At 38.2% G+C, this 70,911-nt stretch overlaps 5 protein-coding genes and 1 pseudogene across 8 annotated transcripts; 3 read left to right on the plus strand and 3 right to left on the minus strand.

Moving 5' to 3' along the window:
• Positions 1-17,783: 17,783 nt before the first annotated feature.
• Positions 17,784-26,557, plus strand: LOC109214965 (dnaJ protein ERDJ2A-like). 3 transcript variants are annotated; one of them, XM_019378942.1, is made up of 11 exons: positions 17,784-18,036; positions 19,201-19,423; positions 19,539-19,634; positions 19,864-19,984; positions 20,184-20,290; positions 20,412-20,629; positions 22,275-22,452; positions 22,548-22,667; positions 23,593-23,679; positions 24,891-25,001; positions 25,551-26,557. In XM_019378942.1, exons 2-11 carry the CDS (start codon positions 19,238-19,240, stop codon positions 26,397-26,399), a joined length of 2,073 nt encoding a protein of 690 aa, XP_019234487.1. In that variant the 5' UTR covers positions 17,784-18,036; positions 19,201-19,237; the 3' UTR covers positions 26,400-26,557. The 3 variants fall into 3 exon arrangements, with proteins under 3 accessions (XP_019234487.1, XP_019234489.1, XP_019234488.1); XM_019378944.1 differs by lacking the exon at positions 17,784-18,036 and adding an exon at positions 18,202-18,381; XM_019378943.1 differs by lacking the exon at positions 17,784-18,036 and adding an exon at positions 18,376-18,462.
• Positions 26,558-26,805: 248 nt separating this feature from the next.
• On the minus strand, positions 26,806-30,728 carry LOC109214967 (pentatricopeptide repeat-containing protein At4g21190). Its single transcript, XM_019378947.1, has 6 exons — positions 30,619-30,728; positions 30,341-30,468; positions 29,784-29,882; positions 29,456-29,599; positions 29,148-29,360; positions 26,806-27,267 (listed from the first exon to the last, which is right to left on the minus strand). Exons 2-6 carry the CDS (start codon positions 30,431-30,433, stop codon positions 26,887-26,889), a joined length of 930 nt encoding a protein of 309 aa, XP_019234492.1. The 5' UTR covers positions 30,434-30,468; positions 30,619-30,728; the 3' UTR covers positions 26,806-26,886.
• A 128-nt stretch (positions 30,729-30,856) lies between these two features.
• LOC109214966 (uncharacterized protein At3g49140-like) lies at positions 30,857-42,323 on the plus strand. Of its 2 annotated transcripts, XM_019378945.1 has the most exons (10): positions 30,859-31,126; positions 31,220-31,454; positions 32,062-32,164; positions 32,283-32,350; positions 32,980-33,159; positions 33,249-33,374; positions 33,584-33,922; positions 34,234-34,386; positions 41,197-41,292; positions 41,996-42,323. In XM_019378945.1, exons 1-10 carry the CDS (start codon positions 31,023-31,025, stop codon positions 42,098-42,100), a joined length of 1,509 nt encoding a protein of 502 aa, XP_019234490.1. In that variant the 5' UTR covers positions 30,859-31,022; the 3' UTR covers positions 42,101-42,323. The 2 variants fall into 2 exon arrangements, with proteins under 2 accessions (XP_019234491.1, XP_019234490.1); XM_019378946.1 differs by lacking the exon at positions 41,197-41,292 and having other exon boundaries at positions 30,857-31,126.
• A 4,551-nt stretch (positions 42,324-46,874) lies between these two features.
• LOC109214963 (nucleolin-like) lies at positions 46,875-47,663 on the minus strand. The gene is made up of 2 exons (XM_019378939.1): positions 47,310-47,663; positions 46,875-47,246 (listed from the first exon to the last, which is right to left on the minus strand). The coding sequence occupies exons 1-2, from the start codon at positions 47,661-47,663 to the stop codon at positions 46,875-46,877; spliced, it is 726 nt and encodes a 241-aa protein (XP_019234484.1).
• A 10,202-nt stretch (positions 47,664-57,865) lies between these two features.
• Positions 57,866-63,366, plus strand: LOC109214964 (probable linoleate 9S-lipoxygenase 5). The gene is made up of 9 exons (XM_019378940.1): positions 57,866-58,037; positions 60,295-60,587; positions 60,677-60,917; positions 61,010-61,267; positions 61,356-61,441; positions 61,533-61,640; positions 61,715-62,019; positions 62,101-62,364; positions 62,452-63,366. Exons 1-9 carry the CDS (start codon positions 57,866-57,868, stop codon positions 63,203-63,205), a joined length of 2,481 nt encoding a protein of 826 aa, XP_019234485.1. The 3' UTR covers positions 63,206-63,366.
• A 498-nt stretch (positions 63,367-63,864) lies between these two features.
• Positions 63,865-69,948, minus strand: LOC109214969 (annotated as a pseudogene).
• Positions 69,949-70,911: the final 963 nt, after the last annotated feature.

Here is a 70,911-nt window from a genome sequence, read left to right on the forward strand (position 1 = left end):
ATTGCTATTTAATTGAAGGAAATACAATTTCCAAAAATATTAAAACGAGAATCAAATTAAGTATTTATTATTGGCTTGCCTGACAGTGGTGTCCGGCACCATCACGACCTTAATAGATTTTTGGGTCGTGACAGTTGTTGTAAAGTCTAATTGTAATTCTTTGGGATATTGATTGAGCACATTTCATGTAATTGAGGGAAAAGGTTCAAAATTCTCCCTCTATTATACTATATTGTTTACTTCTGTCACCCATTATATTGTTCATCCAATCTAGCCCCTATCATTAATCAACTTTTAAAAATTGCCCCTAACCCTAGCGTATCTACACCGTGGCAGCTGACCCTACCAAATTAAAATCCCACATACCCCCATTACATTCTCCATTGACAAAGAATTAGGGCTCACACGACCTCAATCTTATTTTCCTCAGCCATCAATGTCGCAAGGAAGTTGTTCATCCCAAATTAGGTGTCGTTGTGGCATCATTGCAAACCACTTCACTTCAACGATTCCATTAAACCCTAGAAGGCGATTTTATAAATGTCTGAAGCCTAAGGTTAGTGATTCTCTAACAAAAGCTCTAAATTATTATCAGTTTGCTCTAAGTTATAGTCTACTAATAAAGATCTTTGGGTATTCTCTAATTTTTTTGTATTCGACAGAATCGTTCTTGTGGTTAGTTTAATGGGAAGATGAAATGTCCTTGAGCAGTGATTTGGTTATAACTAAAGATTTAACATCGTCTTGGGAAGTGATTAAAATTGATAGGGATAAACTGAAAGAAGAATTAATTGTCATGGAGGCTCAACACCAAGTTGAAGCTGCAAAAGTAATAAAATTGGAAGAGAAGATTTTGAAGACGAGGATGATGCTTATGATTTCATGAGCACTTTTTGGTGGATTTGTTGCGGCGTCGATGATAAAGTGAATTTTTGTGAATCTTGTTGATGTCTATTGTTGTGATCTTTTTTTAGTGAATATGTATTGTTTTCAGTTTTCTTCTCGTTTGAATAGGTGCATCTTTATTATCATTTGTTGATGTAATGTTGGCGTTATGTATTTTGTTTTGAGTCATTTACATTAGTTAATGTAATCTTAGTTTTATGTATTTTGTTGGAAGCTATATTATTTGTTGATATTGTATGCTTTCATAGCCATCTTTGTGTATGTATTCGAGGGCACCAATTGTGATGAACCTGCTATATTATCAGTTGATGTTACATAGCAGTTACATAGTGTTAACCTACAGATTCTGAGATATGGGCTGATGAACATAGTAGTTACAAAGCACACAGATTGTATGTGTTGAAGGCATTGTCTCTGTCAAAATCTGGACAATATATTATAGTGATGAACCTGCAGATTCCTAAATCTTGGACAATGAAAAGGTGGACAACATCTATAAATTGGACAATGAATAACAATGAAATGAATATTTAAATTCACAAACTAATAGTTGCTTCATTAACAAGGGGATGTCACATTAATACCCCAAAAAATGTCACAACCAAGTGATAACATGACATCCAAGTTTCCCTAACTAAACAGTCAAACTACATTAAACCCCAAATAAGGGGATATCACATTATCACCCCAAAAAATTACACAATCAAGTGATATAAGTTAGCATGTCACTAACTAAACAGTCACACAATCAAAAATAATATGTTTACTTGCCTAACAATAATTACATCACAACCAAAAATATACAATCATAATAGAGGTCAATAGCTCCACATTCCAGCATACCAGATTGCATAAAGTCTGCTTCTTCCCATTAGCCTTCTTTGCTTTCAACTTGTCTTTGTTTGTTAAGCTGGTTACCAGTAATAGCATTTTTTCCCTGTCATTGCAGCTTCTTTGGTGAGAATGAATGTTTTGATGGTTCACTCACACCACTGGCATCACAAACAAATCCAATTGCCCTTGTTCCAATTGTTGTACTTTGTAGTTGCCTCAACTGTAGTCTAGTCTTTGCCTCAGAGATACTTCTTGGCCTTGTAGCTATTTCAAGCTTTGTATCAAATTCTGGGTAGTCAAAGTCTGCAAAGGCATTGTAGCTTGGTTCTTGCCTCTGCACTGAAGGGGTTGGCATAAACAAGAAGTTGCTGGATTGACTTGTTTGAGTAGGCTGACTTGGCTGAGGGGCTGACGAAGGAATTTCCTTATCAGTGGCTTCTTGTGGCACTGGTGCAAGAGAGGTAGATCTGGGTTGTTCATCATCAGTAGCTTCATCAAGTAAAGTTCTCTTCCTTTTTGCTGATTTCCTTCTTCTTATCTCCAACGGGCTGCTTTCCTTTAGAGTGTTGTTAGTAAGAAAGAAAGCTTTTATCAGATGTTGAAAGAAAAAGAATGATAGAAAGAGTTATAGTATTGATTACATTTGCACATCCTCTAGCATTGTGTCCGAGTTCACCACGGTTGCTACATGCCATTATCCTCCCTTTCCTTAACTGTGATCATTGCCCTTGCCCATTAATTTCCTCATTTTTTCTCTTGTTCTCTTAACCTTTGGTCTCCCGGCCATCTTTACAAAGAGGTGGAGCCATGTATTGTGAAGGGTCAATTTTTTAGAACTTCTCTCCTCTTTATCGTTGTAACTTATGTGAATAAGTTAGGAGATAAGCCTCTTTGGTAAGGTACCAATGAATCTCACTTAGAGGGTACACTTTCTTGTACAATAATGCATAGATTGCATTAGTACATGGAATGCCACAAAGATCATGTACATTTCTTTAACCTCAGATTCACAATGTGCTTGTCACTACTTTCAGTCACTTCATATGCATTGTCTGCACTGCCATTGACATGATATTTCAATGCAATCCTTATGAATTGGTTGTACAACTCTATGGTTTTGGGACTATACTCATTTCCTCATGTCATCACCTCAGCTTCATGTTCATTAAGCATGTTTATCACCTTGATTCTAATATCCTCAAGCATCTTAATGATTGGCTTGTGCCCTACTTGCAAGATCCATGCATTAAATGAGTTAGTCATGTTATTGTCCATAGACTGGTTCATGCAAACAGTATCAAAGAATGCCTACTCCAACATTTTGGTAGATACTTTAACAAATCCTCAACAGCTTCCTTTCCATCATTATCTACTTGACCCATACTCTTTATCTCATCTTGGAAGTCCTCGTCATAAGTAATCCTTGCAGCCTACCAAGGGAATTATTTGTACCTACCAGACTCCCATCTCCTGCACCAATTTGCTTCTATATGTCTTACAGAATATCTGAAGTGTGCCTCAGGAAGAACAGTGTAACGACTCGGCCGGTCGTTTCATGAGTTGCCGCTCCATTTTCCCAATTTCTGCTTCTTGTTGCCTTGTTCAGGTGTATTTGTGTCATCGGGTTGGTTGGCTCGGGTTTAGAGAGGTTTTGGTAATGTTTGAGACACTTAGTCTCTTTTAAGAAAGCTTGAGTTAGAAAGTCAACCGGATGTTGGCCTGATCTGTAGCTGCGCACACTTTTTTGTGGCCGCGATGGAATTTCTGAAGTCCGCACAATTTCAAGTGCGGTCCGCAGAATCATGGTTCACCAACTGCCCTAAACTACACTTCTATGGACCGTACAATTTCTTGTGCGGCCGCATATGTCAAAATTAAATTGGGCCGAATTTCTAAGGGTTTCAATTTTTACACAAATTCGACATGGCAATAGCAATAAAACATGAAAATGAAGAGACCTGTTCCCCAAATAGCAACTAGGAGTTGACGCAACACAATTTAAACCCCACACGGATATCAAATTAACTTCTAGTGACAAATGGCTTGAACTAACTATCAAAGTGGATATTAGACTATAAATTGAGAATTCTATGAGTAATTGAAGCTTACCAGTGATGAAGCAGTACTAAGGAATAATCATAAATGTGTATTTGGCAGGGTAGATGATTGATAGATGCGTGCAAAGTTTTAGCCTATTTTGAGTGCTCAAAGAGTGAAAAGTTTGTACAATAGCCTTAGGGTTACTATTTATACACAGTGGGTCTAGCTAAGGAATCAAAGAGACGAGTGCAGCCGCAGAACTCCTTCTGCGGTCCGCACTCTGTTACCTGGAGGTTCAATTTCCTTTGATAATCTGCGGTCCACAGATTTAGCTATGCGGATGTAGATTTTGGTACGGACCACAATTTCACTGTTCGGCCGCACTTTGGCTGTTTTTCTGGCAAATAAACTTTAGAGAGTTTGCATTTTTTCCATCTTAATTTGTGCGGTTGCAGTTGCTTTTTGCTGTAACATTCAAATTTGTGCGGCCTGCACTTTTTTCATACTTAGCCAATTTTTCTTAGCACGGTTCCTATAAAGCATACTCATTCCCGCAACACATTTCAAATCTAGTTAGCACAAAATAAGACTTATTTAAATAAGAAGAACAACAAAAGAAAAAAAAAAGGAAACATGGGTTGCCTTCTAAGAAGCGCTTGATATAACGTCGTGACACGACGCAGATTACCATCACTTGATATGAATTACCGCCACGACTGGCCATCACCAACTTTTCCCAGATAATGCTTCACCTAGTGACCATTGACTATAAACACCTCATTATTTTTATTCTTCAAGTCCAATGCACCAAAGGGTGTCACACCCACAACCTCAAACGGGCCACTCCATTTAGGCTTTAGCTTTCTGGGAAGCATATGCAACCGTGAATTGAAGAACAACACAAGATCACCCTCTTTAAACTCTTTGTTCCAAATGTACTTGTCATGAAGATATTTCATCTTCTCTTTGTATAAGGACAAAATTGTGTATGCATTAAGTTGGCGGCGACATCGCACTCAAGATTCAAATTCTTTAAAGCCTACATGGCTTTGTGCTCAAGTTTTACCGGAAGATGACAAGTTTTCCGAAAACCAAACGATATGGAGACATTCCGATAAGTGTTTTGTAAGTCGTCCTATAAGCCCAAAAAACATCATCAAGTTTCTTGGACCAATCCATCCGGTTAGCATTCACTATTTTGGACAAAATACTCTTTATCTCCTGGCTGGAGACTTACACTTGACCGCTTGATTGTGGATGATAGGGAGTCGTGACTTTATGAGTGACACCATACTTTGTGAGTAAGGTGTCGAAAGCTTTGTTGCAAAAATGCGACCCCCCATCACTTATGATAGCGCGTGGAGTACCAAACCTAGTGAAAATATTCTTTTTCAAAAATGCCACCACACTTCTCTCTTCATTGTTGGGTGAAGCAACGGCCTCAACCCATTTGGACACATCAACCACTACCAAAATGTAGGTATTTCCACAACAACTCACAAAAGGACCCACGAAGTCCATACCCTACACATCAAAAATATCAATCTCTAAAATGGTGGTGAGGGGCATTTTATTTTTCTCTGAGATTCCACCGTACATTCATCACAACGCTTGACGAGATCACTTGCATCTTTGTAAAGAGTGGGACAATAGAAACCGCAATTTAGCACTTTGGCTGTTGTTCCTGCTCCACCAAAGTGGCCGCCATACGGTGAAGAATGATAAGCCCCAAGAATTTTCACATTGTCCCTCATCCGGTACACATCTTCTGATCACTCCATCCGTACAAATTCGGAAAAGGTACAGTTCATCCCAATAATATTCTTGACAATCCCGTTTGAGCTTCTTCCTTTGGTTTGAAGAGAACTCATCTGGGATGATACCACTTACAAGAAAATTTGCTAGATACGCGAACCATGGTACCTCTTTCATTGAAATAGCCAAGAGTTTCTCATCGGGGAAGGAGTCATTGATTTCAAGGCCATCATGCGGCCTCCCCTCCTCCTCCAAACGAGACAAATGATCCGCCACTTGGTTTTCACTTCCTTTTTGATATTGGATGTCTATATCAAACTATTGCAACAAAATCACCCGTATCATCAATCGGGCTTTGGAATCTTTCTTTCCCATAAGATAATGAAGTGCCGCATGATCAGTGTGGACAATCACTTTTGCACCCATCAAGTACGGGTGGAACTTCTCAATAACAAACAAAATGGCAATGAGCTCTGTCTCCGTAATAGTGTAGTTGACTTGGGGCACTATTCATGGTCTTACTAACATAGTAACGGATGAAAAATCTTATTGATGCGTTGCCCCAAAATAACCCTTACCGCTACATCACTTGCATCGCACATGAGCTCAAAAGGGACACTCCAATGTGGAGCGGTGATAACGGGAGTAATAGTCAACTTGAACTTTAGTAATTCAAAGGCTCTCATGCAATCATCATTGAAGTGGAACTTAGCATCTTTCTCCAAAAGCTTGCACAACGGGTTCACCACTTTAGAAATCCTTGATGAAACGCTGGTAAAATCCCGCGTGTCCTAAGAAATTCCGAACGCCTTTCATCGAAGTTGGAGGTGGAAGTTTTGAAATCACCTCAATCTTTGCCTTGTCGACTTCAATGCCGTTCTTTGAGATCTTATGGCCAAGGCCAATGCCTTCCTCGACCATGAAATGACATTTCTCCCAATTGAGCACCAAGTTTGTTTCTTCACATCTTGCCAACATTTTATCCAAGACAATCATCAAATGAATTCCCGACCACCGAGAAGTCATCCATGAAGACTTCAAGGTAATCCTCTACCATGTTCGTGAAGACCGCTATCATACACCTTTGAAAAGTCGTCGGTGCATTGCACAACCCAAATGGCATTCGCTTGAAGGCGACCATAAGGATATGTAAAGGTAGTTTTCTCTTGATCCTCCAGAGCAATAAGAATTTGGTTGTATCCGGAATACCCATCAAGGAAACAATAGAAAGCACGACCGGCCAATCTATCAAGCATTTGATCTAGGAAGGAAAGTGAAAAATGGTCCTTCCTTGTGACTTTGTTGAGCTTACGATAGTCCATACACACTTTCCATCCGGTCACCGTTCTTGTAGGACTTAACTCATTCTTGTCATTGGTCACCACCATCATGACCCCTTCTTTGGGACACATTGAACCAGAGAAGTCCACGAACTATCATAAATGGGGTAGACAACCCCGGCATCCAACCACTTGATGATCTCCTTTTTGATAACTTCTTACATGGCTTCATTAAATATCCTTTGATGTTCAATAGATGGTTTGGCACCTTACTACAAGTTAATCTTGTGCATGCAAAACGTGGGGCTTATCACCCGAATATCCGCCAATGTCCATCCAATAGCCTTCTTCCTCTTTTGTAGCACCACCAATGTAGAGTCTACCTGCGCGTTAGTCAAACAAGAGGAAAGAATAACCAGTAAAGTAGAAGAAGGGGCAAGAAATTCATACCGAAGATGTAGAGGCAATGGCTTCAAGTCCAAGATAGGAGGCTCTTCAATTGAAGGATTTGTGGGAGGAGTTGTCCTATTTCAAGATCCAAGGACAATTTGCAGGGTTCATAAGTGTACGACCCCATTGCTTGCAAATAGTTCACACATTCCATGAAGCCATCCATCTCGTCATCATCAAAGTTGATCAAGACGGCCTCCAATGTATTATCAACATTCATCACAACACTTGTTTCATCTACAATCACATTGGTCACCAAGTCCACGAAAGAACATACCTCTTTGCTATTGGGTTGCCTTATGGACTTACACACATGAAAAACCACTTTTTCATCACCAACCCGGAAGGTAAATTCTCCGACTTCAACATCAACTAGAGCCTTCCCCATAACAAGGAAAGGTCTACCAAGAATAATCGGCACCTCATAGTCAACCTCACAATCATGAATGACAAAATCTGCCAAAAGAATGAATTTACCAACACGAACCAATACATATTCAATCACTCCCAATGGTCTTTTCATGGTACGATCGGCCATTTGTAATCTCATAGATGTGGGTCTTGGTTGCCTAATTCCCAGAGTCTTGAAAACCGAATAGGGCATCAAATTTATACTTGCCCCAAGATCACAAAGAGCTCTTGCAAACTCGTCACTTCCAATTGTACAAAGAATCATGAAAGCGTCGGGATCCTCCAACTTGGGAGCCATTGAATGCACAATTGCACTCACTTGATGAGTCATTTTTATAGTTTCAAAATTCATCGACGACTTCTTTGTCACTAAATCCTTCATAAACTTTGCATAACCAGGCATTTTCTCCAAGGCTTCAACCAATGGCACATTGATTGATAGACTCTTTATCATTTCAATGAACTTTTTGAATTGATTCTCGTCATTTTGCTTGGCAAGCCTTTGAGGATATGGAGGAGGAGGCCTAGGCATTGGTGCCTTAGCCTTTTGCACTACCGGTTCCGGTATGTCAACCATGTGATCCCTATACGGGTTCACTTCCTCTTGAGTCTCTTCCATATTGTCATCAATATCAATACGCACTTCATCATTTGCTTGCACCATATTGTTCGGGGTCTCATCCTCATCATCCACAAGTTTCCTTTGACTTGAGGTGGATGTATCTCCACCTTTACCACTCCTTGTAGTGACGGCCATGGCATGTCCCGTATTATTCTCACCCTTTGGGTTCACTACCGTGTCACTCGATAGTGCCCCCTTAGGACGAGTATTTAGGGCTTGAGAGAGTTGCCCCATTTGGACTTCCAAGTAACGGATAAATGTCTTGTGAGAGGCAAGTTGGGCATCGGAGTCGGCATTCTTCTCCATCATTTGCTTGAACATATTCTCAATACGCCCTATTTCTTGATTATTGTTCCATCCCCCTTAGTTGTTGCCTCCCCAATATCTTTGTTTATTGCCACTCCAGCTGCCTTGGTTATTTCTACCACTCCAATTTCCTTGATTGTTCTTATTATTCCAATTACTTTGGTTGTTGGAATTCCAATTACCTTGATTACCTTGAGGTCGCCATTGTTGTTGGTTCGGGCCTTGAGAGTTGTTTCTTTGCCCTTGAAAGTTGTTCACATATTGCACTTCTTCCTCTTGTTCATTGTAGGATTCATCTTGATCAAACCCACTATCTTCTTGCACATAATTCTCCATTCGTTTTTGCACTTGTGGACCCTTGGTTCTTCTTTTGTTCACCATCATGTTTACTACATCTATGGCATTGACTTGCTTAGGACTTTTACACTTTTTGAAGTTGAGCCTTTGCTAATTGATTCATTGTGGTGGTCAACTCGTCAATGGCTTGCCCATGATCATGCAATTCCTTATGTAGGTAAATCACGTTCGGATCACCTTGAGGAACATTTGTCCTACTTTGCCATGCCGATGAAGTGTTCGCCATTTCATCTAAAATCTCACAGGCTTCCGCATACGGCATTGACATGAAATTTCCACTAGCAAGTTGTTTTACCACGTACTGATTGGTCGTATTGATTCCCCGGTAGAAAGTTTGTTGAATCATAGCCTCTGTCATGTCATTATTGGGGCACTGTTTGACCATTGTTCGGTACCTCTACCACATTTCATGCAACGACTCATTAGGCTCTTGTTTGAATGCTAGAATCTTGTCTCTAAGAGTAGCCATATGCTTGGGAGAAAAGAACTTGGAAATAAATTTCTCCGCCAACTCATCCCATGTATGGATGGAATGGTTTGGCAATCTCTCTAACCAATCCAAGGCTTTCCTCTGTAGAGAGAAAGGAAATAGGCTTAACCTTAAAGCATCCTCGGAGACGTTTGTCTGCTTACTCCCCCAACAAGTGTCCACAAACCCCTTCAAGTGTTTGTATGCATTTTGACTCGGAGCCACGGTGAAAAATCCCCGTTGCTCTAGCAATGTGAGCATTACATTCATGATTTGCAAGTTGCTCGCCCTAATGCGGGGCTGGACTATGGCACTTGCATACCCTTCATTCGGCAACACCCGATGTGGAGCCGCTCTTGGTAGACGTGGGGGTGGAACTGGGACGTTGTCTTGAGGCAGTCGGCCTAATCTATTTGCTTGAGGTTCAAGAGGAACTTCTTCAACTTGGTCATCTTCAGCGTCCACATCCCCCAAAGGCATGTTTCCGATTCATAAAGATCAGTAACACAGAAGGAAAAGAATACAATTCACACACAAAACCAAATATATAGCTAAATCCATTTTTAGCTCCCCGGCAACGACGCCAAAAATTGATCTCGTCCAAGTCACACCTCTATTTAAGGTTATGAAACGGTCGATGTAATAGTAATACCCAACAAGGAGTCGGGGTCAATTTTCTACAGGGATCTATGAATGGGACTTGGGATATATATAATAGTGTATGCACTTGAATTATCTCAAATTGCACTTCCACAAACTTGGGTTGTTTCTAGGTCTAATTTAAACTAAGATTACAAACTAAGAATTGAAACTAGGAAATTGTTTTTGTTGTTGTTTTTCAAATGATATAAAAGGCCTAGGGCTATGACATTCACCTAGGTGTTTGCCTAACGGATTTTAAACTTTAAAGCTTGTTTTATTGGTCGGGGTGTATTATAGCTATCAACACTCAAGTACCCACTCAATACCTCTCGGTCAGTGAGTGATCTTGCCCAATTTGGCTTTCTCAAGTCCAAATAAGTATTGGACAAAACAGTTGATACAAAGCTCAAGTCGGGTTTTACAATCTCTAGGTTCAACCCTTTGATTGGGCTTATCAATCTCTTGATTGACCTAATGTTTTGTTAGCCAAGTTTTCCTAAACTAAATCTCTCTTTCTCAAGTAGAGACTAAGTCAAATAGGCATGAACTAGTATTTGCAACCATTAATTCTACAATTAAAAGAAAGAACAAGGCTAAATAATAAATACCCAACCATAAACAAGCAATAAATCAACACCCATTAAGATTACACTCTAGGGTTGGGACACAACCCTAGTGAAAATCTAGCTACCCATGCTTAAGATAAAAGAAATAGAAGAAGAAATGATAATTAAACCCATACTGATAATTAAAATGATGAAATCTAAATTCAAAAAGCTCAAAATAGCAAAAACTACTAAAGAGAGTAAAGAAAACCGTCTACTGTAGAAGTTGATGTCAAAACTTAACCTTAAAAAGTGAAACTCTTCTATTTATACAGGACTGGAATATTCGGACAAAAATTCGAAGGTTCTGTGGCCGCACAATTCCATGTGCGGTCCGCACTTTGCTTCAGTCTAAAAAGATTGGAAACCTGCGGCCGCGTAATTCTGAATTGCGGTCGTACTTCTCTCTTTCTGCGGTTCGCACAATTGTGTCTGCGGCCGCACCTTGCTCTTCTCCGGTCTCCACAAATCTGACTGCGGCAGCGTAGTTGTTCTTATGCGGCCGCACAATAATTGTGCGGTCCGCACTTTTGTTGAACTTGAGATGCAAGTTCTCTGAACTCTTGCTTTTACCTAGTTTCTGTGGCCGCACATATCATGTGCGGACCACACTTTTCACACTTCTCTTATGGGCGTTTTTTCACATCCTGCGGCAGCAGATGATAATCTGCGGTCCGCACTTCTGAGCTTTTGTGCCTGTTTTTGTCCTTGAGTTTAGATCACCTTCTTGAGTTGGTTTTTATTTTGGGAGCACATCTTCCAATATTCCTGCAATTAAGCACATTTCATCAGTTTACGGGATCACAATTAAGCGCTTTTGGACTAAAACAAAAGCAAAAAAGGTGCTAATTAGTAGTCAAAATCCCCACTTATCATGCATGCCTAGCCAAATCGCTGAAGCGAACCGCATAATGTGACAAAGTCATGGAACCCTGGAACAACCGCTCAAACTCTGCGTGCCATGCATCTCTGAGACTCTTGGGAACATACTCCCTCAAGAACATACCCAAGAACTGAGTCAAAGTAAGTGAAGCTGCCTCGGCCGGACAACCCCACTCATAAGAACGCCACTACTGATAGGTCGCTCCTCTAAGCTGGAACGTAGTGAAAGAAACCCCACTCGACTTCGCACACCCATAGTACGGAGGATACGGTGACACTCCTCGTGAAAACCTTGGGCATCCTTTGACGCCAAGCCACTGAAAGTAGGAGGATGGTACTTCTTGTACCTCTCGAGCCTGAGCTGCTCCTCCTCAGAAACTGCTGCCCTACCCTTGGGCCGAACTGGGGCTACCGGCTGTACTGGTATGACCTCTGGGACCTTGTCGACCTGAACCCGCTGCTCTGGGCTACGGGCTGCGGGTAGGGGTGTTCATAAAAACCCAAAAAACCGAACCAAACCAAACCGACCAAAAAACCGATAATTTTTGGTTTGGTTTGGTTTTGGTTTTGAATTTTGAAAACCGATCAAATTTTGTTTGGTTTTGGTTTTAATTAGAAAAAAACCAAACCAAACCGACTATAGGAGTAGCTATTTTAAATTTATTATTACACCTATATATATATGTATATTTTTACACAAAGTTTCAGAAATTTAATGATAAATGTTAATAGTTTGCACTTTTAGTACAGTTCTTTACCTTTACATTCTAGTTTGAATGGTAGTTTTCTTTTGTTAAATGTAAGAATCCATTTCATATTAAAATAATATATTTTTAATTGAGTCCTTAAATTATTCATCACTATTTGATTCAATTATCATCAATATATCTTGGTAAATAATAGATTTTCCAAAGGGCAATTGATTTGATAGTGTTACGTTGAAAATGTGGTCGCCGAAATATGTGTTTGGTAGTGTATGTTTTATATTTAAGAAAAAACCGACAAATAACCGAAAAAATCGAAAAACCGACAAAACCCGACATAAACCGAATCGAGAAAAAATTGACTTAATTGGTTTGTTTTGGTTCTAATATTTGAAAAACCGACTTACTTGGTTTGGTTTCTTTTAAGGGAAAAACCGATCCAAACCGAACCATGAACACCCCTAGCTGCGGGAGTCTGTGCTCCTCCCCAGCCTGAAAATATGACAGGAGCAAGTGGAATCGACCCTGCCTGAGCTAGAGTACCGAACATGCTCAGGAACTGTGCAAAGGTCTCATAAAGTGCTGGTGCAGTAACAGGCATCTCAGGTGCCTGCGCTCCGACTGGAGCTTCTGGTGGCTCCTCTGCAGCAGCTCATGCGGGTGCTCTAGCTGCACCACGTGAACGTCCTCGGCCTCTACCCCAGCCCCGGCCTCTCGCGGCTTTAGCAGGGGGCGCGGGTGCCTCGTCATCTGATCCACCTATACGTGTCCTCGCCATCTGTGAGAGAATAGAAGACAGGAGTTTAGAATTCCAAAGTCAACAATTTCGCATGACAAGGAATCAAAGAAGTGAAATTTTCCTAACATTTCCATAGCCTCCCGGAGATAAGTACAGACGTCTCCGTACCGATCCACGAGAGTCTGCTAACCCTGCTTGTGACTCATAACACCTATGAACCTAGAGCTATGATACCAGCTTGTCAGGACCTAATTTTCCCTCTGTAAGACGTCGTGACGACACCTAGTCACTACGACTAGGTAAGCCTAAGAAATCTCGGAATAACGGAAATAAAAGCAGTATTTAACAACTAAACTTCAATAGATAACTATAAACTGATAAATTGCCGCTCATCATGTACAAGTAAACCAACACTCGAGTATGAACAATATTCCCAAAAACTGATTGCACAAGTCACAAGCTCTAAGATTTGACTAACTTTTTCTATACATTAGTAACTAGAAGAATTAAAGGAGGAATAACATAAAAAGGATAGAGGGGGACTCCGAGGTTTGTGGATGCTGGCAGATATACCTTGAAGTCTCCGGAGCAGCAGCAAGTACGCAACTAATAGCGAGGCTGGTAGGAGGTACCCCGATCTGCACATAAAACATGTGCAGAAGAGTAATATGAGTACACCACCACGGTACCTAGTAAGTGCCAAGCCTAACCTCGGTGGAGTAGTGACGAGGTCAGGTGCAGGCCCTACCGAGATATAATAATAAGACAAAAGATATAACAACATGATGTAAGACTGAGAATTTAACAAAAATAGAATTCACATAGAATTAACAACATAGCACATAGAGGTGAACAACGGGGGGCGCTCCCGAGATACCGTCTCGTAGTCCCAAAAGTAAATATACAGGGGGATCTCCCAAGGTACCGCCTCGTAGTCCCAAAAGTAAATGTGCAGGGGTCTCCCGAGGTACCGCCTCATAGTCCCAAAAGTAAATATGCTACGCCTCGTAGTCCAAAAAGTAAATATGCAACGGGATCTCCCGAGGTGCCGCCTCGTAGTCCCAAAATAAACACACAGCTCGAAATCAATAGCAACAACAGTTAACAACAAGAAATCCTACAGTATAAGACTACATACGAGTCAAGGGAGAAAAACAGCAGATTGCAAATTGGCATTTAAGACACGTAGACAAGCGATATTAAGCTAAACATGAAAAGTACACATGCTGGGATAACTTATTAAAGACATAACAGGCTACTGCTCAATGTAAAACCGAATTTTTACAACAACTAGCCCGTGTACGCACTCGTCACCTCGCGTACACGACGCTCACATATCATAGAAGTATCACAACAGTAGCAAATTCTAGGAATTTCCCCCACACGAGGTTAGGCAAGCCACTTACCTCGAGCCAAGCTCAATCAATCAACATGAACGCCTTTTCCTCGACTTTCCGACTCCGAATGGCCCAAATCTAGCCCAAAATGATTACATACTATAAATACAACTATAATAAACTAATCTAATTAATAAAATCAAGACTTTAACAAAAATTTCAAAAATCGCCCCAAAAAGTCGGCCCGGGCCCACGTCTCAGAATAGGGCAAAAGTCATAAAATATGAAACCCATTCAACCATGAGTTCACTCGTACCAAGCTTACTAAAATCCGATACCAAAATCTCAATCAAAACCCAAAAGTTTGGTTGAAGAACTTCTTCCACTTTTTCCAAATTTCTAAACTCAAATCTTAAATTAAAAGGTGAAATTAATAATAGATTAGTGAGATAAAAAACGAGTTAAGAATCATTACCCAATCGATGCCTCTGAAAATCCTTCCAATTATAGCGTATTCCAAGCTCTCGAAGTCCCAAAGTGAAAAATGAGATCAAACCCTCGTAATTTCCCCTTTTTTGCAGCAGAACATGCTCAAAAGATGCCTAAAGTTTTTAGCTTTGATCATTTGACACCGAGTGAAACGGTTCCTCGCTAAATAAAACCCAGTGATCTCACACATGCAGACCCACACTCGCACCTGCGACGCCGCACGTGCGAAATTTCCATCGCAGGTGCGGACTTAACTTAAAACACCTGGTCCGCTTCTGCGATCAAATGGCCGCACCTGCGAGTGCGCGCCTGTGAACAAATGTCCGCTTTCGCAGACTTCTTACCCAGCTTCTTCTCCGTTTCTGCGATCACCCCTCCACAGGAGCGGCTCCACTTCTGCGGTCCTTTTGTCGCACCTGCGACCACTGGCTACCTAGACTAGGGCCGCAACTGCGAGCTTCCTCTTGCACGTGCGTGTCGGCACGTGCGGTCAACCTCACCGCATGTGCGATGACACCAAAAGCTAGAAAACTTCAGCAATTTCAACACAACTCCAAATGATCCGTTAACCACCCGAAATCAACCTGATCCCCCTGGGACCTCAACCAAACATACCAACAAGTCCTAAAACATCATACGAACTTAGTCAAGCCTTCAAATCACATCAAACAACATTAAAAATACGAATCGCACTCCAATCCAAAATTAATGAACTTTGAAACTTCAAACTTCAACAACCGATGCCGAACCCTATCGAAACACGCCCGATTGACCTCAAATTTTGCACGCAAGTCGTATTTGACATTTCGGACCTACTTCAACTTCCAGAATCGAAACCCGACCCCAATATCGAAAAGTCTACTGCCAATCAAACTTCCCAAAAATTCAACTTTCACCATTTCAAGCCTAATTCAGCTATGGACCTCCAAATCACAATCTGGACACGCTCTACAGTCCAAAATCAACCAACCGAGCTAACCGAACCGACGAAACTCCATTCCGGAGTCATCTTCACACAGTTCCAACTACGATCAAATTCCTAAAACATATCTTCCATTTTATGGACTAAGTATTCCATTTCTCTCCAAAACCAAAAATAAATCCTCCTAGCAAGTCACATAAGCATAAAATGTACGGGGGAAGCGGTAAATAGGGGATCGAGGCTAATACTCTCAAAACGATCGACCGGGTCGTTACACAGGGTCGAATCCACCATTTAACACGGTAATAGTATGACACCAGCTATGTTGGTATAATTATCATATATTTATGTAAAAAAAGTCTTAAAATGTGTTAAATATTTGATTTTGTCACCCCCACTCGCAAACTAGACAAAGGTGCATGATTAGTAGACCTTTTTTGAATTTTGAAAGCTTTTTTCGTGTGTAAATTCAAGTTCGAATTCATCTTGAACCTTGTGTGACTTTCCTTTTTGTTGTGCTTTTTATTTCCTTTGTCTCAGTCATTTCCTTTTTGGCTACCTCCCAATTTCATATTTATCATTTATTATTTTTTATGTTTTTCTTCTTCTATTCTAGTATTTTATCCGTGATCTTTAGCAAGAACGCTAAAAAAAGAACCTCCAAAATTTAAAAATTCCCTAAAACAAGCTTTTCTCTTAATCTCAAATCTTTTATTTTTTTCTTTCAAAAAAAAAAAAATGGGTATATGAATTTTGGATTGAGATCAAATTTAATTTTTGTAATTTTTTACTTTAATATAAAAATTTGTGCTATTCTATGATTATTAAATACAATTTAATCTCTTTATTCTTAAATTATGATATTGCTTAGAAAATATGAGATTTATTATTTATTTATGGGATCCTGTAACTTACCTAATTATGCATTCACCACTGGGGTATAATTTATCTATTAAAGATATATTTTTTATTTTTCTTATTCTGATTGTGGAATTCCCTTACTGAAGATGTTATTTTACTTATGCAAATTTATTTTTAGCGTACGAAAAAAATACATAGTTCGCTAGTAAAAAATGATTTTATTTATATTGTTAATAATAAATTTTTGATTCCTTCTTTAAAATGATAATTTACAACTTGATGTCTCATACAATAACAATAACATATCTAGTGAAAATCTACAAGTAGGATCTGGGAAGGAGATATAATTTTCATATTTGCAAATGAAAAATACTTTTTAAATTGCCCGAAAAAACTAAAAAGGTAAATCAAACAAACGTTTCAAATAAACTACAGACATTAGTTATTATAAAATATACATTAAAGGAAATTGTGGCGTCCACCACCTTCGGACCCGTTTGGCCATAGATTTTGCCAAAATAAATTTGGGTTTTATTTGGCAAACACATGTTTGGCCATAAATTTTGCCCGCATTTTGGCAAAATCCCAAAATTCAAAATCCCAAATCCCAAAACTAGTACAATAGCCGGTTTCGGGCCAAAATATCACTATTATATTTTTTAAAAATTGCTCCAAACTTTTGTATTTTATAAAAGAGCCCATCATTTATTATTTTGTAACAATATTGCTTCGTCTTCTCGGTCATGTAGTTTATTATCAAAATGATAATTTTGTACCAAATTTATTTATGTTCAGGACTATGGTTTGCGATAATATAATGAATGTTATTGATAATGGTAATGTTGGGTAGTTGTGATAGTTTTTAGGACTTGTGGGTATAAGTCATGTTTCATGTTTTTCCAAAATAAATTTGAAAAATATATTTTGAAAACTGATGTACAAATACATTTTCATTTCAAACCAAACTTCACCTAAATCAGACTATTCAAAACTAATTCCTGCTCTAGTATGGAGTCCACCCAATTTTACGTAAGGACAAGTATGAGAGAGTTTATTTGTATAAGGGTATAAATGGACAAAAAATATATTTTGAATAAACCATTATTAAAATTAAAAAGAAAAAAAACACATGTTTCATGCAAGATTTCGTTTACTGCAAAAGGTACAATTTTGCCCTCAACTTCATGGTCCCGGTTCCAGCAGTAAGAAAAAGATTGTAAAAATCTTCTACTGTATTACGTTAGATTTCCATTGAATGCTTCAATGTCAAATCCTTAAACCCACAATTTTCAATTCCAAGTTGCAAAGTAAACAACTACTTGAGATTTACGTTTCGGGTTACCAGTCCTCAAATCCAATTTCAACCTCCACCGCTGAATTTTGCAGTTCTCACTGCACTTGGAAGAATCGAACACATCCACAGAGGCAAGATTCTTCTTTTCATTCTCCCATTTCGGTTCTATGCAAATCTTTGACTTTTTTTTTTTTTTTTTTTGACTTTTGAGGAAATAGTTTGTTTGGGTGCTGACTGTTGAATTAATATGGGCTATCACTTTTTGGCCTAAACCTGCTATTCATCTTAATTTGGCACGTCAAATGAGAGTCTTTATATAGGCTTTGCTGTTGTCTGAGAAGGAGAATAACTTCGATTTCTCATCTTTTTTTCCTGTGCGGGATCCGAGCTTGCAAATCTAGAGCCCCGATTTTGATGATTGCCCCGACGGGTTTAATGGGTTTATGAGTTTACTCATTTGAGAGATTATTGATAGGGTATTGTTTTGTAACGCTTAGTTAACTAATGTTTATGTGCTATTGAGGTTCAATTCAATCTTCCATGTTGAATTTCCTGCGGTAAGGCGCTACACTGTATATACTAACTTGCCAGCTCATATATGAATGGATCAGTTGATTGAATTGAACTGCTCTGATAATTTCAGTTATTTTCCCGACAATTGCCTATCATGATGTTAGGAGCTGGTACAATATGGTATCAATCACACAAGCTTCAGTTCCAATACTCTATATGCATCACCAGCTGGATTCTGCTATACGAATCCTCTATGTATCCGTTTGCTTTTATTCCAATACCAAATGACTTGTCTTTCAAGCCCAATTAGGATTCTTTAGAAAGTGCAGTACAGATTTTTTTGTAGTAATAATTTTTACTAATGAAATTGGGCAAAAGACACTCGTATGCAAGAAGTATACCAAAAGTAAAAACCCAAACAAAAAGAGTTGTTTTCCACCAATAAAAGGAGAAATAGTGCAGTATCCTTGAGGTAAAAAAACACTAGCTTATTTTTTCCTTTCTGCCGAAGCCTTGACGGGCAGAGTTACCTGGTACCTGTGTTGGTGGGAGGTAGCAGGTACCTGGTGAAATAATCGCGTGTGCACAAGCTGGTCCAGACACCATCGTCATTAAAAAAGTAGTGCAGTATAGTTAGCTGTCATTATTTTCCACATCGTGCATCTGAAAATCCTCAACCACCGCGTCCCTTGTATTTCTATCTTTTTGCATGTACTTAAGGCTGCTATCCCTACTTGGTACTGTTATAATCAATTTATTGATACTATCACGTTTTTTTGCAGGCTATAGCATCTGCAAACTATCTGTGCAGAAGTTCTCATGGCTGACTCTGGAGAAAATAGTGCCTTATTCCCAATTTTTATATTGTCAGTAATTGCCCTACCCTTAGTACCCTATACAATACATAAATTTCTTCGTGCTGCTTCAAAGAAGGATAAGAGAATTCACTGTGAGTGTTCAGTTTGCACTCGATCTGGAAAATATCACAAATCCGTTTTTCGAAGGGTGAGCTATCAACCAAGCATCTATATTTAATTCTATGTTGGATGTGCGCTTGGAGATTATTATTGGTATTACAACCCAATATCCCGTTTTCTAATCTTTGGATTTCCTCGTGCAGATCTCTAATTTTTTATCGTGTAGCAACTTGACCGTGCTGCTGCTTTGGGTTATTGTGGTCTTCCTTGTTTATTCCATCAAGCAAAGTAGTCGTGAGGTGAAAGTCAACCACGTTAGAATTACTTCTCTAAATGAGATTAATAGGTTATCCTAGATTTTTCTCCTGGCATATCAATGTTAGGAAAAGCTGCTATCACGACTCCCCTCCACGCCCCCTTCCCCAAAGAATTGGAAAAAGAAGCAAGAGCCAAGAGTTGTTGCATGCAAAGTTTACAGTGATTCTTCTCTGGATCTTGCTGACATCGTAGCGCTTTCTTTTAAATCAGATTGAAGCTTTTGATCCATTCAGTATTCTTGGGCTAGAACCAGGAGTTTCTGAAACTGTAATAAAGAAGGCATATAGGAGACTTTCAATACAATACCATCCAGACAAAAACCCTGATCCAGGTGAGATGTGTTACGGGGATGCAGTTAATATGTCTACCTCTAACTGATGAAGATCCGTCTCACAAAAAAGAAAAAAGAAAAGAAAAGAAGAGTATAGAATGGAATAGAAGAAAAAGGAACTAAATTTATAAAGAATCGGGTATTATGTATTATGGTCTGTGCTTACCAGTTATTAATCAATTTTCTTCTCCATTTTCAGCTGCTAATAAGTATTTCGTGGAGTATATTTCCAAAGCTTACCAGGCGCTGACAGATCCAGTCTCAAGGGAGAATTTTGAGAAATATGGACATCCAGATGGCAGACAGGTGTTGCGTTTTATTCTGTAATAAAATTATACTAGTCCTCTTATCTATGTGGAATGAAAGAAATACGTTCAGTGCCTTGAAATCCTTACATAGATTTTAACAATATTACATCTTGCTGCAGGGTTTTCAAATAGGAATTGCACTTCCTCAGTTTCTGCTTGATTTCAGTGGCGCATCTGGTGGGATATTATTAATTTGGATTCTTGGAGGCTTTGTACTATTGCCAATGGCATTTGGCGTTGTTTATCTATCAAGAGCATCAAAATATGGGGGAAATTTTGTCAGGCGTGAAACTCTAGCCGCTTATTTTGAACTAGTGAAGCCCTCCTTGGCTCCAAGGTAAAAACATTTTTGCCAAACATATTCACTGTAATTGTTTAATACATAAAATACATTAGACACGTCGCATGGTGAAACCTCATGTAAAATATGATGGTGCATTAAGTGAAGTAGTAATACTAGCTCATTTGAATGTCTTCTAACCCGAACAAATTAACTCTCTTGGGATTTATCTTCGAAAATAAGGAAAAAAGCCTAAAATTTCTTTTCAAATTTATATAACCTCAGAAAAGAAAGAAAGAAATAGTTGTCTTTCTCGGAGAAAACTCATTCAACCTTTGGTATAAATCTTTAACTAGTGCACAAATTTTGTCCGTATTAGTTAAATCTCTATTTCTTTGCTGCCCTCCATGATACATGTGCTTAATCAATGTAGATCAGCTATTTGTTAATTGCTATTTAGCTTCTATTGTTCTTCTAGATAGATTATGTTCACATCCAGTCAGAGATATAATTATTTCTTTTATCAATTCTGAGCTAAATAATGACAAACATTTTTGGTTCTGGAGATATATCACTTGGATTGATCAGTGTTTTGGATAGCGTGTGGCGACAAATAGCGACGAGGGCCTGCTTCACTGAGGCGAGAGGTGAGAGGCGAAGCGCTCGCCTTTTTAATGTAAAGCGACAATTTATACAAAAAAATAAAATATTAAATTTGCATATATATAACAAGCAACAATATATTAATAAATATATCAATTCAAAAATTAAAAACTCAATAGATAGTGCTGCTCGATCAAAAACAGAGCAAAAACAGAGTTGAATGCTACTCTCTGTTGAGTGTTGCTCGATAAAAAACAGAGCCAAAAAAAAAAAAGAAGAGAGGAAGAAGAAAAAGGAAGAAAGAAAGAAAGGAGAAAGAAGAAAGAAAAAAGAAGAAGAAAGATAAACAATGGCAGAAGAAGAACAAATGAGAAGAAGAGAAGCATACATGGCTGGGTCGACCTGGATGAAGAAGAAAATGGCAGAAGAGATGAAGAAGAAAGAAGAATCGCTGTGGGTGGGTCGACTTGGAGAAAGAAATCGCTGGTCTGCTCGGCTGCTTGAAGCTTGAAGAAGAAAGAAATCCCTGAAAGCCCTAATCGCGGGTCTTTTTCTTTTAATCCCTGCGCTTTTTCTTTTATTTTTTAAAAAAGACGCTACAGTCGCCTCTCGCTACACTGTCGCCTCTCGCTATACAGGCAGAGGCGAGCGCTATTTTGAAAACGCAATGCAACAGAGGAAAAAGGCGTTGGATGCTCGCATCGCTACGTCTCAAGCTATTAGCACTGAGGCGAGCGCTATTTACAACACTGGGATTGATATATAGCTGGTTGATTGATTGAGTTTATATACCAAAGGAATCAAGTCCAGATGCATATGCCTTGCATATTGTCGCCTCTAACATCTTACGTGAATATGTTTGAAGACAATACCCTTACCTCTGCATGGTCCCTATCCTGCTTATTAGGACATTCACTAACCTTATGAAATTTTATTTGAAATTTTACGTTCTTGAGGAAAAAATTTCCTTTTGCCCTCATGCCCTGAATCCTCTATCTCTGAACATTAAGCCTTTTGCCTTGGTTGGTTGATATTAAGTGTGCTCAGTTTGTGATAGTTTTACTGCTTTTTAAACTGCTTGTGACACTTGAAATGACAGCAAAGTTCTGGATGTCTTCATTAAGGCAGCTGAATTCATGGATATTCCAGTTCGAAGAGCTGATGAAGCACCTCTTCAGGAACTTTTCAAACTTGTGAAAAGTGAATTAAACCTGGATGGTAAGAATGCCAGGCAGGAACAAGCAAAATTTTGGAAACAACATCCTGCTCTTGTTAAGGTGAAGCTAATAGGAGATATAACCATGATAACTGAAGCATTTTGTATTTGTCATGAATCTCTTGTAGCTAAGTTTAATTCCCTTCCTTTTTTCAGGCAGAGATGTTGATACAAGCCCATTTACTTCGTAAAGCGGACACTTTAACTAGTAACTTGCAGCAAGATTACAAAAATGTGCTGCAGCTTGCGCCTCGTCTTCTCGAAGGGCTGATCAAGGTAGTTTTTAGTCTTACCTCTTAAAGCAAGGGGCATTACTCTTGCAGGGTGCTACTAGTATCATGCAGTTTTTCACTCCCAGAGTTAAGTTTCATGCTATTATTATTTGTCAGATGACATGTCTGATTCTAGTTTCAAGTTATTCTTTTACTAGTATGTCGATAAAAAATATTCAAATACCAAATCCGACTTCTATCTCAGTACTTTGAGTTGAATTTGATTTATTGAATTTGTTATGGATGTACTGGGATACTGATGGAAACCTCCTGGGCTGTCCAAAGTGGAAGTGTTCGTCTTGTCTTTCTTGCTAGAACATACTACCTTTTATTTTGCAAACAGAAACAATCACAACAGGCCTTCCAAGATAAATAAAAGGCTATAATACTAAATGAAAATACAGGATTGCTATGAAAATAGTGTAGACATGAAAAGGCAAAGCTCAAACCTGTAACATTCTTGGGAAACTGACGTGGCTTTAACATCCATGAACATGTCCAGATTGACATGGTTTTTAGCAAGTTTTTGTGAATTGTCTGAACCAATTCCATTCTTTAGCTTCTCTTTTTGTTCTTCAACAATCCAGACTCCTTGTCGACATTCTTGTTTGCAACATCATAGTAAAATGTAAATTATGAGGACAAAATGAAGAAACTAGAACAGTATTTAACATCCCTTGGCATATTTATGGCGGTTAGATTGTAATGTTTAGAGAGAAAATTTGGATAAGATTGTATATTCTAGGTAGTTTGCTTAGACTTAGTTTATTTCTTATACATGTATTTTTCTTGGTGGCGTGAATATCATTTGCTGCTGTTCTATATGTGTTGGCTAGTATAAGTTTGACTTACACTTTTTTGGTTTCTCATCTACCCTCTTTTTTCAATTGTGAATTGGAGTTAGTACTCTTGTTTATTGTTGCATGCAGATGGCAACAGTGCCACGCACTGCTAAGGGACATGGTTGGCTAAGGCCTGCAATCGGAGTCATCGAGCTATCCCAGTGCATAATTCAGGTCTTTGATTTACTGCTGTTTAAGCAATTCTGCTCTGATTGTCTCTTTGGAAAAAGTTGCTGGAAAAATTCAACCAAATATTAAAACTTCCCAGTGACCTCCTTGTTCTCATAGAACTGGCTGAAGACTTCGCTGAACACCCCCTGCAATAAACTTAAACATCAATTGTAAGGCAAGTGTATATGACATCCGATAACCACACACTAGATGAACCTCAATACTTTTAAGTTCTAAAATGCCAAACATATTGTTAGTGATAAAGAAGATTAATTGTAAGGAACTAGGAAATAAGAGATTTAAAGTTTCATAGGTTAAGCAATGCATACATAGGATTGTGCTAAAGAGGGATATATTGGTGTTGTTACTGCCTTACTGGTAAAGTTTATCTTCGGTTGAATTAGCAGAAAGGGAGTATTTAGAAAAGTTTTTTACACCCACGAGGAGATACTTTGATTATGTTTTGATCTTAAGGGATATAATCTACGAGTTCCACCGTACACGTCAGACAATTAGATTTTCGTCAAATGTCAACTACAGCTGGCAACTGTAACAGGTTAGCTTAGGAAACTGGCCAATCCGGACCAGAAAACGAGGTCCAAGACTGTCCCAGATGAAAAGGCAGGGCTATGTCGGTCCCAAATGTAGCTCAAATTCGGCACGGACCCGGGCTTGGCTATAGGAGTGACCAGGACCGAATTGGCTCGTAATTGAGAAAAAGTAACTTACATTTTAATAATACTTGACTTGAGGTTTCAATTTGAAGAATTCTTTGAAACAATCATCAAGTTTTCTTTGAAGTCTTCCATAAATAATGAGGTTTCAATCTGAGATTTCTAGGTATTCCATTTGGAATTCATTTCAAAGTTAATAATATGTGAGATATTTCTTTTAAATAGTATTACTTGTCAGGTTTTAGTAATATTTTACATTTTACACTGTTATACTTTACATCCTTCAATATTATGATTATAGAATAAGTTACCAAAACAAAAAGAGGGCGTCCACTAGTAAAAGCTAGTACAACTGGTTTGGGGGCCGGAGCCAGTCCCAACTCCCTGGAAATTTTAACTGAACCAGTTGGTAGGTCAATGTGAAACTCATGCTTTCTTTCATTATTTTAAAAGTCGTGAGACCTTAAATTATCCGCGTTAAAAGAAAAGATTCTTCAGCTTTTCAGAAAATTGAATCTTGTGCATCTGTTATGGATGCAGGCTGTTCCTCTTAGTGCTAGGAAGGCAGGTTCAGGATCCTCTGAAGGTGTTGCTTCACTTTTGCAGCTTCCACATTTCAGTGATGCAGTCATCACAAAGATAGGGAAGAAGGTAAGCGTTCTTTTCCTATCCAGACATATTAGAGATGTTCCATAAGAAGATAGCTCTAAGACAGTTGTTAGGAAAGCACTGTTTATTTTGTTATTGTTTTTATATCATCTATTTTATTTTCTTTTAAATGGATTCAAGATTTTGGTTGAGCTTTTCAAACCATTTGGTCCAAACGAATGCAATGAAACGAAAACTCGTTTTCTGACATTTCTTGGATACCATTCAATTTCACTTCAATTGTTAGCCTTTTTTTTCTGAATAAATTTACTAACAATGACCATTTCTCTTTCTCGCACTTAGATTAACCATCATTTAAAAAATGCTAAAAAATTTCTAGCTCCTGGAAGCTTTAAGTTCTTTCTTATCCAGTTGATGGATACCCGTAAGTTCTAAATCTTAGGCATGCTATATTAGGTTCATTAAATGGTGCGGTACAGGCAACAGTCTTTGTTCTGTCCCTATTTACTGCGCTCTAATTGTTGTGTCATTATTATTCCTTACATGGTTCTTGTCATAGTCATAACCTTTAGTTTTTGTTGTCCATGTAAGGTGCGTACGCTACAGGACCTCCAGGACATGGCCCTTCAAGAACGTGCCGAGCTGCTTTCTGGTGTTGCTGGCCTCTCTGCTTCTGAAGTACAAGACGTGGAGAAGGTACTGGAATTGATTCCTCATGCAACAATTGAAGTTACTTGCGAGACTGAGGGGGAGGAAGGCATACAAGAGGGGGACATTGTCACAGTTCAGGCATGGGTGACTCTCAGACGTGCTAATGATTTGATAGCAGCCGTTCCACATGCCCCATACTATCCGTTCTCCAAGGGAGAAAATTTCTGGTTTTTACTTGCAGATGCCAATTCAAATGATGTCTGGTTTTCCGAAAGTGTCAACTTTATGGATGAAGCAGCAGCCATAACAACTGCTTCAACAATAACTGAAGCGAAAATGGAAGCATCAGGGGCTAGTATGGAGGAGATCACTGCCTCTGTTAAAGATGCTGTCGCAAAAGTTAAGAGCGGGTGTCGACTGGTGTTGGGCAAGATCCAAGCTCCACAGGCCGGAAATTACAATTTAAACTGTCATTTGATGTGTGACACATGGATTGGGTGTGACACGAAGACAAACTTAAAACTAAAAATATTGAAAAGGAGCAGAGCTGGAAGTCGAGGTGGTCATGTGGCTGAGGGAGTGCAGGGGGAGAATGGCCTTGAAGATGATGAAGATGACATTGACGAAGACGAAGAGGGCGATCAAAGCGAGTATAGTGAGGATGAGGACGAAGATGAAGATGAAGATGAGCCTGAGCCTGAGCCTGAGCCCGAGCCCGAGGTTGAGAAACTGAATAATAATAGAAAGGGCTTTGCTAATGGCTCCGCTAGAAGAAAAGCTAGAAAATAAGGTCAAGGCGCATGAGGGGTGAAATTGTCTGTCTTTTGATGTACTCTGGAATAGTGTTACTCATTTTCTAGAATTGGCTTCTTGGTACTGAATGAACCACAATTTGAGAAAATTAATTTATAACAGTTTCACATAAAATTCTACATGGTTTGGACCAATTTCTACTTTCATTCACATTTCTGATTTCTCCCTCTACACGTGAACCAAATGATCTTTTTTCCCCCTCCTTCCCGTTCAAAAATTTGGTTCCTATTATCCTATAGTTGTTCTCAACCTTCGCCCATATACGAACTCGTATGCCCTTCCTCTTGGCATAGGCATGAGGTTATAGATTCAAAGTGAATTACCCCACTTCTGCCATCAGATTAACTTAAAATTACACCTATGGTTTTGGTGTCGTTGGTGATGAGCAGTCAAGTCCATCTCACACGAGAGGCAATGCAGTAATAAATGTCAAACAATGAGATCTTTGATAGGATACAAAGCATTAAGTTGACATAGAAGATTCCCTTGATTCGCTAGGTACAGTTGATATTTCACCAGGTTCATACTCGTCAACTTCTTTGAGTTGCTCTACATAATCTTCATCAACTTCATCTGCTTGATCTTTTGTTTGGTCGCCTAACTCAGACTCATTTACTTCTTCAGACTTACTTACAACATCACTATTATTAGAGTTATAAAGATCTTTTGTTCTTATTTTGACCCTCTTTCCTTTTATGTATCGATATTCCCACTTTGGGGGTGGGTATTTCTTGTTCAATTTCTGGTACTTGTCCAACATTCCAAGTTTCTGAAAAACATTTCCCACCATTGTGACAACCGGCACAGTGGGCCTAATACCAAGTTCTTCCATGTCTGCGAATATCTGCAGATGAACACAAATCCAGATATTCAGCAATAGAACAAGACAGATACATTAATTCAATTAAAGAATACAATACATTGATGGTTCATGTAGAAAAAAAGCTTCCTACCAAAATATAGTGTCAACTGAAAGTAGAGTAAGAAACTCCCAAACGCTTCCAATGCAATCTATACCTTCTCATACCGAAACAGTAGAAGCAAAAGTAGCTAAACTAAATCCCGTAAATCTGGAGAGAGGTTCCCCGGCTTGGTGACAAAGGTGAGGAACAAGTCACATGTAGCATATAACGTTCATACAGTACCACAATAAGTCTATCCAAACTTAGTACACCCACCTAAATTAACCTTCAAGCTTTCTTTTTGAGTAACTTCAAAATCGTGTTCATTTGTTAAAGAGAATTCCTACATTTTGTATGTTAACAGAAGGTTCACTCGTCTCAGTTTACTCTTCCCAAGACAACTTATTATCTTTTTATTCCTGAAAGCCTAACCAAAGGCAACAACTTTCACCAGTAACCTGGCTTAAGGGACAAGTTACATGTACCATAAAGGTTCATACAAATTTGGCACCCCCCACAAGTTAGATGTACCATATAAGTCCAATCATGACAGTCAACCTTTCCTTTTTGAGTAATCTCAAAATGCGTTAAAAAAAGTTTACCTTTTCATTCCTGAAAGCCTATTTAATGGTACAAAAGGTACTCCTCAATTTAGAATCACAAAACTATAAAAAGTTTCTGCTTCTTAATGCTCATGTCAAGTAAAAAACGAAAACTCATAAATGGATTAGTAATTTAGCAACTTGAAAAGCTGCTTTATTTTGGTCAGAATTAGGAGAAAGGCATTACCCACGGTGTAGCTGGGAGATTTTCACAGGTTAACTTAGCCAATCTAGCTTTAACCTACCAATAGAGACAATGTAATACTTTAACTTACAATTTCAATATTATTTTCAGACTATATATATTATCTTCTTTTTGAGAATGGTACTAACATTTTCATCTATCTATCAGTACAAAGGTTGTACTGAGAAAACAAATTACATTCCCAGATTGGCAAAATAAAAGATCCCCCAGAAAAAAACTTACAGGGACTCTATGATTTTGAGTATAGATTCACAATCATTTACAAGGTTGCTCTTACACCAAAATAAAAACATTAATATAACAATTCAATTTTATTCCCTGGATGGAATATCTTTGATCCTCAAAACACCTGGGATTTCTTTCATTCCACATTGTCCACCAAATACACGCTGAAATCTTTCTCCACCATTTCTTCTGATTTACACCCCCAGCTACACTACACCAGCATCTTAGGAGATCAATAGTTAGCTTTGGCATAATCCAACTCTTTCCAAAACATACTTAGGAACATTTTCCACAATTGAGAGGTACCAACACAATGTAAGAACATGTGGGAATTATCCTCAACCTCCCTTTCACATAGGTAGCATCTGGAACTCAGTAGATAACCCCCTCTTTATATATATTATATCCTCTTATAAAACATTTCCACCAGTGTTAATAGGTGCATTATTAGGTCTTCTTTGACTTTGTAAAAACAACAACTACGCCTTGGTCCCGAACAAGTTGTCAGCTATATGAATTCTGTCAAAAGCTTAAACTTTTTTACCTGTAGAGGCTCTACCGAGATTATCCACTAATCCGCATTTATTATATGTGTCACTCTCTTTTGGGCTAATTCCAATTTTCATTTCTGTACTTTTGTAATTAATTTCAGAGGCCTAAGGGATCATGGGTAGTGAAAGAAAAGGCACTATTTCATGGAAATAAAAGAGAAAGTACCAAGATATGATTGGGAGAGAAACCAATAAATTGAAGGAAGAGAAAGAGGAAAAAGTAAACAGATGCGGGATACCTCAAACATCTTGTCATTCATCTCCCTGTGATAGTATATGGAGATCATTTTCTGAAAGAAAATACGAGGCATGCTTTCCAGATTGTCAGAGAATAGTTTCAGCCAAAGCTCTTCAGCTTCCTCAAGTCTTCCATCCTCACCCAAGGCGTTTAGCAGCGTGAAATAGCTCCCCATTGTTCTCCCTTGACCCTTACTTAACATCCACTTTGTCACCTATAATTACATATGCTTGATTGATACAATTTATTCTAGGACCTGACAAGCCTGTCAAAGAATGAAAAACTAGAGCACCAAATAAAAGATGATACCTGAATTATCCTTTTCCACTCCTTTTCATTCTCAAGGATCTTTAATGCTTTCTTCACTGTAATCAAAGGGAACTCCAGTTCCCATGCAATGAAAGAATCAAGAGCTCCATAGACCTCTTCCTTGACATTCGATAGTCCCTTTATCTACGAAAAAGAAAATCCAAGACCAAACTAAATTCTCTTGAACCAGACTAAATATTATATTATTCTGGAGAGGTGCCTGGCATGCTTCACGGAAGAGACTGAGGCAAATCTCATGCTAATGCAGAGAATGTTGAGGCCTTTGCTTTCAAATCAGAGAGAAAAATTAGAAAAGAGAAAAGCTTACACACTCAACAAGCTTCAGTGACTTGGAAATGGTCCCAATTTTCCTTTTAGTTTTCCACACTCGAGGATACCTTGGTCGTGGACCTTTAGCTTCGCACACCTGAGGAACATCAAAATTATGACTAAAGGTGACTTCAACTGCAAGAAGAGAGGAAAATAGAAAAGAGCTGTATGCAGCTAAAGGAGAAAAAGGAAGACAAGGCAAACAATACTGAATCACCGAAATCCAAATTGAGCATATTTCTATTAGACATCCATGTAGGAGACCAACGATTCCTCCTAAAGGGAAATTGAAGTTCTTTACAGTTGCCATAGAGTTCCTCTGATCTTGCACAATTTTTTCTTTTTCTTAATAGCTTCTCTGAACAATGAAGGTACTAATCAAATCAAAATTATAACAAAAATCTTTAAAAAACTACATGAACAGATACCCTTTCTCTAATTACTTTCAAACAAAATGATATTAACGCTGCAGTTTAGTAGCCTAGCATAGAGCTAATAACATAGCAGTGGGGAACGACGAATTTGCTAGTCTTTACAAAAGCTGCAGAATCTTACCACAATGTTACGATTATAGTTCTTCTTGGGGAGTTCAATTGATTCCAGTCGTCTAGTAGTAAAAACTACCGGAGAATACGTCAAACAAAGCATTTTTAGCGGGGAAGATAAAGCATTAGTTGAAACTCCTGCACCATACAAGACAAAATATTACTCAATTGGGTAAAACGAATTTAAACCTTATCCATACACTCCACACCAAAAAGAAAATTCCTTTTATTTTTAGTCAATAACTGCAACATGAGTGAGAACAGAATTGGAAAGAGGGAAAGATTTACCAGACAATTTCACAACAAATTGAGAGTTGAAAGTGAGAGACTGCGGTTTAGTAGCTTCCCTTTTTGAATAACTGAAGATATTTTCTCAGTTGGAGGGTTTATAACTCCTAAACCAAAATATCAAATGACCGCCGAGGGTACTATTGTAATTTCATAAGTTTAGTTTGGAAGGTGGACTCAGTTGTGGGGACGGTATGGGAGAAAGCACGGAATCTTTTATCGCATATTGTAATGAGCAAATAAGAAGACACAAACGGAAGAGCTTTCAAAAGGATAATAAGAGAACCGCACGGCCCAATCACGAAGAGAGATGGACGAAAAAGATCATTGAAACCCAGCACTTTTTGCTTCTATTTCACTGATCTCTCCCCCTATTCAATTCCTCAGTTGCTGAAATTCCGAAAATGCTGATGGTAGAACCCGCCGTCGCCGCCGTCCGTTTCTCCGCCGGTAACTTCAACTCCACCTACCGCCGGTTTTCTCACTCAGCCAGCTTCTCCATCCCTCGGTACTACTACTACTTCTCCTATTACTACTAATTACAGCTAATTATCTTCTAATAACAGTAAAAGCACAGCTCAAGTGTGAAGTTTGATTGTAGGAATAAATTTAGGAGATTAGCGACGGAGCATGGCGGTGGAAGAATAAGAACGGGTAAGGGAAAATGTGGAATTAAAGCAAGTACGAAAGATCAGTCAAGTGCGGGTACTGGACCGGTGAAACAGAATGCGAAGCCGTCCAGGTATCATCCGTTTGAAGACATTTCGGATTCAGAAATTGGTGAGAATGAGGAAGCTCAACTTACGCCTGCTGAAACTTCTAAAACAATCATTGAGGCAATGATCGTACTCTTTCCTTTTATTTTGCTGAAAAAATGATGGATTTATCTTTGCTTCGAGTTACTTATAAAAAGAATATCTTAGTTCCGAATGGTATATTGGAAGAATTTAGTGCTTTTAATGCTAATGTAAAGAGATTCTTAGTGATTAGCTGTTGGAAAGTTATAAAGAAAGAAAGAACAGAAAGTTTGGAATCACCTAAGACTTTGTTTCCTCGCTGAACTGTGGCTTCTCAATGCCCTTGGATATCAACTTTTAAATTTAAACAACTTTAATGGTAGTTGAATTTAGTGCTGATTTTGCATAATGCTATAATGCTTTTACAAAATCTCGGTGGCTCGGTGCCAGGACATTACTCCCAGGCTCTCAATATCATTTGCTTTCCCTTCATTCCCGTCATGAGCAAATATTATATTTCCTTTACCACTTGATCTTTGGTTACACAGCAAAACAACAATCATGATTTCAGGTTTAGTAAATAATGGAGTGCATGAGAGCTTTTTCTGGCCGGATGTGGCTTACATAACTGATGAACTCGGAAAGCTACTTATCATTGTAGCTAGTTGTTGTAAAGCTAATATTGCTTTTACCACTTGATCTATAGGTAAACAGCAAAGCAACACTCATGTTTTCAGGTGTGGTCAACAATGAAGTGCATGAGAACATTTTCTGGCCAGACTTGCCTTACATAACTGATGAACTTGGAAGTAAGCTGTTCAATTCTTGTCATTTAGCATGTTTTCCTGCTGCTAGTACTTTTTGGTCATGGTTAGTGGCATATTCTCACTCCTTTATGAAGGTTTATGTGCTTTGCCTTTTTGTCAGACATCTACTTTCAAGTAAAGAATGATGAAGACATCCTGCAAACTCTGACAGCTGAAGAAAATGTCGTGGTATGGACATTGAAGCTAAAAAGTTCTGTTATTCCTGTTTACATAATGGTTAATTGCTACATTTTCCTTTTCACGTTTTTGGTGATTGTTGACTCAGACAAAGCATACTGCCGTCTCCAAGTATTTCCAAATGATTTTGCTATGCTTGATATATGTTTCTTGATTAGTCAACTATTGTCCAGTGTGATACTTACCTTTTTGCAAAATCATGTCATCAATGTATAATGATGCAAGTTGTGTTATGCTAGTTTATGTATCATACTGGATAAGTTTGTTTGAGTAAAGCAACTTCTTGATAGCTGTTTCTATAATTATTTTCCGTGGAAAGACTGTCCTATCACATAATTACTTGCCTGTTTTCAGGTATCAAATGTTTATTGACAACTTTGGAGATAAACTGGACTTTGCCTTTACACATTCTTGTCTGTTCCAACTATCTTGGAGCTCTTTTAACCTTCCAGAAAAGGAAAAAGGAAAGGCTTTTGAATAGTGAGAGGCAGCTAGTGCATGCATAATATTAATAACTATGATGAAGCTCACACAAGTCATCTTTTTTGTATGTAGTTACTAACAAAAAGTTGATAAGAAAAGAGTTCTGAATGCTTGCTTAAATTTCAAATACGATGCAGCAAGTAATTATTGGCCTAGATACTGCTGAAATGCTAAGTGAGCTAGAGTCATTTGGTCAATCTGAAGTTGATTATGGCATAGATGAATTTGACGATGAGGACAGTGATATTGATGACGAAGATGACCTCGATGAAGATGACGACGACGATGGTGATGAAGATGAAAGTGACTATGACAAGGTATTTACTTATTTGAAATGTTTTACTTTTTAGAATGTGAGTAACTGCACTTTCCATTTATAAACATCAGTTAAAATGCTTGTTCACAGGATTGGGTTGCCATTCTTGATGATGAAGATCAGGATGGGGATTCTGACGGGTCATTGGGAGACTGGGCTAAATTAGAAACCATGCGCTCTTCTCATCCAATGTATTTTGCCAAAAAGATTGCCGAGGTGATTTTCCACGTCATTGATTTCATGGCATGAAAAGTCAAAGTTAAATCTAAGAGAGACATCAAGTCGGCTTCCTATTAAGCGAAATTAGCACATTATTACATTCAATTTTCGGCACATGCACATGCTGTGCTGGCATTACATCTTTTGAATCTGCTATTTAATTGGTAATTTAACCCATTTCTTTTGTGGTCTACTTTGGTGCTCAGGTTGTGACAGATGATCCTATAGATTTTATGGACCAGCCTCCTGCAGGTCTTGCTATACAAGGTGTTCTAAGGCCGTCCTTCCTTGAAGAGCACACTACTATTCAAAAGCAGATATCCGAACATAGGCTGAGTGACGCTGACTTAAACCAGATGGAAAAAGATGAAGACCATAAAGAAAAGGGCGGTATTCAAATAAATGGCCACAAACATGAGAGTGGATCATCACAAGATAGCCCAAGCTGGGCAGAATTGGAGAAGGATGAGAACCTAGGAAATGGAACTTCATTTTACAAGCTAGAGATGATCAAAATTCAGTTAATTTCTTCCAGTGGGAATCAGGTAATGTGTGTAGGTTTTATGAGGTTCAACCTTGAATGTTGTTAACATTCCATTCTTCACTCTGCACGTATATCAGTTTATATAGTGCAAGTTGTGTATCCACAGTAATTATTTTGGTCATCTCGAAACTCATTGTAGACAAGATCCATGGGATATTATTGTATTATTTATTTGAATCAATTGTTTTAAAAGAAATTTGATCAGTTCTATATCTGCATTCTTTGACCATTTTGTGCTTGTGGTATTCCTGCAACATATTTATCATTATTCAGGGATTACCAAGTTTATGTTGTCTATTTTGGTGCTCACAGATCTTTGTTGAGTTAGATGATTTTAGGAGAGCTAGGCCTGATGCGATAGCACATTCAGCTGCCAAAATAATATCTCGGCTTAAAGCTGCTGGAGAGAGGACTACACAGGCTCTTAGATCTCTCTGTTGGAGATGCAAGGGAATTCAGGTGGAGGTATGGCCCTTCAGCCTTTTTTTTGATAAGGTAAATTGTATTAATCAAAAGGGAGAAAAAACTCTTGTATACAAGAAGTATACCAAAAAGTAGAGAATTTACATCAAAACATGATTCTCTACAAAAGACGCCCAATCTTCTATACAAGTAGGGGCTATATGAGTGCACCAAAAAACGATCAAAGATAAAAGACTATTCTTAAGATGTGAAAAAGGAGACTCAATCCTCTCAAAAGCTCTCATATTTCTCTCCCCCCCAAACTATCCACATGAGAGCTAACAGGGCGAACTTCCACACCTTTTGCTTTCTTCTTCTACGGAAACCGGCCCAGCTATATAACATTTCCTTTACAGTGCTTGGCATCACCCATTGAACACCAAAAAGATTCAGGATTGCCCTCCACAAACCCGAGGGCACAGGGCAATGCAACAAAAGATGATAAACTTATTCCCCTGAGCTTTTACACATGTAGCACCAACTAACAAGTGTAATTCCTCTCTTTCGCAGATTTCCAGCAGTCAAGATCATTCCCCTCGCCGCTAGCCATGCAAAAAAGCACACCTTCGTGGGCGCCTTAGGAATCCAGATCGAGGAGTATGGAAAAGTGGCCTTCTCTCTCACTAACATACTCTGGTAAAAGGACTTTACGGTGAATAAACCATCGCCACGCAACCTCCATCTCCAAGAATCACAAGATGGCTGGGGCCTGTCTTGCCCATATAGCATTGTCAACAAATCTTGGAGCTCCGCAATCTCCCAATCTTGCATGTTCCTTCTAAATGAGAGGTCCCATACTACCCCCCCTTCATGCTCCTTGCGAATCTGTTGGACCATCAATTCCTTCTGATTTGAAACTCTGAAGATGTGGGAAAGAGACCCTCAGAGTATCCTCTCTACACCACCTGTGATTCCAAAAGTTGATTCTCCTTCCATCTCCAACCCTGTAAGTGATGTTGCCATTGAAGGCTTCCCAATTCTTCATGATGCTCCTCCACATGCCACACCCGAAAGGTGCTGTGATTGCCTTGGTCCTCTAACCCCCTCCCGTGGAATCGTACTTTTCTACTATGACCTCTTTCTATAGAGCATGCTCTTCTACCCCGAATTTCCACAGCCACTTCCCGAACAAAGTTATGTTGAATACCCCAACATCTTTTACTCCAAGTCCACCCCACTTTTTTGGCGAAGTGACTGTCTGCCAATTCACTAGATGAAAATTTCTAGTTCCATCCGCCGCATCCCAAAGAAAATTCCTTTGAAGCCGCTCCAGTTTTTCTATGATGCTCACATGAGCTTGCAACAGGGACAAGTAATAGGTGGGCATACTCGATAAAGTGCTTTTAATAAGCACTTGCTTACCGCCTTTTGACAAGTACCGTTTCTGCCAGCCTGCTAATCTTTTTTCAACCATTTCGATCACTGGATTCCAAACAGTAGTATCCTTATGCGAAGCGCCCAATGGGAGACCCAGGTAAGTAGTGGGAAGAGAGCCCACCTTACATCTGAGAACATAAGACAAAGCATCAATGTTAGCAACCTCACCCACTAGGAAAATCTCACACTTGACGAGGCTGATTTTGAGTCCTGATACTATCTGAAACCATTGCAGGACCTGCTTCAGATAGGTCAACTAATCCATATCGGCATCACACAAAACCAGGGTGTCATCCGCAAAAAGCAAGTGAGAGACTCTTCGGGCACTGAGCACCCCGATTGGAGCTAAGAATCCTCTCAAGAAGCCTCCGCCCGCCGCACGATCCATCATTTTACTCAGAGCATCCATCACTAGAATGAATAGCATGGGGGATAGGGCGTCACCTTGCCTGAGACCCCTGGAGCTGCCAAAGAAACCACACGGGCTACTATTAACCAAGATAGAGAATCTGACTGAAGAAATGCAGAACTTGATCCATCCCCTCCATCTTACCCCAAACCCCATCCGCATCATAATGAAATCCAGGAACTCTCAATTGACATGGTCGAAAGCCTTCTCAAGGTCCATCTTGCATAGTAAGTCGGGTTCTCTATTTTTCCTTCTGGAGTCTACAAGTTCATTTGCCACCAAAGCAGCGTCCAGGATCTGCCTACCTTCCACAAACGCATTCCACAAACGCATTCTGGGAAGACGAAACAGACACGTCAAGAACCTTCTTGAGTCTATTGGAAAGCACTTTAGAAATAATCTTGTAAATGCTCCCCACGAGACTAATAGGCCCGTAGTCTCTGATATAAGATGCACCTTCTTTCTTAGGCACAATAGTAATAAAAGAAGCATTGATACTTCTCTCGAAAACACCATTCACGTGGAAGTATTCAATGGCTTCCATCAACTCCCCCTTAATGGTGTCCCAATAGAGCTGGAAGAAGGCCAAGGAGAAACCATCAGGCCCGGGGGCCTTATCACCAGCACAACTCGACACAGCCTCGTGCACCTCCTCCTCCTCGAAAGCTCTTTCTAGCCACTCACTGTCTCCCTCCCCTATGTAGTTGAACTCTATTCCCCCAAAGTAGGCTTCCAACTAACTTCCTCTTTGTATAAGTTCTCATAAAACCCCATTATCGCCCCTTTTACCTCCTCTTCTCCCTCAATCCTCACCCCAACCACAACTAAGGACTCTATGAAGTTTCTCCTTCGATTTGCAACCGCAACCCTGCGGAAAAACTTTGTATTCGAATCCCCCTCCTTTAACCAAAGCGCCCTCGATTTTTTGCCGCCAACTAGTCTCCTGAGCTATTGCTAACTCGACTATTTCCCTCTTAACCTCCCCAATCTCGCTTTCTCTGATTCATCTAGCTCCCTCGCCCCATCCCCTCTCTCTAATTTTCCCAATTCATGCATAAGCTCCCTCATTTTAACCTCTACCCTCCCAAAAACCTCCTTATTCCACCTAATAATATCTCCATTGAGCAATTTAAGTTTCTTCTAAAGACGGAATGAAGGTGTCCCTGATACCCCGTAGCTTGTCCACCATTCTTTCACTTTGTCACCAAATCCTAGCACTTTCAACCACATGTTCTCGAATCGGAAAGGAGCACGCACCCCCCTCCCTTTGCATCCATCTTGCAAGATAGGCAAATGATCCGAAGTCAACCTAGGTAAAGTAATCTGCAGCACATTCCGCACCAGCTCATCCCAGGAGGGCGATATCAGAAATCTATCAAGTCTAGATGTTGAGTTGGAATCCTCCGTCCTGGCCCAAGTAAACCTTTCCCCTGACAGAGGAAGATCAATGAGAAAGTGATCTTTGATGAAGTTAGAAAACTCCTCCGTGGCCCTTGAAATCAGACTACACCCTAATCTCTCCTCCCGGGAATCCTAATAGTGTTAAAGTCTCCCCCTAGAACCCATGGAATGTCCTATTTCCCCATAACATTGGCCAGTTCTTCCCAGAAAGACACCTTGGACCCCTCTCCTACCGGTCTGCACACTCCCCAAATCCCCACTCCACCCCACTCACTCTATCTTTGACAAGAGCTTCTAAAGAAAAAACTCCCTTCTTAATCTCCTTTACCTTCAAGCTTCTATCATCCTACATAAGAAGAATGCCCCCGGCACTTCCCGATGCTGGGACCCAGTCATATTTCACCCAACTATTCCCCCAGAGACTCCTCACAATCGCATCCGACAAAACTTCCATTTTGGTCTCCCGAAAACAAACTAGGTTGGCACCCCACTCTCTAACTCCCACTTTGATGATGGCCCTTTTGTTTAGGTCATTCATCCCCCTCACATTTCATGAAAGAATCTTAACTTCCATAAGTAACAATATCCCCCTTTTCCCTCCCCGTAGCCGAGCTCCCTTCCTCCCTGTCACACACCTGGCCCCTTCTCTGGTACACCACTACATCCCCTAAATTATTTTGCTTATCACCTTGACCCAACTCCCTCCCTGCACCATCATAACAAGACTATTGCTCAATCTCCCTCAACAGTTCTAACACCCTATCTTCCTTCCCTTCAAAAGAAACACCTAAAAACTTCCCAAAGTTTAATAGTTTATCCTCCATCTAGAAGGACATATCGCCTCCTCCAATCCGTGACGAAATTGGACAGGCGTCTTCTATATGTACCCTTTCCTTGCTCCTACCGGAGAAATACAAGACCATAGCATTGCTAGCGATAGGAACTTTAGGTGCCGGAAGGATATCACCATTTCCTTGAGAGGCACCATCCTCTGAAATTAACACCCCGCTGCTATAAGAATGGCCAGAAACGCCAGCAGGGTAGTGGGAAGGAAGAGTGCAGGGAACCCTTGGCGGCATATTAACTGGAATTATTGGTCCGGCACTAACAACAATTGGGGCAGGCGCAACAATCTCCCCAGAAGAAGAAGGAGCTTGAAGTGTAACCTTAGCACAGCTAAGCACAAGAGAAGATGAGGGGGTGATGGAGCTGGGTCCACCATGGGTGGGAGGCCAGGGAATAATACCACCAGCTTTAAGCCGGTGTTAGCCCCTGAAGCAGCGGCCATCGAAGAGGGGCGCAGGTCACTTGAGTTCGGTGAAGAAATACCACTGTGTAAAGCACCATTGGCAGAAGAAGAAGGAGCGATTGTTCCCATATGCTTAGGAGCCTTATTAGACGCAACTTGAAATAATCTGGGCCCCTTAAGATCAATTCTAATAGAATTGGGAAAAGTTGTTGGGCCCATATGTGGAGGCCCAGGCCTATACTTGCTGAAAACTTGGCCAGCCCTATGATAATTAAAAGAGGACCGGCCCATTTTGCCTTTCCAGCCCGCATCACTAACCCAGGGGCATTCACGTCTTTTCCTCCTGATAAAATTTTGTCTTCTTCTCCCAAATTCAAACCCCTCGTCTCTTCTCGATCTAGCGTCTGATTCCGGCGTAGTCCACTTATCCGGTGAGCCCACTCCCCTCCCTTCAGAGACTGATTTTCCCTCCCCTCCCTTCTATTTGACCTTCCCTTTTCTTCCCCCACTACCACAGGCATAAAGATAAGGCGAAATTCAGGGCTCAACCAAACCCTATAACTCAAGTAGCCATCTTCCACCACAGTGGAGACATGGCCCCCTTTCCTCACCACAATCATCACTCGCGAGAGATCGTATAGGCTGCAAGAGACATTAATAAAACCTCCATAGATTTCCCCAATCTTCTTGAATAGGTCAAGACACCAAAGATGCACCGGGAGACCCACCATGTTGACCACCAATGTTTCGCCGGAGAAACGAGGGTCGAGACACCCATCGTGCTCCACCCATCTGTCTAGCTTTAAGAAGTTCCCATCAAACCACCTGTTTCCTCTGACAAGAATTTTTGAAGCTTGAGACTCGTTGACAAATCGAAAGAGATATTGCGTGTCCCCCAGTTGCGATATTTTCAGCCCGTCCTTGATGTTCCATACCTCTGCTGCCCAGTTCCTAACAGCCTCTGGAGAACCAACCCATTTGGAGAAAGACCCAATCAGACAAGATTCCAAGAAACCCTTGCGCCTGAGAGTGTGCTCCTGAGACATCAAGAAGTGCGGCTCTTGCCCTACGTCGAGCTTTCGATGGCATCTTCCCCCAGTTATTGGGCTAGCCAAGAGGCAGCTTTGATGAAAGACATGTTTTCCAGCTTTCTAGATTCTAGAGAGAAGTAGGAGCTTCTCCCTCTAGAATCCATCATATCTCATCATATCTAAATTCGGCTGTCCCAAAATACTATCTATAGCTGCTGGGTGTTTGCCAAATCACAAGGGTGAATAGAGAAGAACTCGGAAAGGGGTCAAAAGGATTTAAAACCACTGTTAAAACAAATTCTGTTTTCCCCCATAATAAATGACTACTGTTTTAATTCACAGTAGCTGTAAACAGGGTGTTGGAGTGAAAGGGGGATTTTCCGGTGCTGCACGATGCCGAAAAAATCAGAGAATGTCGCCGGAATCTGATGATTTTCGCCGGAAAATAGAAAAAATCTTCGGATTTTGGTGGAACTGGGATGGGTAGGCTCGGAAAAGCCTCGCGAAGAGGCTGACTGAAGAAGAAGAAGAAGTGAGATCTGGTCGGAAAAAGCCTCACCCGTCACCGGAAAATAGTGAAAGTCGTTGGATTTTGGAGATTCTTGGATGGGTAGGCTCGGAACAGCCTCGCGATGAGGCTGTCTGAAGAAGAAAAAGTGAGATCTGGCCGGGATAAGCCTCACGCGCCGGCGCGGGGTTGAGAAGTCGCCAAAACTGGCCGCGCGTGAGGGCGCGTGGGTGGTCATACGCCAGAGATTTTAACTGGGTTTTGGTTGCGATAGGCTTGGCTCTTGGAGGGTGGTGATACAATCCTAGGATTCATGAAAGTGAAATGTCTTGGGGGAAGTGCCTGAGAGCATTTTTGAGGTATGGCCCTTCAGCCTTTAATAAGAGATTATAAGATTGCCCTGAGATCAGTAGATTTACTTGTTTTTCTGTCCTCAGATTCATTACTATACAACCCACTAACCCAGGGATTGGTTTACCTGTTTCGTCCTAGGTAAAATAATATAACAAACCATGCAACTCAACCTCCCTTTCTCCTGCACTGGAGAAAAAATTGATAAGATAAGATAAAAACAGAAACCTGAACATGTTACTGGAAGATAAAATGTCCTCAATAATCCGTTTCTCCTGATAACAAAGCCTAATATTGTAGCCAGCATTTTGAATTGAAACAGAAGAATTTCAGTTCTGTTATGTATTCACATTTTGGAAATACGAGTGCTCAGCACTTGGCTGAGATTATAATGGAAAGGTGTCTTATACATAGAACCTAGTTCCTCCATTTATTATGACGCTCACTGGGGAATTCATCTCGAGTTTCTTGTTGTGATTTATGTCAGGAGGTGTCTCTGATTGGCGTGGACAGCCTTGGTTTTGACTTGAGAGTTTGCTCTGGGACACAAGTCCAAACACTGCGGTTTTCATTTAGGAAGCGGGTAAGACATTTTGGTACTTTTGCTTCTTAAGATTTTCAGGACCCCATCCTTAATTTCTAGTCTTGTTGCATGTCAACTGTTTTGTAAATGAATTCCTTCTTGGTGGATCAAAGTTTTTGACACAAACCTACAAACAGGCTCTGTCTAGTGGGTAGAGAAGTTAGACGCCACCTTTAAAGTGTATGACCATCTCATATAAAAGTTTAGGCTGTTAGAGAGGCACACTTTTCTTTCTCAATTATGTCTTAACGGAGTACCCTCACGAGCATGCCTGATACTTCATTATTGGCCAAACATGTACGATTTTCTTTTCGGCAGATGATGGCGGTGAGAGACATGGTCAATGAGAATTGGCAATAGCCGATCTCAACTTGTTTGCGACTGAAGCGTAGTAATTGTTGTTGACAAGTGGTGGTGAGGCTTGGATGTAAGACTTGTGCATTGCTGTGATACGAATGTGAAGTATGCCACCACTTTATTTTAAAACCTTAAACTATTAGAGAGAGCACACCTTTCTTTACTTAACTATTTCTTTCACAGCTAAACTCTCATGGTTTTAGCTTTTAGGGAATCATATGTTCTACTACCATAGGTAGTCCTTTTTCGTTCTTATTTCTTCAGCAAGAGAAAAGTTAGAAACCTATGCCAGCATTTCTCCTTTATTCAATGTCGGAGAAAAGGTAATAGAATGTTGTTTTTGCAGGCCTCGTCAGAGTATAGTGCTGAAAGACAACTCAATGATCTACTGTTTCCCCGGATCCACCACAAGTTGCGCCAAAAGAAAGAAAGTCACCAAGCTGAATCATGAAAAGCTAAGATACAAAGGTCTAGTTATTCTCTAGACTAGATCTTGTTGTGCTTCTGACTCAGAATTGTATATAGCATGTAGTCATTGTTTGATCCATCTCATCATACTTATTTCCGTTGAGAGTCATAATTACTCAGTGATTACTTTAATTTAATATGAACTCGACTTTGTACAGCTTAATTCCCATGTTGATGGAATTTTGGTAACAATTATTCCCTTTTCATTTTTGTGTTGTGCGAGACTTCGGAACATTTTTCTTATTTTCAGCCGAACAAAAGGTCATCGGTTGTATACTTAAATATTTTATGAGAAACAAAAGGTGCGATTTGTTGCACTGGTACATTTGTTTCGGATACAAGCACAGGAATAATTTTAACTTAAAAATTACATGCAGACACCAATGGAATAGTGAAAAACAAAAAGTTGTCAAGAGACACATCTTTGAAGTCCCTCTAATTTTGTTTTTGTAAAAACTAGTTTCTCGACACGCGCGTGGGTGCCGAGTTATTATCACACAATATTATAAAATTATATTTCTAATACCTAAATATTATAAAATTATATTTCTAATATCTATAAGCTTTTATACACGAAAGAACAAGGTACCAGTTACCAGTTACTGTGATGATCAATGTGAATCTTCGTATAGATACTTGTTTGTCGAAGTCAGGATAATTGAATATTGTCTGAACCTACGAAAAGGAACGATCCAAATTTAAATAGATACATGTGATTTTTCCAACAAGTTCAATGTCCATATCACTCCATTTAGGCTTTGATTCCCGATCCGTTGGATTATGCTCACGCTCTGCACCTCAACCCATAATTCTATTTTTCTGGTTCAAAGCTTACATTAACGATCAAATAAACATAGAAATAAAAGAGGAAATAATATGATTTGAAGCTCATGTTTGTGCCGTCGATATTTTTGTTTATTCTATAAATAAGGCATTTAGGCTATTTAGAAGAATAATTAGATTTCTAGCATTTTAGTTTAGGGGTTCGTACTTTTATAATAACATAAATATTGATTTAGATTTAATATAGAGTTAGATTTATATATAACTACATTGGATTTTTTATTTGATGCTAATTCAGCATAGTATTTTTTGTTTGCTCATAAATAAATTTTATTTAAAATGTAGTAATTATTCAAGTGCTAGAGTACAGATTAAGGAGGATCAAGACTCTTTTATTTATTTAAATAAATAAATAAATAAATAAGGACCACAAAAACTACCTCTTTCAGAAAACATAATTTTTTTATGAGTTTAAACGTGTGTCTTTTGAAATTTGAGTTTGAATATGTAGATGTATTGCAAATAATAAGCATGACCCAAAAGAGCTTATTGACTATTTCGTTATTTTTTGTCACCCAATTGTTCTTGTTCGACAAAAAAAGTTAGACACTTTTAATTTTATTCTCCCTTACGTTTACTTTTCTTAATGTTCAGTACGTACAACTGCTAGACAAAAACTAAGTTATTATCATCATAAATCAATACTAATTTCTTAGTTTATAAACACCAATAGTACAATTACATCGAGTTGTTATATATATCAGTATTATTTAATAATCGCATTACTATAAATAGACAAAAACTTGTATCTTTTTTCTCTCAAAGAGTTGTGTCGTTTAATAAAATAACTAAGTACTTGAAAATTTTCTAATGGCTAAACAACTAAATAATTTCTTTAAAATTTATTTATTAATGAAAACATTAACTATTTAGAGAAACATGATAAATCTATATATAGTGTAAGAGATATTAAATTTATAATAAAAGGTCACCAACCTTTAAATTATGTCTAATGTAAACCTAGTTTATTTCATAATCTCAAAAATATGTTCAAGTATTAATGAAGCCTAATCTACGTCTTACTAACCTTGAAACTATAATCTTTCACATAACGGTAAATTGTATGACAATAAACCGATTAATATCTCAAAAGGAACAACTAATATAACCTTTCTTGTTTCTAATCATAGCATTTATACAAGACACAATAAAAATTATGAGATGACGATCATCCACCATAACATCTTTAAAAGTTGTATTTCATAAAATATTAAGGGAAGAGAACAACAAATAAATTATAAGTGGAGTGAAAAAAATAAAACCCGTTTTTTGTTATCAAATTGTTCTCCAAATAAGAGAATAGAGTCCTTGCCAATTCACGCGACACCTTCTCACTGTTTGACTATTTAGAGCCGTGTCTTTTGACACGTTCCTAGCCAACTTTGCAGGGTCAAATGTTGCTCCGTAGTATATCTCTTTTGTAATGTCGTATTACTGTTCTCATTCCTTCATCTTCTTAAACTTCTTTTCAGTTCCTCTACTCCCATTCCGTGACCTCATCTTTTTAGGATATGCCAATATTCATATTTTTTTAGTTCCCTCTCATCTGAAGAGCAAAACAACTGTTTTGTGTTGCACTCGTAGAGCAATTTTGCATTTTGCTCCCTTTTTCTCTCATTCTCATGGAACGCTTCTATTTGGTTTCAAAGAGGTACGATCATACTTGGATGACTTATTATCTGAAGAGTAGTATAAATTAATTAGAAAGTACCTAGGAATTCAGTTATGAAGTATTTTAAACATTACGTAGTAACTAATTTGAAGGGTTGCATCTCTTCGAATAAATTTGATATTTTTATTTATTTTATACTAATAAAATAATTTATTTTAGAGGGATATTTTGGTAATTTAACTTCTAAGTTATGGGGTTCCCACTTTTAATATAATATAAATATAGATTAGTCTTTAGTGTAATTTACTATATGCACATTGTGAAATGCCACTCTTCAAGCGATGGTTAATAACTTTTTAACATCTATACATTATATCCTTAAATTTGGTAAAGCCTATATTTTTTTCTTACAGAACTGCTTCTAAGAATTTAACTTTAATATGCATGGACCTTCAAATTTTCAGAGATTTGGTAAACAGTATGTTTATTATTTCGTGAAATAGTTACATAAATTTTTTGTCTAATTTGTCTATTTCATTATCCACGGTTAATTTGGTTTACAAATACCAGTATTGTAAAAGGTGAGGCATTTTACCTAGTACAGAGTGAGGCATAAGCCACGAGACATAGGGATAAGTCCCGTGGATAATTAACTTTTTTTTAAATAAATTAATAAAATTACATAGGAGTGTTATAAAAAGTATGAGAGATTTATAAATTTGTAAAAAATTCAAGTTTTTCAAAAGGCAGGAAAAAGTTGTAAAATATCTAAATACGTTCATTCATATGTCCTCGAACAGTAATAAGTCCTTGAATTTTTGTTTTGTCCCTGAAATTAATGATAATATTTTATACTTCAATATCACACAAGAGGAGGGTGATTTGTATGGTGTTTAATTTTTCGCATGTACAGATTATAGAAGGACCTAGTTCTTCTATGTGTTAGTTATATTACAGTTGCGGAATAATAAATGCAGAAAGTAAAGAACACAAGTATTTTTACGTGAAAAACACCCGGCTCAAAAGGTGAAAAAACGATGACTTACTACCCAATAGGATTTTTTCCAACACTTCACTAAATCATTGAGCCAAAACATCGTTACATAACTCTTGTAAACCTAAGGATTACCTCTAACCCTTTGTGGCAACCAGCCTCAGATTGTTGCGACAATTTCAAGTTAACTCTAATTTGAACAATACACTGAGAGTACCTACTACAAATGCTTCTATAGAAAGCTGAAAGGTACAACTCAAAAGCCCTACTACAATGAAACTAGAATAAAAGACAGACACTTGGAACTAGTTCTTCTATCTGGTTCATGTAGCTTCAGGTTCGCACACTTAAATCACACAAGAATTGCTTACAAAATGCCTTGCTATTTTGCTTTCAATTTGTGCTTCCACTTCTGTATTTGTGTCTCCCTGTAAAATGAGAACATCCTGAAATATATAGAGTTAGTAGAATAGGAAATAATTAGAGTTCTAATACTATGCTCTTCCTTGGTGGAAGAGTTCTAGTTATCTTCGACTTCTAACGCCTCCATTATCTAGGATAGAGTTCTCTTCGAGTAAGGAGTCCCGCTCCTTATCAAATATACAACATTTTCTTTCAGGAGATATCCAATATAGCTATTTATGCTTATCTCCTTCACGTGCATGCCTTGTGCTCGAATATGCTACACTGTATATGGACATGGTTCATGCGTGTGTTTCTTTGTCAATCATCAAAACAAACTTACTCAGGCCAACAAATTCTCCCTTTTTGATGATGACAAACTTCGTGCTTTTGATAAGCATGAAAACCGTTTCAACTCAGCTCAACATCAACACAATGTTAGAACACATTCTATTTAAACACACAAATCATCAAGGACCGGGTTCATTAGGTTATAAACATTACAGTCCAAAGTAAAAACAACATATCTTCCCCCTTTTAGCATCATCGAAAAGTTGCATAATTATGTTAGATAACCAGATTTTATTAGATCTACTCATGGCCATTTAGGCAACTTCAAATGCAATCATGGAGTCAAGTATTACTTATCAATCTAAGGATATTAGCCATCCATGAAGGTGGCAATGTTCCTTCTTTCCTGCCTGGGCAACACAACCTTGTTGACGAATTCAAAAAGCAACTTGTGGGCAGGCTTCATCTCACTTTTGTACATAGCCTTGGGCTATAGCTCTAACTCATTGTCAGTAAATTTCCTTGTAATGGCAAGGAAGGTAGGTAGATTTTCTAGGCTTGGCCATTTCAGCTCTTTGTAATCATGTACCCTTCAGCACGTACCCCTAGAATCTCTCACAATTCCTTATCGTCAAAGCTCACAGTCACCCCTTTCACCACACTAGTGACCCTGCCATTCTTGATTTCACAATTTGCCATGAACTCCACAATCTCAGTTCTGGCAAGTTTTCCTTCCATCCGAAGGACCATGTCCTTCCAACCCTGAATTTCTAGCTTCTCCAGCAACATCACCATTCCTTCCTCCTCCAAGTCCCTGAGGAGTCTATCTTTCAAGATTGTTCTCTTGCCAAACTTCACCATCTTGTCCTGTTCTTCATCAATTTCCTCTTCTTCTTCACTATCTTCTTCCTCCACTACTTGCACTTTCCTAGATTTCCTGGAAGACCCGGTTCTTTTTGCCAAGGTAGAAGGCTCTGCATCAACAGTCTTTTAAGGAGACTTCTTTTTAGAAGTCTTTCTTTTGTTTGCCTTTGGATTCATAACCTCTACCTCCTCTTCCTTGTCTTTATCATGAAGAACCAGGTCCATTTCCTCAATTTCAATTGCCTCAATAGGCTCACTCACTTTTTTCTTTCCCTTTGCAGCAGCTTTTTGTTTGCTCTCTTTTGAGGCTCTTTCAAGTTCAGCCTCACTCTGCTTCTTCTGATTTCTTGTAGCTCTTCCTCTTGTAGGAGGAGTCTCTACAGAGATGGAAGAGGTAGCTTTTCTTTTCTTGTTTGCCCTAGCAGTTCCATGGATTTTAACTCCTGAACTTTTCTTCTTTTTCGGGTTGTAGCTGTCAGACACTCGTTTCAGTAAGTCTTCGAGGGATTCCTGCACAGATGGAATAGGTTCTTGGAACATGTTCCTCAACCTAACCATCGCCCTCAGTTGCACTTGCATCACCAAACCCATTCCCCCCTTCTTCTCTCCAACTTTCTTCCTCCTCAACAACTTCCTCACTCCACAACACCATAGCCACTGTCTCCTCAGTCAACCCAACAGGAGTAGGTGAAGATTCAACCACTCCTTCTTTTCCCTTTCCCCTCACATCACCTTGATCACCCCCACTCTCTTTTAATTTTGTCTTTTTATTTTTACCACCAATTCTTTTAAACTCAGTGATCTCTACCCCACAATAGTACCAACCAACAAAAATTTGTTCTCCAAATTTTGAGCAACTCCAGAAATTATCTCGGACGCAATATTAGAACCAAATGTTACCTGCTCTTTTTTATATGAAACAATTTCTCCCCCCCCCTCCCCCCTCAGTTGCAGTTTTAAAGGATTCTTCTACCTGGCTTGCTTTCAATTTTCATTTATTTTCTTCATTTGTTCACTGCCAGCGACTGTCTTGCAAGCCAGCCTCTCGATCCTTCCTTTCTTAGAGCTAGGTATGGTTAAGGGTGTGATCGAAGGTGTAGGTGTAGATTCCTTGGGTGGTGAAGAGGGGTTGTGAGATAGGTTTTCCATTGATGTTTGTAGATGCATCTGTGTGTAGAAGAAATCAGAGAAGATAGAGAGAATTATGGCTGCTGGAAAATTAGAAGTGAGGAAATGGGTAAGGCCAAATCAATTTAAGTAGGGAGTTTTTAAGTGGGTAACGACAGCTTTTTAGAAGCTCAGAAGTCTAATCAAAATGGGAAAGTCAGTTTGAAAAGATGTTGGAGTCTTCCCTAGAATCTAGGCAATTATGGTGCGTGGGACTCTCTTTAGGTGAAACTGGTTCATTTGTAATAGATAAACTTGAGGGAGGTTGGAATTAAATGGGACTCTTTTTTTATCATGATCCAAATACAATTACTTCGAAGTATGCGGAGTGGAGAGTACGTACTATGTAATGTTGATGAACCAGGTTCTTCAAAGAGAATTCTCTTGTGTAAGTCTGAATTTTTCAAGAAAATAAAGATAATATCATAGAGATTAATGAGACATTTTAGCACATGGAACAAGAGTATACTAGTGAAAGTATGAGACTAAGCAAAATCTAATCTAATCTAATTATGTACAAAATTCGCAAATTATCTAACCAATTATTGAGTTAGAACTGGTTCCTTTTAGGTGATATTAATCATCTCTAATTCTAACATGTTCCTTTCAAAGTGATCTCTACTTAGAGCTTTTGTGAAGATGTCAGCTATTTGCTTGTCAGTAGCACAAAATTCCACAATGATCAAACCTTTTTATAGTTGTCCCTCAAAAAGTGATATCTAACATCTATGTGCTTAGTTCTTTTGTGATGAACCGGGTTCTTGGTTCTTTTGTGATGAACCGGGTTCTTGGTCATACTAATTGCACTGGTGTTGTCACAAAAGATGTGGATACAACCTACATCAATTTCAAAGTCCATTAATTGTTGTTCGATCCACAACAAGTGAGCACAACATGTGGCAACAGCCACATACTCAGCTTCAGCAGTAGACAGGGCCACATAATTTTGCTTTTTGGTGGCCCAAGACACAAGACATGAGCTAAGAAAGTGTGCCATACCTGAGGTGTTCTTTCTATCCACAAGAAAACCTATATAATCAGCATCAACATATCCCACTAAGTTGAAATTACTAACTTTTGGATACCATAGACAGAGGTCAGTGGTGCCTTTTAGGTATCTCAAGATCCTCTTGACAACAGTCAAGTGAGACTCCTTTGAATTTTTCTGAAATCTAGCACAAAGGTCTACAATGAAAACAATGTCAGGTCTACTAGCAGTGAGATACAATAAAGAGCCAATCGTTCCCCTATACATCTTCTCATCAACAGATGAACCAAGTTCATCTATATACAATTTCGTGGTTGTTGCTATAGGACTGTCAATTTCTTTGAAATCTTCCATTTTAAACCTTTTAAGCAACTCTTTCACATACTTCTGCTGATGGGTCATAGTTCCATTTGAATTTTGTTTAATTTGTAAGCCTAAGCAGAAATTAAGCTCACCTATCATACTCATTTAGAATTCACTCCCCATTAGTTGAGCAAATTCTTTACTTAATCTATCTGTAGTTGCTCCAAAGATTATATCATCAACATATATCTGAACTACCAAGAGATCTTTACCTTTTTCTTTCAAGAACAAAGTATTGTCAATTTTACCTCTCTTGTAGCCATGCTCAAGCAATAATTTTGACAATCTTTTATACCATGCTCTTGGAGCCTGCTTGAGCCCATAAAGTGCCTTGTCAAACTTTTTTACGTGATCAGGACATTCCTTGCTTTCAATGCTAGGAGGTTGCATGACAAACACTTGTTCCTTTAGGTAGCCATTGAGGAAGGCACTCTTGACATCCATCTAATGGAGAGTGAATTCCATGTAAGCAACAAAGGCTATAAGGAGTCTAATTGCTTCCAATCTTGCAACTGGAGCACAAGTATCATCATAGTCTATGCCCTCTTCTTGACTATATCCTTGAACCACCAATCTTGCCTTGTTCCTTGTAACTGTTCCATCTTCATCAAATTTGTTTCTGAAGACCTATTTTGTGCCAATTACTAATCTATCCTTGGGTCTTGGTACAGGTGCCAAAACTTGACTTCTCTCAAATTGTTTGAGTTCATCTTGCATTGCATTCACCCAGTCTGCATCCTTCAAAGCCTCAGTAATATTTTTAGGTTCAATAAGAGATAAAAAGTATCAAAAGCACAAAGATTCTTCAAGAAGATCTGGTTTTGATTCCAGAGGTTGGATCAGTGATTATGTTCCCAACGGGATGAGAATTTTGATACTTGTAAAGTTTCACAACCAGCTGATTTCCCTTAGATGTTCCTTGAATGTTTTGTTGATGAGGAACATGTACATGGACAGGTTCCCTCGAGGTTTGAGGATCAGTTCCTCTTTGTTCAGTTTCCCTGTCACGTTGCCCTGGGTGGAAGGACCTATTCCATCACCTATTCCTTTCTCTAGTGCAGCTTCAGTCTGGGTTGTGGTTTCATTGAGTTTCTTACCTGCCCAATTGCTTCATCATCTTGTTCATTCCTCTTAGAAAGAATGTTAGTCTCATCAAAAACCACATTTACATTTTTTTCTACACACATAGTTCTTTTGTTATAAATCTTATAAGTTTTACTATGTGAAGAATATTCCAAGACTATTCCCTCATCACTTCTGGGATCAAGCTTACCTAGGGAGTCTTTTCCATTATTGTGCACAAAGAAATTGCATCCAAATGTCCTGAGATGGGATATATTTGGTTTTCTCCTTTTAAGTAACTCATAGGGAGTCTTCTCAATAAAAGGTCTAGTCATGCACCTATTTATTATGTAGCATGCAGTGTTCACAGCTTCTGCCCAGAAGCTATAGGGAAGTTTACTAGCAAGAAGCATAGTCCTATCCATTTCTTCCAATATCCTATTCTTTATTTGAACTACTCCATTTTGTTGTGGAGTCCTAGGAGAAGAAAAGTTATGATTTATGCCATGCTCATCACAATATTCAGCAAATTTAGCATTCTCAAATTCAGTGCCATGATCAGACCTAATTGATGTAAGTTGATTACCTAGTTCTTTCTGAGTTTTTCTATCGAATGAAGTGAACATGTCAAATTCTTCATCTTTAGATGTTAAGAACAGTGTCCAAGTAAACCTAGAGTAATCATTAACAAGCACCATGACATATCTCTTTCCATCTCTGCTCAATATTCTCATTGGTCCACAAAGATTCATATGGACCAATTCCATCGTCCTGGTAGTACTTACCATTTTCTTACTTTTGAAAGAGGATCTTACCTGCTTTCCCCTTGCACAAGCCTCATAAACTTTATCTTCCTTGAACTTAATGCTAAGCAAGCCTATCAACAAGTCCTTGGAGACTAATTTGTTGAGTTGTCTTAGACTGGAATGTCCAAGTCTCTTGTGCCAAAGGAGGGCATCATTATCCAATTCACTTAAGAAAGTGAGTTCATTATCTGACAGTGTGGAGAGATCCACCACATATATGTTATTCACTCTTTTTTTCCTACAAAACTATCTTGTTAGTGATTAATCACAAAGCATTTTGTAGAGGTGAAGGCAACCATGTTACCTCTATCACACAACTGTGATACACTTATTAGGTTATACTTTAGTCCATCTATCAAGTAGACATTCTAAATAGAGTGAGAATTAGTTTTACCTACCTTTCCAACCCCAATGATCTCACCTTTCTTTCCATTTTCAAAAGAGACATTACCTCCTTTAAGGTCCTCAAATGAAAGGAATTGTTCTTGCTTCCTGTCATATGCTTAGAACAGTCGCTATCCATGTACCATATTTGGCTGCTTCCCTTCACTTGGACCTGCAAAAAAAAAAATTGGGGGTTTGTCTTAGGAACCCAAACTAGTTTGGATCCCTTTCTATAGGCAAAAGGATAAATCAAATTCTTTTTAGTCCAGCTTGGCAGCCTATTTTTTCCTAGAACAAAATTTTTGTTCTTTTGACTTGCCTTCTCTTTTGCAGTGCATTCACTCATATAGAGACCAGTGTGACCACAATGTGTGCAAATATTGTTCTCAGGGAGTGTGAGGTACTTGATTTTGGGATCCCACTTAGGTGCCGGTTTCCCAAAGCCAAGTCCTCTTCTGTTGGTACTATGATGTTCTTGTAGACATGAAAGTACATCAGAGGACCTGTTCCGTTCATAAGTTCTGTCTAGCTCATGCTTGACCTTGTTCAAATCCTCCTTTAAGACTCTTACTAGTTCATCCCTCTTATACAACTCATCTTTTATTTTTCCTATATTTTCTTCTAAAGTGAGTTGTGAGTGATCAACTGTCTTTTTGCATGTTCCTAATTTCAATTTTAGATTTTCATATCTAAGTTCTAGGATAGTTGTATCAAGTGCATGAACCTGGTTATTCAACACAATATTTTCACTTTCAGTTTCACATGCCCTAAGTTCCAGGTTTTTGCACTTAGCTTTCAAAATCACACATTCTTTTAACAACTGTTCCTTTTTAGTATTCACATCCTCAGATTCATCAATTAGCTCTAGTAATAACTCAAATAATCTTTCTTTAGACAAAAATTTAATCCTGTCTTTGAGATGAAGGACACTTACCTTAGTTTCTTCATCAGATTCTCCAATGTCCATAAGTGCTCTTTCATCATCATCATCATCATCATCTGAGCTTTCTCCTCAAACATCAACCATAGCCTTGGTTGATCCTTTGTTGTTGCTTTCCTTGGGTTGAACTTGTTCCTTCTTCCTATTCCTTCATTCAGCTCTTTCCTTCTTCCATTCAATTTCCCATAAAGTACAGTTTTTGATCATGTGATCAGTCGTTTCACACTTGTAGCAGCCATCATTGGTTTGCTTCTCCGGAGCTCTTTCCTTAATGTAGCTTCCACTTCTTGAAGAACACTTTCCTCTCCTTAGGTACTTCTTGAAGTCTTTGGTGATCATTGCCATTTTATCATCTTTCAGATCAGAACCTTCAGTGATTCTGAGTGCCAATCTCCTTTCCTTCTTTGGTACATCCATTTTCATGGTTTGTCTCCTAAGTTCACAGGTAGTAAAATTCCCAATAAATTCCTCTAGTGGGAGAGTAGCAATATTCTTTGATTCCTGGATGATAGTGATCTTTCTTTCCCAAGTGATTGGCAAGACCCTGGTGAGTATCTTCTCAACTCTTTCTTATTCAGGAATAATCGTTTCAAGATATTTTAGTTCATTTGTCAATGTAGTGAACCTTGTGTACATCTCCTGAATGGTTTCTTCATCCTTCATATCAAAGTTCTCACACTGAGAGTACAGTAAAGTTCCTCTAGATCTCTTCACCTGAGTTGTTCCTTCATGGGCCACTTGTAGTGTGTCCCAAATTTACTTAGCAGTGGAACAACCTATGATTCTGATGTACTCATTTGGACCAAGTCCACAAACAAGCCATTTCTTGGCTTTTGCATTCTTTTTCCACTTCTTCAGATCCTCAACATTGCAATCAACTCTTGTCTTTGGCACATCTACTCCTTCAGCATTTTTCTTCAAAGTAGTCAGTGGACCATTAGTAACGATGTCCCATAGCTTATAGTCCTCTCCCTGTATGTGATCTCTCATTTTGTTCTTCCATCAAGAGTAGTACTGGCCATTAAAGAGTGGTAGCCTAACAGTGGATTACCGTTCCTAATTTCTAGGTGGTGCACTCATCTTGATATTCTCCTAAGGTGTTAGCCTCTTCAAGGATAACTCGCTCTGATACCAATTGATTTTTATACTTCAATACCACACAAGAAGGGGGTGATTAGTGTGGTGTCTAATTTTTCACGTGCACAGATTATAGAAGGACATAGTTCTTCTATGTGTTCCTTATACTACAATTGCGGAATAATAAATGCAAAAAGTAAAGAACACACGTATTTTTACGTGAAAAATACCCGGCTCAAAAGGTGAAAACCCACGACCTACTACCCAATAGGATTTATCCCAACACTTCACTAAATCACTGAACCAAGACAGCATTTACAAAACTCTTGTAAACCTAAGGATTACCTCTAACCCTTTGTGGCAACCACCCTCAAACCGTTGTGATAGTTTCAAGTTAACTCTAACTTGAACAATACACTTAGAGTACCTAGTACAAATGGTTCTATAGAAAGCTGAAAGATACAACTCAAAATCCCTACTACGATGAAACCAGAATAAAAGACAGACACTTGGAACTGATTCTTCTATCTGGTTCATGTAGCTTCAGGTTCGCACACTTGAATCAGACAGGAATTGCTTACAAAATGCCTTGCTATTTTGCTCTCAATTCGTGCTTTCACTTATGTATTTGTGTGTCCCTGTAAGATGAGAACATCCTGAATTATATAGAGTTAGTAGAATAGTAAATAACTAGAGTTCTAATGCTATACTCTTCCTTGGTGGAAGAGTTCTAGTTATCTTCAATGTCTAACTCCTCCTTTATCTAGGATAGAGTTCTCTTCGAGTAAGGAGTCCTGCTCCTTATCAAATATGCAACCTTTTCATTCAGGAGATATCCAATATAACTATTTATGCTTGTCTCCTTCACGTGCATGTCTTGTGCTTGAATCTGCCCGTGTCTGTATACACTGTATATGGACCGATTCATGCGTGTGTTTCTTTGTCAATTATCACAAAAAACTTACTCAGGCCAACAAATGACCTTTCAAGTGTGACCAATAATGACGTGAAGTATTTTTAAAACAACTAGTTTTAGTGTAAGTGCGTTGCGCGTGTACCCTTATTACAATGATTATTATTTTAAAATAAAATTGCACTAAAATTATGCTTGAGTTATAAAATAAAGGTGTAAAATATTGATGTAGATAAATAGATTATGAATTTTTAACTAACGATTTTATTCAATTTGATATAATCTAAGTGTAAGATATATAATAATGATGTAAAAATATAGCTCGTCCCAAATTCGAAATATATTGTAATCATACTTTTATGAAATGCAAAATTTTATTTCTAAATAAAAATTTAAAGAATAATAATCAATTACTGTTTTATTTTGGATCTTTGTGCTTGTTGAATTGTTTAGTGTTATTTAACTTTTGCGGACCAACTTTCGCTCACTCTCTTTCTCATTTATATTATCAAATATTTTTCTTTGTTATTCTAATTGTTGAGCTTAGTACTAAAATATTTTATAAATTAACAATCAAATGACTTCAATATAATATGAAAATACGCTATATATGATATGATATAAATTAATTCACATATTTACTACAATGGTAACAAAAATTTAAAAGAACAACATTCAAAATTAACCAAGAATGTAAACAAATTATTCCTCGATCCCAACAAACGTGGTTGAATAATACTTAGAACATATTGAAGGAGCTGCAATTAGTGCATTGAATTACGGAGTTCCTACCTGTTCAAAGTTTTATGATATAAACACGTCCTTTTTAATAATCAAAAGTTTAGTTGACGTAAAAGTTTTATACATTAGAAAAATATAGTTGTGTTTAATAGTTCAAATAAGGAAGAATTTATTTAAAGAAAAATATTAATTGATTTTAAAGTTCTAAATATTAGGATTTCCTATACAGTCTGAATAAAAATAGATTTAATAGTCATAATTATAATTGATTTCAAACTCCTAAATTGTAGGAAAAAAATAATTAAACGCAGTATGAAATTTATTTTTAAATGATAAAAAAGGCGAATGACCTTTCATTAAGGGGCTTCGTGCTTTTAATATAGTACTCCCTCCGGTCCACAATAAGTGACCAATTTGCTTTTGGCACGCCCATTAAGAAAATACTAAATTCTATACAAAAATACCTAGTATGACTAAACTACCCTTAATTAAATATTTAATGTGAGGAGTAAGAAAACTTTTTAGGGATATGTACATAAGGGTAATCTTGTAAAAACAAATTGAATTCTTTCTTGATTATATAAATGGACACTTATTTTGGACCAAAATAAAAAAAAAACAAATTGGTCAATTATTGTGGACCGGAGGAAGTATATAAATAGATAGATAGATAGATAAGGCTTGTAAACCAATTTAAAGGTCATTAAACACAAGACCTATCAAGAGACTAGATAAGAAAAAACTCAAGGACCTATTAGGAGACTTGAAAGGAAAAGTTAGGGAAAAACCTACACTTATAATGAACATCTAAATCCAATAATAAAGTACAAAAAAAAAACAATGAAAAAACTTACTTTGAGATAATTATAAAGTATATGTAAAAAAAAAAAGATAATTACAAAATATAGTACTAGTATTACATACAAGTTCCTGCAGTAGCATATGAAGAAGGGATTTAATCAATATTCGAGTTGAACATTCCTAATCCTAATTCCCATTCTTCAAGATCAGTGTTTTAAAAGGCTTTTTTGGGACTCGCCCCGGGACGGGACACTATCAAAACGCTTTGAGACTCGTGTGAGGCTTAGTTATGTGAGGCTTACACCCCCAAGCGCCTGACCGTGCGCCCTAAACACACCTAACGCTCAACGCTCAAGATTCGCCCAATAGTTCATATGCCAATCATGTATTGGATTCATTAATTTACACCGTTGACACTTTAAATTCTTTAACAAATGAATGATTAAAGTTCTTTTTATCTATGAGAAAATAAAAATTGTGAATAACTCAAATAACGAACCATAATATTGCATATATACTAATTGAAAACATTGTGAGGGTGACTATCATTTGAATATTTCTTCTAAAAATAGATGACCAAAATTTATATCTTTACTTGATAGATCTTCATATCTTAGTTCTATGTCTCTCAAAATTGTCATACATTTCTTATTTTACTATTTAAAAATAATTTTATATATACTTATAAAGGAGTAATATTTTGATACAGTGTTGATAAAATTTATTTAGTATTTACTTTTAAAGAGGTAAAATATGCAGTTTGATAATATTTTTAAGAAATTATAATTTTTGATTGTTTGAAAGTTAAGAGGTCATAGTTAATATATTTTCATAGTAATTTTGATAATACTGTATTATTTATACTTGTATAACATGCTAAATATTTTATTTTATATGAGTTTCTTTAATTATTTTTAGTTTTTTGAACTTCTAATGTATCTTTTATATATATATTTTTTGTGTTATAATGCTATATTATTAATTCATAAACTTGAAAAAATTAAAGATCCGTGGGGCTTACGCCCCGTGTCTCTGAAGCTTTCGCCTCGCCCTGTATTAAGTAAAACGTCGCGCCTCACGTCCCCGCCTTTTAAAACACTGTTCAAGATAATAAATGGAAAACTTTTCATTCGTGAGCACCAAGTACCAAGGGTCGCTATTGCCATAAACTATTGTGTATATTCAATCGCACATGTAATGTAAACTAAGATAAATGTCTCTACTAAATACACACTTATCTAGTCTCTGGTAATTGAATTAAGTTCAAAGTAGTTGTGACTTAGAATTAAGGAGTCTTTTAAAATTCATGAAACACTCAAGTTCCAACACTTTCACATTTATGAAACTGGATTGACTGGATTCCAATCGTCACATAAAACTAGCCAGTTTTCACCTATAAAATCAGAGCACCTGCTACTGTTTTTTTATCAAGCCTAATCCGAAATCCTTGGTTAATCTCTCCATTGCAATATTGGCTTATTGTACTTTACCAAAGTGATAATGGCATCCACTGACAAACATGAAATCAAAATGATCAATGGCACTGTTCTTCTCATGAAAAAGACACCTTTGGACCTTGGTTCTTCTCAAGTATTAGCTCCACATGAAAATTATGAAATTCTTGGACATAAGGTCATCCTGCAGCTTGTTAGTTCTGTCCATGGAGATCAAGGTTTGAACTTTTTAAATACTTTTCAAATAATTTCATTCCATTTCTCATGCTCCAGTCTAATTACAGGATTTAAAGGTAGCGGGTGCACTGTAACAGTACCTTAACAATGTTTATAGGCAGTAGTGTCACGACGAAAACAATTACTCGATGGCTTTAGGCGGACTGGCGGACTAATAACTGGTGGTTGCATGTGGGCTTTGAAAATTAGGAAAGAAGTTTTCTGTGTGGAGAGAGATAATTGGAGAAGAAGTTTTTGATTTAGGGATTTAACTAAAAGTAAATGGGGTGGGTCCATTGGAAAAAACTAAATCAAATACACTAAGTAAAAGAAAAAAGGAATGGGGTAGTAGCTAAAAATATGGGCCTTTGGGCTGACCATATTTTCCAAGAGAAAATCTCAGTTTATACTCATTAATTCTAAACTATTTACCCTTTGATGCCCATGTTCAAATTGCTTACTTCTCCTACCCATGCGACCCAAACTATTTACCCGTCCTTTATTCTATTCGCACTGCCACTGCCTCACCAACCGCAATAAAGGGCTCCTTAATTTCAAATGAGTCCAATTTTTAATCTCTCTGCTTCTTTGTCAAGAGTTAGAATTCTTTACTTTTCTTTTTAGTTTATTATAATAACTTCACTTTTAGTACTCTGTTATTTGACCTGCTTTTTATTTAAGAACTTTTTTAGCCTATGCCTAAAACTTTTGGCCATTATCATTTGGGAAAGTTTGCGTATGAACTCGAAGAAAACCAGTACTCCCATGTACTAGCTTTTATGTGTATTTGAATATTCACCATTATTGGGCTTGAAGCTCTTGAATTTAAAATTTTTATTTTGAAGATTTCTTGTTTGATTCGAAGTGGGTGCTGTTAAATATTGCTTATAATATCTTCTGGAAGTTCATGCTGAAATTTGATAACATTTGGAGCTGATTTGAGGTGATTGAGATCGAAAATTCAGCTGAAAATTGAAGAAGAACACATCTACCCAATAGTATACTGCTACGGTATACAATATGCTATAGGAGTATATAACTATTCCCCAACAGTATACTATAGGAGTATATAGTTATACTGCAACAGTATACAATATATTATTATAGTATACTGTAATAATATGCAATATACTGTAACAGTATGCTGTAATATTATATAATATACTATAATAGTATAATTATTACCCGTAAATTTCACTTGCCTTTTCCCTTTTAATTTGCTTTAAGCTTTTACCCAGCGTGAGAGGCAAATTGAAAATGCAAAAAAAAAATATTATAGTATGCTATATAATGTAACGGTATACTCTTACAGTTAGATTTTTTTAGAATTTTTTGAAATTTTTATTGACAACTGATATTATTTCAGTTTAATAATTGAATTAAATTTTTTTTTTAACTCTTTGCGTACAATTGTTCACCCTGTTGGTATAGCTATATACTATACCAGTATCATATGTTAGTTAATATTTTTTGATTGTATTAGCTACATTTAATTGGCACACAATTTGATTTTTCTTTAGTAATAATATTTTTAAAAAAGAATAATAAAAATAGTGAAAACAGTAAATGAAATTAGATTATGAAAGAAAAAAATATAAAAAAAAAGAAGTTAAATGAAATTAGAAAAGGAAAAAAGAAAAAAATAAGAAGAAAACGATAAAAAAGAATAGAAAAGAAGCATAGAAATAAAAAAGAATTGGAGAATAAAGAAAAAATTCCCCACATAAACTACTATGNAGAAATAAAAAGAATTGAAGATAAAGAAAAATTCCCACATAACTACTATGGTAGGAATGTAATTAGTTATGGTAGAAAATAAATGGGTAGACAAGGGTAAATAGTTTTATTTTTTTGGGTAACTGTGTTAAAACCCCAATTTCCAACTAAACTATAGGCTATCATATTAAATTATCCTACTGAAAAATAAAAAACGTAGTAAGCAGATACGTAGTTACAGAGATCCGAACTGAGGTATTTGGCATGAAACCAGCAGCACCAACCAGCGCACCGAAAGTGCTTTTGAGTCTGAGGGGTCATAGAGATATATATATCATAATTTGAAAGTATATACACATATATATCGATAGTTTCTTCCGAAGTTACCCGGTGCCGGTGACCCCTCTCCTCTCCACGTGGGTCCGCCCCTGGTTACCCTTTTGTTTGTTTTCTATGTTACTATGCAGCAAGCATGCTAGTGCTCCAGTTAAGTGTGAATATATGCATTTTATTCTGGATTTATGGATTAACAATCATATGTTTATATTGTTGAAGGAAAAACTTTGAAAGGGAAACTTGGGAATCCTTCACATTTAAGAGATGAGAACAAATCAGGCAGCGAATCGAAGTTTTGTGTCACATTGGAGTGGGATCATGAAGTTCTTGGAGCTCCAGGTGCATTCATCATCAAGAATCTTAATACAAGTGAATTCTATCTCAAGTCACTCACTCTTGAAGCTAGTGATCCAAGTCTCGACACAGTGCAATTTGTCTGCAATTCTTGGGTTTATCCTGCTGAGAAATACAAGTCAGACCGCATTTTCTTTGTGAATCAGGTACAGGCAAAATGATTCAAATATAGTGTTATAGGTCAGATCATTTACTCATTTTCCGTTTGATGATTTCTTTGTATGATTTGCAACAGGCTTGGCTTCCGAGTGAAACTCCTGCAGCATTGCGCGTGTACAGAGAAGAAGAGTTGCTAACATTGAGAGGAAATGGAACTGGAAAGCTCGAGGAATGGGACAGGGTTTATGACTATGATTGTTACAATGATCTTGGAGATCCAGACAACGGTCCACTTTACGCTAGACCAGTTCTTGGGGGATCTGTAGAGTATCCTTATCCGCGTAGAGGAAGAACTGGACGACCACCATCTAAGGCTGGTAAGTCATTCAGTAAAAGCATTTGCACTATTTTTATAACCCCTAGATAGATGTGTATCCCTATTTGTTTATTTTTACACTTGCTTGGACAGATCCAAACAGTGAAAGCCGGCTTCCACAAATAGCTAGCTTTGCAATTTATGTCCCGAGGGATGAGAAGTTTTCGCCTGTAAAGATGACAGATGTCCTTAGTAATGCACAGAAAGCCATTGCGCAAGTCTTTGCTCCTCAGCTTGCTGCTTTAGGAAATCTCTCTCTCAATGAATTCAACAGCTTTGAAGATGTTCTGAAAGTGTATGAACCTGGAACTCCAGGTTTTCTTAAGTATCCAACGCCACATGTTATTAGAGGTAACTTTGGATGAGACTTTCGCTTGATTCATTTCTGTAATAATTCAGTTTTTGTGGTGTTCTCTAAAATTTTAATTTGGTGAAACAGAGGAGAAGTCAGCCTGGATGTCAGATGAAGAATTTGGAAGAGAGACGTTAGCTGGATTGAACCCTGTGTGCATAACTGCCCTAAAAGTAAAGACTTTCATTTTTTTTTTCTAATTCTTCTATCTTGTCTATTGTCTGAGGAATGGAATAGATGACATTTTATGCATTTTTGGTACAGGAGTTCCCCCTGACGAGCAAACTGGATCCGAAAACTTTTGGTGACCAAACAAGCAAAATAACCAGAGAACAAATACAGAATCAGCTAGATGGAATGACCATTGAAGAGGTAAGTGACTAAACGGGTTATTGTTTCTTGCCTTGGAATGAATCTAACTCAAGTGTATATTTGCTACTTCTTAGGCCATGGAGGTGAACCGACTTTTCATACTGAACTACCATGACATTGTGATGCCATATGCGAGGAAAGTTAACACATCTCATTCTAAGATTTATGCCACAAGAACTGTGCTCTTTCTGCAAAAGGATGGTACTTTGAAGCCACTGGCCATTGAACTAAGCTTGCCTCATCCAGATGGAGATCAACTTGGCGCTATAAGCAAAGTATTCACTCCAGCTGAAAACGGTGTTGAGGGTGCCTTATGGCAAATTGCAAAGGCATTTGTAGCAATTAATGATTCTGGAGTTCATCAGCTTCTCAGTCACTGGTATTTCAAACTAACCCAAGTCCATGTAGTGTAATCTGTTACTGAATATTTGTTTGATCACACGTCTAATGTTCTTCACAGGTTACGTACTCATGCATCAGTTGAGCCTTTTGTTATTGCGGCAAATAGGCAGCTAAGCATGCTCCATCCTGTCTATAAGCTTTTGCATCCTCACTTCCGTGATACTATGCATATCAATGCGTTGGCTCGACAGGCTGTACTTAACGCTGGAGGTATTGTTGAGAAGACGGTTTTCCCAGGACCATTGTCAATGGAGCTGACATCTATTGCTTACCGGGACTGGGTTTTCCCTGACCAAGCTCTCCCTGCTGAACTTGTTAAGAGGTAAGTCACAACTTGGTGTGCTAGTTTATCTACTATGTAATGATTTCCTAATGTAATACTGCTTTTTTGTGTACTGTTTTTCTTCAGAGGAGTGGCAGTCGAAGATCCTTCATCCAAACATGGTGTCCGACTACTAATTGAAGACTATCCTTATGCTGTGGATGGACTTGAAATCTGGTCAGCAATCAAAAGTTGGGTAAATGAATATATCAGTTTGTATTATAAATCAGATGACATGCTTCAAAAGGACACTGAACTCCAAGCCTGGTGGAAAGAACTCCGCGAAGTAGGACACGGTGACAAGAAAGACGAGCCTTGGTGGCCTAAAATGCAGACGCGCCAAGAACTCATTGACTCAGTGACTATCATTATCTGGATGGCTTCTGCTCTTCATGCAGCTGTTAATTTTGGGCAGTACCCTTATGGAGGCTTTGCACCAAATCGCCCTGGTATGAGCCGAAGGCTTATTCCTGAGCCAGGAACTCCTGAGTATGAGGAGTTGAAGGTGAACCCTGTAAAGGGATATCTGAAGACAATTACACCACAGTTCCAGACTCTGATTGGAATATCTGCTCTTGAAGTTTTGTCAACACATACTTCTGATGAAATTTATCTTGGTCAGAGGGATTCTGCTGAATGGACCAAGGACAAAGAAGCTCTGCAAGCTTTTGAAAGGTTTGGAAAGAAGCTGGCTCAAATTGAGGAAAATATTTCGATGATGAACAATGATAAGAAGTGGAAGAACAGGACAGGGCCTGTTAAGATGCCATATACATTGCTTTATCCGACAAGTGAACCAGGACTTACTGCCAAAGGAATTCCCAATAGTATCTCTATCTGAATTACTTGCTAAAATGTTCCCGGTGATATCATCACTAGGATTATGACAGGCCTCTAAATTAAAGAGGGTCTGTTTATCTATTTCCTAGCTTTGTAATGTTAAACCAACTTCTGCTTTGGTTATATAATTATTATATGAGTTAAGATCTCTCTTCTTAGTTACATTTGTGATTTATCGGTTTCCTTGTTCTCCTTTTGAACTTGACTGTAGTACCAATTCTGAAATTAAATTGCAAATTAAGGATGAGATAAAGACTAAAACATTTCTGGGTGTCAAATTAAAACAGGAAAGACATGCAAACTTGATGGTTAACTTCTGCGCCTACTTTATTCCTTTTGCTTGTGTCTGTCAAATTGGATAACACAAGTTATTTTTCAGAGAAATTGATTGGAATGCCCTTCTCTTTGCTTGATATAGAAAGACCTCAAAATGTATCTTATAGTTAAGTTGAAGCAAGAAGAATTAAATTTATTTGCAACTCTGACTTCTTTCCTCTTCTCTTCTTTGTGGGAAAAGTACTAGACTATCTTCTAATGGCCGGTCTTTTAATAATTATCATCCAAATATTTAAATCATATAAATCGTATTCCATTAGCCATATAACAGTGTAATAATTTCTTTACTACATATTTATATATTTTATTCTTTGTCCAGTACTTGATCATATCATATCTCTTTAATTTTGAGAAAGAACTTCATTTATACTAGTGGAAGATATACATCTTTGCATATACATCTATTCAGGCTCACTACTTCCGAGCCTTCCAAGTTGCATTAGCAAGTTATACAAACTTGGAGCACTAGCTCCTATACTTCTCTATCTCAGACAATGCCCCAAGTTTTTAATGTTATTCCAGATTCCTTATCTTGATTAACTTCACATGCTCATGAAAACAGATGGACATTTAGCTCTCCGCTGCAGTAATGGTTGCTTGTTGGGCGTCTATAACAGTTGCATGGTTACATGGGTAGTATGTGTTTAGGCCAAAGAAGATACTGCAAACATGCAGTTATCTTCAATGAGATCCGCGGAGTGATAATGAGACCAATACTCCTTCACAAGTTGCCCGAAGAGCGAACCTTCTTGCTTCATCAGCTTCATTGGTTCATCATACTCCACTAAATGCCCTGTAATCCCAAACAAAGTTAAAGTTATTACAGCTAAAACATTCTGGGATTAGCATGTTTGAAAGTCTTAACATAGTCGTCTGTAAAAGAAAACAACCAAGTCTTACCATCACTAATGGCCATAACCATCGTACAATCCATTACTGTAGGTATCCTGTGGGCAACTGTAATTACAGTACTGTTAGAAAATTCTGTCCTGATAGTTTTCTGCAATATCATATCAGTGGCATTGTCGATCGATGCAGTTGCTTCGTCAAGCACCAAAATCTTGCTTTTCCTCAAAAGAGCACGTCCCAAACAGAACAATTGCCGCTGCCCCATGCTCCAGTTTGATCCATCTTCCACAACTCAAATAACTCTACAATGGTCAACAGAAACCTACTTGGATAAAATAATCATACCTGCTGCTGGAAAACTTACCCAATGAGTCAAGCCCCTTTACTTTTTCTTCAACTACCTCTTTTAGCTGACATTTTGCAAGAACCTTTCCAATGGAGATGAGAATGAACGCAATGAATCAGAAGATCGCTTTGGTATAATGCACATTCTCCGTCTAGTGCCAAAAAAAAACAAAAAAACAAATACATAATAAGTTAACTTACCTCCCATATTTCCTCATCAGTATGCTGACATAAGGGATCCAAGTTGTATCTTACTGTTCCATTGAAGAGTGTAGGGTCCTGAGGTATAATCCCGAATTGGGACCTTAAATCATGAAGACCGATTTTAGAAATGTCAATTTCATCTATCAAAATCCTTCCACCTGCTGGTTCCACTAATCGAAATAGGGCCCCGATGAGTGTAGTCTTGCCACTCCCAGTTCGCCCAACAATACCAATCTTATGACCTCCTTCAAATGTACAAGTGATCCCCCTTAGAACAAGAGGGGAATCTTCTCTATATTTGATCTGTTTTGGAGTATACTTATCAGCATCTTGAATCTTGATCAGTTCTAAATACAAGAAAACTAGGGTGGTGAGAAAAAATTTACCTGCAAATCTTGAATTTCAACTTTACCCCTCGTTGGCCAGTTGACTGGTGGACGGTTCTCTTTTACAATTTCAGGAGCTTCACTTGGAATGTGCATATACTGGTTAAGTCTTTCTACAGAAATTATGTAATTTGCTAGCCTACACTGGATTTGAATGGAAGCAACAAGAGATATGTTTAAGGAAAGACCATAGGACAAAGCCATCCCAATAAATCCTTCAAAAGAATAATAGCCTGTTATTAGAAAACCTCCTGTTTAACATTAGGCAAAAGGTTAAGGAACAATAATATAGAATTCTTTATTCGAGTCCCAAGATTAATATTTATCATGGCATACCTGAACTGAAAGTCCCTGGAGGAAGCAAAACCATGCAAAGTGCCGAGGATGCAAGAAAAGTTGCACTAATAGTTTCCAGTCGTTGAATCAACCACTCATTGGCTGCAAAATTGTGGAAAAACGGACTGGCATTTATATCAATTAGCTCAAAAGTCTTCATAAAAAATCTGTCTTCCTCTTTGAATGCCCTTATAGTCACAGCTCCGTCTATAGATTCAGCAAGATGGTTGGCCACAAATGATTTGGTAGTACCATTTATCCGCATCAACACTTTGGCAGACGCATAGTAGTATTTCTGTCATGAGTAAGAGAGAGTTTAAAGTCTCAATTTACCAGTTACTGTTGGCACATGAATAGTGTTGCAGAGGATTAAAGCTTTAAAATCCTACAACCCTTGCCAGAGAATCATATTTCCGGACTATTCAGTTTGGAGACATAGAGCGTAAAAGAAATGAAAAGTTAAGAATGTGTTTAACAGTAACAAATCCTGTCCTACTTTCATACAGTGGGCAGAGCCATGCAACTCAAATACAAATCGTTGAGATAAATAAAACAGTCAACTCTTACCTGCAACTGAATGGCAAGAAAAACCATTGGGATTGAGATAACCAGAACTTGCCAAGTGACAACAGGTAGCACTGTAAGATTAGCATAGAAGTTTGTGGTAGATCCAAAAGCGAAAATCAAGTTGAAAGGAACATCAAGATCAACTATACTCAAATCTGATGAGACCTGCATACAGGGGTTTTGGGGTAGTGGAGAGATAGCAAAAATGGTTAGGTCCATAAACATACTTAGTATCAATGTTATAGCTTGTATTTCAATGTTCGTGTTTGAGATATTTACCCTGCTAAATATCCTTCCCAAAGGTGTAGAGTCATAAAATGACATAGGAGCACGGAAAAGAGAATTTAATAGCTGTGAGAACAAGGAATTTGATGATTGCAAACTCAAAAAGACCGTCAATAGAGATCGAGATAGCAAAAACAATGTTGATACAACACCAATTAGCAAGTAAACTGCAATAAGCCTCAAAGTGCTAACTTGGGGATTATCAACATTTGCAGCCATCCAGGAGTTCTGTTATATCTGACCAACCACATATGTTATGAAGGAGAGTACAGCCATGACAAAGAAGAAGTACCCTTTGTTCTGATTTAGATACTGAACATAAGGCTTAAATCCAGTATCTCCGACTTCTCTCTCTTCTTGCTTAATCAGCTGATCACCTACAGAGGCTATAGAATTTTTGTGAGTATCAGTTTTATGAGTTTCTCTTGAACGAGATTCCCTCCTTGATGATGGATTAACCTCTGCAACCCTTTCTGAACCAGCGGTCTCTTTGTGTGCATCGACCAAGTCCTGGAAGTCTTTGCTCAATGCCAATAACTGATGATATGGAGCTGCATGTAGAATTTCTCCATCTGACATTAACTGCGAATGAATTAAACATATGTAAGGCCATTTCTTGTGAATATAACCATTCAATTTCAAATATCAATGTGATTTTACAGAGAATATATCAGGGATTCAAGAGTTCACTTTCTTTTTCTTCTTTAGAAAAACAAGCCATCGATAAGAAGTCATATTAGAAACAGAAGTTCATCAAGAAAAACTAACCAGAACCACATCAAAAGCAGGAAGAAAATCAACTTGGTGAGTCACAAGTAAGACGGTCTTCCCCGAGAGAGCTCTCATGACGTAATCCTGCAAAGGACCGGTTCAAATTTGAGCTTGCACGTCAGAAGAAACAATATGAAGCACAATACTATTTCTCACATTGAATAGACTACTAGCAGTATGGGCATCTACAGCACTGAATGGATCATCCAGGAGATATATATCAGCATTATAATACAGTGCACGAGCAAGTTGAATGCGCTGCTTTTGACCACCACTAAGATTAACTCCTCTTTCACCTATTTCAGTGAGATCACCATAAGGTAACAACTCAAGGTCTTTTAAAAGTGAACATTTTTTCAATGTTTGCTGGTATCTCTGGTTATCCTGTGGACAACCAAACAAAATATTTTCTCATATTGACCCCGTCAGAATCCATGCCGACTGAGAGACATAGGCAATTCTTCCATTAACTTGAACCTGCAGAACACAGAGAATCTATATAAAAGTTGGGGATATGGAATTATTTTCTTGTGCAGGACGAGAAGTAAATTACGTATGTGCTTACAGTAATAAACTTCGAGAACCTACTTATCATTTTCCTACCTAGCAAGGAAAACAGTAACTAACCAGTACAACTTACAGTTCCTTGGATACTTGGAACCTCTCCAAGAATTGCTGCCAGAAGAGTTGACTTTCCTGAGCCCACCTCCCCACGGTCTAACCTCCAAATTAATATTTCTCAGGGTAGGTCGAGATGGATTCTCTTCCCATGAGAGATTAGCTGATTTGATAAGTACAGCACTATGTGTACTTGCAAAGTTGTGATCCTGCCCAACGTTTGCATTGTCTAGCTCGGGGGCCTCAAGGAACTTGACAATCCTTGCAAAGGAAACCTTGGCTTGAATCACCACACCAATAACGTCAGGAATGGTTCTTATTGGATCCTGAACAATACGTAAAGTTGCTACAAAGGTGAAAACGTTGCTTGCATACAGTGGAACACGTAGGAAATAACAAGACCCAAATGTTGCAGCAGAGACCAAAACAGGTGAGGACCACAAAAGGAAGATATTATATCCCTTACTCAACTGAACGGCTGATAACCATTTCTCTTCTACTCTCCTCAAACTTTCAATTACACTCTTAAAATGAGTTTCCCACGCATATAATTTCAGAACTTTCATATTCACAAGAGCCTCTGACGTAGCCTTGAGCCTATCATCTTGTGCTACCATTAGCTTGGTCTGGAATTTATGTTGCAACTTTGCTAGCGGAGCGTTGCACAGCACAGTGAGTAAAATCACTACCAAGGATGCAAAAGTTGCAAGTCCGACTGTGCGGAAGAGAATGATAAGAGCAAAGCAGAGCTGGACACTCGTCGTCCAGGTCTGATGCAACCAAAAAGGAAACTCTCCGATTCGATAAGCATCCACAGTTACATAGTTCATGATTTCGCCACTAGAATGCATCAACTTAGCAGCATTGGATAATCTTATCTGCTTCTTATAAATGGCTGATGTAAGTAAACACCTTACTTTTAGACCAATTAGTCTGCTTCTGAAGTACCATTGCCTTTGTGACAAGGACTCCAAGATCTTTGATATAAAAAGCAGAATGGCCAATAGACATCCCTCATTTTTAAAAGCTACATCTCCTTCAGCTACTTTAATGAACGCATTAAGAAGCAGAGGACCAGCAGAAAGAGTAGTTATTTTCAGTAGCGCAAAGAATCCTGACACAATTAGCTCCTTCCGGTGACATAACACAATTGTCTTCAAAATGGAAGGATGGGAAGAGGGATCAACTTGTTTCTGTTTGTTCAGTAGATCCACATACATTAAGTAACAATATTCAGCACGATCCGTCTCACGCAATGTGGGCATGTCTTCATCCTCAAGAGTTTTGTGCTTCCCCTTCTTCATCAGTGGATTCAACCACCAAAATGACATTTTATTAAGAATCCCAGCCTTAGCAAAAGGAGTGTCGGAACGAACAGAATCGCTTTTGCAGATTCCATTGGCAGCACCATTTAAGGGAGCATGAAGATCATTTGTATCTCTCTCTTCATGCTGCAGCCCCTTGTAGGTGCATAACAACAATAAGCATGCTCCTACAAAGGACAAAATATCTAGAGCTATCTTCATTGTTACCTCTTTACCAATAACAGCCGCAACGAGTGACACAGCCGCAAAAATTCCAGCAAAGACAAAGGCAAGAATTGACAAGAGTCTCAGAGGGATTCTTGAAATATGGTTCCCCCGAAGGCTTGTGGTTAAACTTACTGATAACCATGTAATTCCATGAAACAAGATTAGTAACCACCAATGCAGTGGCAATGTACTATGGGTTTTCTTCATCTGGTCAACATACAGCCAAATGAATAAGGACAAATATAATATCCCCAAGAAACCATTAAAAATGGCAGACGCCAACTGCAAATGCGAGAACTCAGAAAAAACGAGCAGGAATGTTGGTAGATTTTAAAGATGACTTGAAAAATAGAGTGAATAGAAAGAACAACAGGAGTATAACATCAAAACAAATGATCAATGCATGATTGATACAGGATGAAGGTTGTGCCATGGACATCCAATCAGTACTGCAATCGTAATCCATGCAATGGGAAAATTCAATTCCTGTTATCAAGAAAGTATTAACAAGATCAGACTTCTGAAGAGACATTCCAGTGGGGGAAAAAAGTAAAGAAATTGTATGGTTAAGAATTATTGAAAGGTACAACTTTAGAACCAATTATTTCAACAAACTAGGTTGCAAGCAGTTGTCAAGATGCTCAAAATTAACTCGATGCCCTTAATATATTTCTTTTTCTATGACGATCCAGCTTGCGCGCTTTAATATATTGTATATGTCGTCATAAATTTGTATACAGATAAACATATAAATATGACCATTACTACATCCAGAGACTACACTACTCAACTAATCTTTCACCAATGCTAGACAGTGAGATATAACAAAAATAAAAGCCGGAATACATCGACAGCTCCATAAACTTGCCAGTATATTTCCTTTCGAAACTCGAACTAAGACATGTTCCAATTAAGCACCGAAACCCATCACAAAGTGTGCCTATTAGACAATTCCCACTCATACGTTACAAAGTGCACCAAGAATTTCTGGATTACTTTATGTAATATTGACTGTTCTTTTTTTTTTTTTTTTTTTGGTTTCTTGACTTGTTGGAACAAATTAAGGTTGGTAGTAATCTATATAATGTTGGACAACTGTTTGTTGGGTGTGCGAACAAAGTCTCATATAGGTAGCTGAAAAGATTGGAAATCTACATATAACGTGCATGGATCTCTTAATAGTGTGAGGTCCTTTTAGAAAATCCATACGAGCTTGGCCCAGAGCGGACAATATCACACCATGTTAAGAGCATCACTGGGTTGGCTTAACCCAACAACTGGTATAAAAGCCCAGGTTTGACGGGACGAGTATGACGATTGCAGAGTGATGACATGGGGCTCGGTTTTCTTCCCCTCACGAGCTTAGAGATGCACATAGAGAAGAAGAAGCTAGTAGCGGGCTTCGGTTGTAATGGGTTCAATGTATCTACTCAGCAGTAATAAAAGATGAGACCAAGCCAAAGAAAAGAAAATGAAAG

The sequence above is a fragment of the Nicotiana attenuata genome, unplaced genomic scaffold, assembly GCF_001879085.1.
Source record: "Nicotiana attenuata strain UT unplaced genomic scaffold, NIATTr2, whole genome shotgun sequence".
NCBI classification, from domain to species: Eukaryota; Viridiplantae; Streptophyta; class Magnoliopsida; order Solanales; family Solanaceae; genus Nicotiana; species Nicotiana attenuata.

Excerpts from the sequence above, each read along its gene's own strand:
- LOC109214965 (XM_019378942.1), top strand. The coding sequence starts at position 19,238 with ATGGCTGACTCTGGAGAAAATAGTGCCTTATTCCCAATTTTTATATTG. Across the intron at positions 19,424-19,538 it reads ACAAATCCGTTTTTCGAAGG|ATCTCTAATTTTTTATCGTG; the intron begins GTGAGCTATCAA and ends TTCCTCGTGCAG. Across the intron at positions 22,453-22,547 it reads AACATCCTGCTCTTGTTAAG|GCAGAGATGTTGATACAAGC; the intron begins GTGAAGCTAATA and ends TCCTTTTTTCAG.
- LOC109214967 (XM_019378947.1), bottom strand. The coding sequence starts at position 30,433 with ATGCTTTGTTTGACGTATTCTCCGGTAGTTTTTACTACTAGACGACTG. Across the intron at positions 29,883-30,340 it reads ACTATAATCGTAACATTGTG|GTGTGCGAAGCTAAAGGTCC; the intron begins GTAAGATTCTGC and ends GATGTTCCTCAG. Across the intron at positions 29,361-29,455 it reads AGTGGAAAAGGATAATTCAG|GTGACAAAGTGGATGTTAAG; the intron begins GTATCATCTTTT and ends ATGTAATTATAG.
- LOC109214966 (XM_019378945.1), top strand. The coding sequence starts at position 31,023 with ATGCTGATGGTAGAACCCGCCGTCGCCGCCGTCCGTTTCTCCGCCGGT. Across the intron at positions 31,455-32,061 it reads CTTCTAAAACAATCATTGAG|GTAAACAGCAAAGCAACACT; the intron begins GCAATGATCGTA and ends CTTGATCTATAG. Across the intron at positions 32,351-32,979 it reads CAGCTGAAGAAAATGTCGTG|CAAGTAATTATTGGCCTAGA; the intron begins GTATGGACATTG and ends AATACGATGCAG.
- LOC109214963 (XM_019378939.1), bottom strand. The coding sequence starts at position 47,663 with ATGTTCCAAGAACCTATTCCATCTGTGCAGGAATCCCTCGAAGACTTA. Across the intron at positions 47,247-47,309 it reads ATAAAGACAAGGAAGAGGAG|ACTGTTGATGCAGAGCCTTC; the intron begins GTAGAGGTTATG and ends TCTCCTTAAAAG.
- LOC109214964 (XM_019378940.1), top strand. The coding sequence starts at position 57,866 with ATGGCATCCACTGACAAACATGAAATCAAAATGATCAATGGCACTGTT. Across the intron at positions 58,038-60,294 it reads TTCTGTCCATGGAGATCAAG|ATATTGTTGAAGGAAAAACT; the intron begins GTTTGAACTTTT and ends AATCATATGTTT. Across the intron at positions 61,268-61,355 it reads AACGCCACATGTTATTAGAG|AGGAGAAGTCAGCCTGGATG; the intron begins GTAACTTTGGAT and ends TTGGTGAAACAG.